The sequence below is a fragment of the Schistosoma haematobium genome, chromosome 3 (genome assembly GCF_000699445.3).
Source record: "Schistosoma haematobium chromosome 3, whole genome shotgun sequence".
Taxonomy (NCBI): Eukaryota; Metazoa; Platyhelminthes; class Trematoda; order Strigeidida; family Schistosomatidae; genus Schistosoma; species Schistosoma haematobium.
In genome coordinates, this window is record NC_067198.1 from 28,384,629 (window position 1) to 28,446,482 (window position 61,854).

The 61,854-nt window shown below is 40.2% G+C and overlaps 1 protein-coding gene across 2 annotated transcripts; it reads left to right on the forward strand.

The window, feature by feature from the left end:
* The first annotated feature begins 1,033 nt into the window (after nt 1-1,033).
* MEC-12_1 (Tubulin) lies at nt 1,034-53,507 on the forward strand. 2 transcript variants are annotated; one of them, XM_051213503.1, is made up of 3 exons: nt 1,034-1,133; nt 43,577-43,983; nt 49,892-53,507. In XM_051213503.1, exon 3 carries the CDS (start codon nt 49,934-49,936, stop codon nt 51,236-51,238), a length of 1,305 nt encoding a protein of 434 aa, XP_051069492.1. In that variant the 5' UTR covers nt 1,034-1,133; nt 43,577-43,983; nt 49,892-49,933; the 3' UTR covers nt 51,239-53,507. The 2 variants fall into 2 exon arrangements, with proteins under 2 accessions (XP_051069492.1, XP_051069493.1); XM_051213504.1 differs by lacking the exons at nt 1,034-1,133; nt 43,577-43,983 and adding an exon at nt 48,779-49,413.
* Nucleotides 53,508-61,854: the final 8,347 nt, after the last annotated feature.

The window sequence follows — 61,854 nt, forward strand, 5'->3', positions numbered from 1 at the left end:
GGCTACACCCAGGTACTACAATATATGCGGATGTTTGGCGAGCGTACAGACTCCTACATAGGCTTGGTTATGTGCATCGTGTCGTATCCAGAGGTAGCATTTTGTGCACTCAATAACCGGAGTGCACACAAACAATATTGAAGCTGTGTGGTCGAGGCTGGAAGAGTTTTTGAGACTTTATTATGGCTCCAGAGCCCGACTATTCTGTAGCTGTATGGACGCCCGAGCTTCCAATTTTGGGGAATTCTGGAGAACTCCCCAAAGTCAAATGACTTTGACCAAGGTTAAAGGGAAATTTTGAGGACTTCCCCAGGTCTGGGGGAATTTGGGGTTTGGGTCTCATTTCCCCAAAATTGGCAGCTTGGGCGATTTCCTCTACTGCATGCATTACGATTTTAGAACCTCTGAGCCTCATTCTAACCTTGACAAGTTTTTGAACCACGTATAAGAAGTGTATCCACTTTGTTTCCTTGGCTTTGTTTAATATATTTTACTCCATACTGACTTTGCTGAGTGACTAATATTTCTCAAGGTCACTTAAGATTCGTTCAAATGTCGTTCATGAATTAGAGTCTCGTCGAAACTTACAACCCCTGCCGTGAATCCTTCAGATGTATTTTTCATTCAGTTTCAGAATTTTCAGGGCATATAGTCTTCAGTATTAAGGATTGGATGTAAACAAACCTACGTTAATCACTAATCAATAGTACTGTAAAGCTCTAATTTCGCTTTGGATGTATTTTCAGAATGTACTGATATTACGTCTGGTGGATAATATTAGTACTCCACTACTCAGTTCCACACGCGGAACTTCATATGTCCTCTCTGGTAATCAATCGTAGATGGAAGGTAACGATAAGACGTACGGTTGAACTTAATCTAGCACATCACGCTAATACGTGAAAGAAAACTTCGCTGATTGAATATCATATTCCTAATGTGCTCTCAGGAAATTAGGGTATCATAACATAAAAAGTTCTTCATCAAAGAAACGAGACAGCGACTGTGCTGTACGTTTGGTGATCGAGAGACAGTGGATTGCATAGATGGGAGTATAGTTTTTGTGTGCGGAATAGAATGGATTGGTCGTGTGTGGGTGGCGTTGAGAAGAATGATTTGTTGATGAGTTTCAGGTGAGTTGACGGGTGTTTGTGTGATGTATGTTGATAGGCATCAACTAGGTGTGTTGTTGTGTGAATGTTGAATAGTTGATATTAGTTTCATGATGAATTGTCCATACATTCGCGGTTTCCACTGACTCGAGAATTGATGTTGTTCTCCGTCACTTGTATGTCTGACTTTAGTGTTTTTGTGTTGGTCGATGTGGATATTGTGATGAGCAATTGATGTGTTGTTTTTGTGTTTAATTTATTTATTATTATCAGCATCTGTACGCCTATAATCGAAAGTCTTTTGAAACATATTCGCTGACGCAAATACATCCATACCATATGAGGAATTAGACGTTGTAGTGAGAAAGTCCCAATAATGACTGATGCCTGTCAACGCGCTCAAGTATACCTACACCCAAAATTGGAATACAAAGGTGCATAGGTACAGAACAGAAAATTCGACGCCAGTTTTTCTGGTCTCACAATGATCTTGAGATAACAGTGAGCTGTCATCTTAATGCAATGGCTCACTACAGCACGGTCTTCGCCAAGAGTTTCAAAACCCTGTAAGCTTTGGGACGGACATTTGCCAAGTTGGATATTGATATGTTCACCCCAGTGTTCAAAACCTTACAATAAAAAGTGTCTTGAGAAGCAAGCCATCTTTACTCCCTCATACTGCGGATTAAAGGTTATCTGATTTTGGTGTATAGAAAAGTAAGAAATTATTTCGGGCCTGCTGCATCCTCTTTCTCTCTTTACCAGAATGGTACAATTCAAAGAACATAGTAGGCTGGTGCAAATGCCAATAGTGAAAAATATCCGTAACATACAGTTGTAGGTCACCAACATAGATGATGTATGTTGAATGATTGGAGGTGTACTTGAGTTAGACAGGAATGGTATGACGAACCAGCTAACTTCAAATTCACACCTCATGATCAGCATCCAACGTGGATTCCCGTTCGACGTCTCAAAGTACAATGACTGCTTTGAGGACCGTATAGCACAAAGGACGTTAGTGTGAAAATGTGTTAGTAAAAATGAGTACAGAGAAGACAGCGAGACCACCACCGCCAGTCCATGGCATACGATCAACTGATGCGCGTTGGTTGTCCTTGACCTTGACAGGAATCGAAGGACTGTTTTATATTCACTGATTCAACTGCCGGATGATTTGGCTAGGGCTCAGTGACATTTCACTTACCTTTTGTATCGAGAGATCAATTATTGGAACATGTTACCAGAAGAAATGGTGTCAGCCACTTCAGATGACTCATTAGAAAGAAGATTAAACACTCAGAAGCCCACTAGAAGCAACTAACATAGGCAGTGGGTCTTCTGTTCACAATTCTTAAATCTGAATAGGATCTGAACCTGTTTTGAGCACAATTGTCAATTCTAGAACTTCACACCCTACTTCTTACTGCTCTGGCTTAATATTGTTTAACCAAACTCTAAGTGGTTACGAGACATGTGAGAAAAACCTTGAAATACAGAAATAAAAATAGTTATTCAATTGTACACTGATAAAATAATCGTGTTCACGGGCGAAATATTTATCATTAAACGTTACTATTGCACTAAATGAGACAAAACAACAATTCTGAGTGACAGGACACAATATATGTGAATGGAATGTCTTGAAAAATACCAAATCCTCGGCAGAAAAACCTGCCAAAGAACACCGTTATTGAGATTGGGTCTCATCAGTACCGTAGTGCCTAATTATCCCAGTTATTTAAACCACCACTGTACATTTAAACACTATGTATGTCGGAAAGGTAGTATACAGAAAATCTTACTTAAAATTGTAGAGTGAAAAAAATTCAAGGGGAAGAAACAAGAAGGAATGATACAGTGGTGTTAATGAATTAAGATGGCCGTGAGACCGAGATATTTACTGGCTGTTTCTTCACGTGTATGCAAAAGCCCTTCTCGAACACAGGAAAGTCCCGACACATACTGGATATTTTTATTGCTTAAGACCTCGATATCCATGGTCTGGTGAACAAAATTAATTTAGGAAAGTCTATGGGAAAAGTAAATTCACTGTAGGCAACTGTTAAAACTTAGGCGAGACTGAAATTTATGGACGAGCCAATCGGAAGCGTCCTACGGATTTCAAGGGTACGGCGCCAGTTTCAGTGCATACTGCTAACGTACGATTGGTTCACATGGAATTTTGTACAAAACGTGATATTCGAGCGGCTATAACGAATAAAACGGTGAGACTATAATTTGATGACGAATCAATCAGGCATAAGATAATTGATCTCGGATTTTAACGCGAAAGCCCTTCATGCATTTGGCTAAATAAATTCCTGGCATTATAGCTGATGCCAGTTCGTGATCGAAACCCCATATATAATTCCTAACTAAGGCAAATTATGACAATTATCGCGGACTGATTAATAAAAGCACCAGTAACAATGGCTACACCCAGGTACTACAATATATGCGGATGTTTGGCGAGCGTACAGACTCCTACATAGGCTTGGTTATGTGCATCGTGTCGTATCCAGAGGTAGCATTTTGTGCACTCAATAACCGGAGTGCACACAAACAATATTGAAGCTGTGTGGTCGAGGCTGGAAGAGTTTTGAGACTTTATTATGGCTCCAGAGCCCGACTATTCTGTAGCTGTATGGACGCCCGAGCTTCCAATTTTGGGGAATTCTGGAGAACTCCCCAAAGTCAAATGACTTTGACCAAGGTTAAAGGGAAATTTTGAGGACTTCCCCAGGTCTGGGGGAATTTGGGGGTTTGGGTCTCATTTCCCCAAAATTGGCAGCTTGGGCGATTTCCTCTACTGCATGCATTACGATTTTAGAACCTCTGAGCCTCATTCTAACCTTGACAAGTTTTTGAACCACGTATAAGAAGTGTATCCACTTTGTTTCCTTGGCTTTGTTTAATATATTTTACTCCATACTGACTTTGCTGAGTGACTAATATTTCTCAAGGTCACTTAAGATTCGTTCAAATGTCGTTCATGAATTAGAGTCTCGTCGAAACTTACAACCCCTGCCGTGAATCCTTCAGATGTATTTTTTCATTCAGTTTCAGAATTTTCAGGGCATATAGTCTTCAGTATTAAGGATTGGATGTAAACAAACCTACGTTAATCACTAATCAATAGTACTGTAAAGCTCTAATTTCGCTTTGGATGTATTTTCAGAATGTACTGATATTACGTCTGGTGGATAATATTAGTACTCCACTACTCAGTTCCACACGCGGAACTTCATATGTCCTCTCTGGTAATCAATCGTAGATGGAAGGTAACGATAAGACGTACGGTTGAACTTAATCTAGCACATCACGCTAATACGTGAAAGAAAACTTCGCTGATTGAATATCATATTCCTAATGTGCTCTCAGGAAATTAGGGTATCATAACATAAAAAGTTCTTCATCAAAGAAACGAGACAGCGACTGTGCTGTACGTTTGGTGATCGAGAGACAGTGGATTGCATAGATGGGAGTATAGTTTTTGTGTGCGGAATAGAATGGATTGGTCGTGTGTGGGTGGCGTTGAGAAGAATGATTTGTTGATGAGTTTCAGGTGAGTTGACGGGTGTTTGTGTGATGTATGTTGATAGGCATCAACTAGGTGTGTTGTTGTGTGAATGTTGAATAGTTGATATTAGTTTCATGATGAATTGTCCATACATTCGCGGTTTCCACTGACTCGAGAATTGATGTTGTTCTCCGTCACTTGTATGTCTGACTTTAGTGTTTTTGTGTTGGTCGATGTGGATATTGTGATGAGCAATTGATGTGTTGTTTTTGTGTTTAATTTATTTATTATTATCAGCATCTGTACGCCTATAATCGAAAGTCTTTTGAAACATATTCGCTGACGCAAATACATCCATACCATATGAGGAATTAGACGTTGTAGTGAGAAAGTCCCAATAATGACTGATGCCTGTCAACGCGCTCAAGTATACCTACACCCAAAATTGGAATACAAAGGTGCATAGGTACAGAACAGAAAATTCGACGCCAGTTTTTCTGGTCTCACAATGATCTTGAGATAACAGTGAGCTGTCATCTTAATGCAATGGCTCACTACAGCACGGTCTTCGCCAAGAGTTTCAAAACCCTGTAAGCTTTGGGACGGACATTTGCCAAGTTGGATATTGATATGTTCACCCCAGTGTTCAAAACCTTACAATAAAAAGTGTCTTGAGAAGCAAGCCATCTTTACTCCCTCATACTGCGGATTAAAGGTTATCTGATTTTGGTGTATAGAAAAGTAAGAAATTATTTCGGGCCTGCTGCATCCTCTTTCTCTCTTTACCAGAATGGTACAATTCAAAGAACATAGTAGGCTGGTGCAAATGCCAATAGTGAAAAAATATCCGTAACATACAGTTGTAGGTCACCAACATAGATGATGTATGTTGAATGATTGGAGGTGTACTTGAGTTAGACAGGAATGGTATGACGAACCAGCTAACTTCAAATTCACACCTCATGATCAGCATCCAACGTGGATTCCCGTTCGACGTCTCAAAGTACAATGACTGCTTTGAGGACCGTATAGCACAAAGGACGTTAGTGTGAAAATGTGTTAGTAAAAATGAGTACAGAGAAGACAGCGAGACCACCACCGCCAGTCCATGGCATACGATCAACTGATGCGCGTTGGTTGTCCTTGACCTTGACAGGAATCGAAGGACTGTTTTATATTCACTGATTCAACTGCCGGATGATTTGGCTAGGGCTCAGTGACATTTCACTTACCTTTTGTATCGAGAGATCAATTATTGGAACATGTTACCAGAAGAAATGGTGTCAGCCACTTCAGATGACTCATTAGAAAGAAGATTAAACACTCAGAAGCCCACTAGAAGCAACTAACATAGGCAGTGGGTCTTCTGTTCACAATTCTTAAATCTGAATAGGATCTGAACCTGTTTTGAGCACAATTGTCAATTCTAGAATTTCACACCCTACTTCTTACTGCTCTGGCTTAATATTGTTTAACCAAACTCTAAGTGGTTACGAGACATGTGAGAAAAACCTTGAAATACAGAAATAAAAATAGTTATTCAATTGTACACTGATAAAATAATCGTGTTCACGGGCGAAATATTTATCATTAAACGTTACTATTGCACTAAATGAGACAAAACAACAATTCTGAGTGACAGGACACAATATATGTGAATGGAATGTCTTGAAAAATACCAAATCCTCGGCAGAAAAACCTGCCAAAGAACACCGTTATTGAGATTGGGTCTCATCAGTACCGTAGTGCCTAATTATCCCAGTTATTTAAACCACCACTGTACATTTAAACACTATGTATGTCGGAAAGGTAGTATACAGAAAATCTTACTTAAAATTGTAGAGTGAAAAAAATTCAAGGGGAAGAAACAAGAAGGAATGATACAGTGGTGTTAATGAATTAAGATGGCCGTGAGACCGAGATATTTACTGGCTGTTTCTTCACGTGTATGCAAAAGCCCTTCTCGAACACAGGAAAGTCCCGACACATACTGGATATTTTTATTGCTTAAGACCTCGATATCCATGGTCTGGTGAACAAAATTAATTTAGGAAAGTCTATGGGAAAAGTAAATTCACTGTAGGCAACTGTTAAAACTTAGGCGAGACTGAAATTTATGGACGAGCCAATCGGAAGCGTCCTACGGATTTCAAGGGTACGGCGCCAGTTTCAGTGCATACTGCTAACGTACGATTGGTTCACATGGAATTTTGTACAAAACGTGATATTCGAGCGGCTATAACGAATAAAACGGTGAGACTATAATTTGATGACGAATCAATCAGGCATAAGATAATTGATCTCGGATTTTAACGCGAAAGCCCTTCATGCATTTGGCTAAATAAATTCCTGGCATTATAGCTGATGCCAGTTCGTGATCGAAACCCCATATATAATTCCTAACTAAGGCAAATTATGACAATTATCGCGGACTGATTAATAAAAGCACCAGTAACAATGGCTACACCCAGGTACTACAATATATGCGGATGTTTGGCGAGCGTACAGACTCCTACATAGGCTTGGTTATGTGCATCGTGTCGTATCCAGAGGTAGCATTTTGTGCACTCAATAACCGGAGTGCACACAAACAATATTGAAGCTGTGTGGTCGAGGCTGGAAGAGTTTTTGAGACTTTATTATGGCTCCAGAGCCCGACTATTCTGTAGCTGTATGGACGCCCGAGCTTCCAATTTTGGGGAATTCTGGAGAACTCCCCAAAGTCAAATGACTTTGACCAAGGTTAAAGGGAAATTTTGAGGACTTCCCCAGGTCTGGGGGAATTTGGGGTTTGGGTCTCATTTCCCCAAAATTGGCAGCTTGGGCGATTTCCTCTACTGCATGCATTACGATTTTAGAACCTCTGAGCCTCATTCTAACCTTGACAAGTTTTTGAACCACGTATAAGAAGTGTATCCACTTTGTTTCCTTGGCTTTGTTTAATATATTTTACTCCATACTGACTTTGCTGAGTGACTAATATTTCTCAAGGTCACTTAAGATTCGTTCAAATGTCGTTCATGAATTAGAGTCTCGTCGAAACTTACAACCCCTGCCGTGAATCCTTCAGATGTATTTTTTCATTCAGTTTCAGAATTTTCAGGGCATATAGTCTTCAGTATTAAGGATTGGATGTAAACAAACCTACGTTAATCACTAATCAATAGTACTGTAAAGCTCTAATTTCGCTTTGGATGTATTTTCAGAATGTACTGATATTACGTCTGGTGGATAATATTAGTACTCCACTACTCAGTTCCACACGCGGAACTTCATATGTCCTCTCTGGTAATCAATCGTAGATGGAAGGTAACGATAAGACGTACGGTTGAACTTAATCTAGCACATCACGCTAATACGTGAAAGAAAACTTCGCTGATTGAATATCATATTCCTAATGTGCTCTCAGGAAATTAGGGTATCATAACATAAAAAGTTCTTCATCAAAGAAACGAGACAGCGACTGTGCTGTACGTTTGGTGATCGAGAGACAGTGGATTGCATAGATGGGAGTATAGTTTTTGTGTGCGGAATAGAATGGATTGGTCGTGTGTGGGTGGCGTTGAGAAGAATGATTTGTTGATGAGTTTCAGGTGAGTTGACGGGTGTTTGTGTGATGTATGTTGATAGGCATCAACTAGGTGTGTTGTTGTGTGAATGTTGAATAGTTGATATTAGTTTCATGATGAATTGTCCATACATTCGCGGTTTCCACTGACTCGAGAATTGATGTTGTTCTCCGTCACTTGTATGTCTGACTTTAGTGTTTTTGTGTTGGTCGATGTGGATATTGTGATGAGCAATTGATGTGTTGTTTTTGTGTTTAATTTATTTATTATTATCAGCATCTGTACGCCTATAATCGAAAGTCTTTTGAAACATATTCGCTGACGCAAATACATCCATACCATATGAGGAATTAGACGTTGTAGTGAGAAAGTCCCAATAATGACTGATGCCTGTCAACGCGCTCAAGTATACCTACACCCAAAATTGGAATACAAAGGTGCATAGGTACAGAACAGAAAATTCGACGCCAGTTTTTCTGGTCTCACAATGATCTTGAGATAACAGTGAGCTGTCATCTTAATGCAATGGCTCACTACAGCACGGTCTTCGCCAAGAGTTTCAAAACCCTGTAAGCTTTGGGACGGACATTTGCCAAGTTGGATATTGATATGTTCACCCCAGTGTTCAAAACCTTACAATAAAAAGTGTCTTGAGAAGCAAGCCATCTTTACTCCCTCATACTGCGGATTAAAGGTTATCTGATTTTGGTGTATAGAAAAGTAAGAAATTATTTCGGGCCTGCTGCATCCTCTTTCTCTCTTTACCAGAATGGTACAATTCAAAGAACATAGTAGGCTGGTGCAAATGCCAATAGTGAAAAAATATCCGTAACATACAGTTGTAGGTCACCAACATAGATGATGTATGTTGAATGATTGGAGGTGTACTTGAGTTAGACAGGAATGGTATGACGAACCAGCTAACTTCAAATTCACACCTCATGATCAGCATCCAACGTGGATTCCCGTTCGACGTCTCAAAGTACAATGACTGCTTTGAGGACCGTATAGCACAAAGGACGTTAGTGTGAAAATGTGTTAGTAAAAATGAGTACAGAGAAGACAGCGAGACCACCACCGCCAGTCCATGGCATACGATCAACTGATGCGCGTTGGTTGTCCTTGACCTTGACAGGAATCGAAGGACTGTTTTATATTCACTGATTCAACTGCCGGATGATTTGGCTAGGGCTCAGTGACATTTCACTTACCTTTTGTATCGAGAGATCAATTATTGGAACATGTTACCAGAAGAAATGGTGTCAGCCACTTCAGATGACTCATTAGAAAGAAGATTAAACACTCAGAAGCCCACTAGAAGCAACTAACATAGGCAGTGGGTCTTCTGTTCACAATTCTTAAATCTGAATAGGATCTGAACCTGTTTTGAGCACAATTGTCAATTCTAGAATTTCACACCCTACTTCTTACTGCTCTGGCTTAATATTGTTTAACCAAACTCTAAGTGGTTACGAGACATGTGAGAAAAACCTTGAAATACAGAAATAAAAATAGTTATTCAATTGTACACTGATAAAATAATCGTGTTCACGGGCGAAATATTTATCATTAAACGTTACTATTGCACTAAATGAGACAAAACAACAATTCTGAGTGACAGGACACAATATATGTGAATGGAATGTCTTGAAAAATACCAAATCCTCGGCAGAAAAACCTGCCAAAGAACACCGTTATTGAGATTGGGTCTCATCAGTACCGTAGTGCCTAATTATCCCAGTTATTTAAACCACCACTGTACATTTAAACACTATGTATGTCGGAAAGGTAGTATACAGAAAATCTTACTTAAAATTGTAGAGTGAAAAAAATTCAAGGGAAGAAACAAGAAGGAATGATACAGTGGTGTTAATGAATTAAGATGGCCGTGAGACCGAGATATTTACTGGCTGTTTCTTCACGTGTATGCAAAAGCCCTTCTCGAACACAGGAAAGTCCCGACACATACTGGATATTTTTATTGCTTAAGACCTCGATATCCATGGTCTGGTGAACAAAATTAATTTAGGAAAGTCTATGGGAAAAGTAAATTCACTGTAGGCAACTGTTAAAACTTAGGCGAGACTGAAATTTATGGACGAGCCAATCGGAAGCGTCCTACGGATTTCAAGGGTACGGCGCCAGTTTCAGTGCATACTGCTAACGTACGATTGGTTCACATGGAATTTTGTACAAAACGTGATATTCGAGCGGCTATAACGAATAAAACGGTGAGACTATAATTTGATGACGAATCAATCAGGCATAAGATAATTGATCTCGGATTTTAACGCGAAAGCCCTTCATGCATTTGGCTAAATAAATTCCTGGCATTATAGCTGATGCCAGTTCGTGATCGAAACCCCATATATAATTCCTAACTAAGGCAAATTATGACAATTATCGCGGACTGATTAATAAAAGCACCAGTAACAATGGCTACACCCAGGTACTACAATATATGCGGATGTTTGGCGAGCGTACAGACTCCTACATAGGCTTGGTTATGTGCATCGTGTCGTATCCAGAGGTAGCATTTTGTGCACTCAATAACCGGAGTGCACACAAACAATATTGAAGCTGTGTGGTCGAGGCTGGAAGAGTTTTTGAGACTTTATTATGGCTCCAGAGCCCGACTATTCTGTAGCTGTATGGACGCCCGAGCTTCCAATTTTGGGGAATTCTGGAGAACTCCCCAAAGTCAAATGACTTTGACCAAGGTTAAAGGGAAATTTTGAGGACTTCCCCAGGTCTGGGGAATTTGGGGGTTTGGGTCTCATTTCCCCAAAATTGGCAGCTTGGGCGATTTCCTCTACTGCATGCATTACGATTTTAGAACCTCTGAGCCTCATTCTAACCTTGACAAGTTTTTGAACCACGTATAAGAAGTGTATCCACTTTGTTTCCTTGGCTTTGTTTAATATATTTTACTCCATACTGACTTTGCTGAGTGACTAATATTTCTCAAGGTCACTTAAGATTCGTTCAAATGTCGTTCATGAATTAGAGTCTCGTCGAAACTTACAACCCCTGCCGTGAATCCTTCAGATGTATTTTTTCATTCAGTTTCAGAATTTTCAGGGCATATAGTCTTCAGTATTAAGGATTGGATGTAAACAAACCTACGTTAATCACTAATCAATAGTACTGTAAAGCTCTAATTTCGCTTTGGATGTATTTTCAGAATGTACTGATATTACGTCTGGTGGATAATATTAGTACTCCACTACTCAGTTCCACACGCGGAACTTCATATGTCCTCTCTGGTAATCAATCGTAGATGGAAGGTAACGATAAGACGTACGGTTGAACTTAATCTAGCACATCACGCTAATACGTGAAAGAAAACTTCGCTGATTGAATATCATATTCCTAATGTGCTCTCAGGAAATTAGGGTATCATAACATAAAAAGTTCTTCATCAAAGAAACGAGACAGCGACTGTGCTGTACGTTTGGTGATCGAGAGACAGTGGATTGCATAGATGGGAGTATAGTTTTTGTGTGCGGAATAGAATGGATTGGTCGTGTGTGGGTGGCGTTGAGAAGAATGATTTGTTGATGAGTTTCAGGTGAGTTGACGGGTGTTTGTGTGATGTATGTTGATAGGCATCAACTAGGTGTGTTGTTGTGTGAATGTTGAATAGTTGATATTAGTTTCATGATGAATTGTCCATACATTCGCGGTTTCCACTGACTCGAGAATTGATGTTGTTCTCCGTCACTTGTATGTCTGACTTTAGTGTTTTTGTGTTGGTCGATGTGGATATTGTGATGAGCAATTGATGTGTTGTTTTTGTGTTTAATTTATTTATTATTATCAGCATCTGTACGCCTATAATCGAAAGTCTTTTGAAACATATTCGCTGACGCAAATACATCCATACCATATGAGGAATTAGACGTTGTAGTGAGAAAGTCCCAATAATGACTGATGCCTGTCAACGCGCTCAAGTATACCTACACCCAAAATTGGAATACAAAGGTGCATAGGTACAGAACAGAAAATTCGACGCCAGTTTTTCTGGTCTCACAATGATCTTGAGATAACAGTGAGCTGTCATCTTAATGCAATGGCTCACTACAGCACGGTCTTCGCCAAGAGTTTCAAAACCCTGTAAGCTTTGGGACGGACATTTGCCAAGTTGGATATTGATATGTTCACCCCAGTGTTCAAAACCTTACAATAAAAAGTGTCTTGAGAAGCAAGCCATCTTTACTCCCTCATACTGCGGATTAAAGGTTATCTGATTTTGGTGTATAGAAAAGTAAGAAATTATTTCGGGCCTGCTGCATCCTCTTTCTCTCTTTACCAGAATGGTACAATTCAAAGAACATAGTAGGCTGGTGCAAATGCCAATAGTGAAAAAATATCCGTAACATACAGTTGTAGGTCACCAACATAGATGATGTATGTTGAATGATTGGAGGTGTACTTGAGTTAGACAGGAATGGTATGACGAACCAGCTAACTTCAAATTCACACCTCATGATCAGCATCCAACGTGGATTCCCGTTCGACGTCTCAAAGTACAATGACTGCTTTGAGGACCGTATAGCACAAAGGACGTTAGTGTGAAAATGTGTTAGTAAAAATGAGTACAGAGAAGACAGCGAGACCACCACCGCCAGTCCATGGCATACGATCAACTGATGCGCGTTGGTTGTCCTTGACCTTGACAGGAATCGAAGGACTGTTTTATATTCACTGATTCAACTGCCGGATGATTTGGCTAGGGCTCAGTGACATTTCACTTACCTTTTGTATCGAGAGATCAATTATTGGAACATGTTACCAGAAGAAATGGTGTCAGCCACTTCAGATGACTCATTAGAAAGAAGATTAAACACTCAGAAGCCCACTAGAAGCAACTAACATAGGCAGTGGGTCTTCTGTTCACAATTCTTAAATCTGAATAGGATCTGAACCTGTTTTGAGCACAATTGTCAATTCTAGAATTTCACACCCTACTTCTTACTGCTCTGGCTTAATATTGTTTAACCAAACTCTAAGTGGTTACGAGACATGTGAGAAAAACCTTGAAATACAGAAATAAAAATAGTTATTCAATTGTACACTGATAAAATAATCGTGTTCACGGGCGAAATATTTATCATTAAACGTTACTATTGCACTAAATGAGACAAAACAACAATTCTGAGTGACAGGACACAATATATGTGAATGGAATGTCTTGAAAAATACCAAATCCTCGGCAGAAAAACCTGCCAAAGAACACCGTTATTGAGATTGGGTCTCATCAGTACCGTAGTGCCTAATTATCCCAGTTATTTAAACCACCACTGTACATTTAAACACTATGTATGTCGGAAAGGTAGTATACAGAAAATCTTACTTAAAATTGTAGAGTGAAAAAAATTCAAGGGGAAGAAACAAGAAGGAATGATACAGTGGTGTTAATGAATTAAGATGGCCGTGAGACCGAGATATTTACTGGCTGTTTCTTCACGTGTATGCAAAAGCCCTTCTCGAACACAGGAAAGTCCCGACACATACTGGATATTTTTATTGCTTAAGACCTCGATATCCATGGTCTGGTGAACAAAATTAATTTAGGAAAGTCTATGGGAAAAGTAAATTCACTGTAGGCAACTGTTAAAACTTAGGCGAGACTGAAATTTATGGACGAGCCAATCGGAAGCGTCCTACGGATTTCAAGGGTACGGCGCCAGTTTCAGTGCATACTGCTAACGTACGATTGGTTCACATGGAATTTTGTACAAAACGTGATATTCGAGCGGCTATAACGAATAAAACGGTGAGACTATAATTTGATGACGAATCAATCAGGCATAAGATAATTGATCTCGGATTTTAACGCGAAAGCCCTTCATGCATTTGGCTAAATAAATTCCTGGCATTATAGCTGATGCCAGTTCGTGATCGAAACCCCATATATAATTCCTAACTAAGGCAAATTATGACAATTATCGCGGACTGATTAATAAAAGCACCAGTAACAATGGCTACACCCAGGTACTACAATATATGCGGATGTTTGGCGAGCGTACAGACTCCTACATAGGCTTGGTTATGTGCATCGTGTCGTATCCAGAGGTAGCATTTTGTGCACTCAATAACCGGAGTGCACACAAACAATATTGAAGCTGTGTGGTCGAGGCTGGAAGAGTTTTGAGACTTTATTATGGCTCCAGAGCCCGACTATTCTGTAGCTGTATGGACGCCCGAGCTTCCAATTTTGGGGAATTCTGGAGAACTCCCCAAAGTCAAATGACTTTGACCAAGGTTAAAGGGAAATTTTGAGGACTTCCCAGGTCTGGGGGAATTTGGGGGTTTGGGTCTCATTTCCCCAAAATTGGCAGCTTGGGCGATTTCCTCTACTGCATGCATTACGATTTTAGAACCTCTGAGCCTCATTCTAACCTTGACAAGTTTTTGAACCACGTATAAGAAGTGTATCCACTTTGTTTCCTTGGCTTTGTTTAATATATTTTACTCCATACTGACTTTGCTGAGTGACTAATATTTCTCAAGGTCACTTAAGATTCGTTCAAATGTCGTTCATGAATTAGAGTCTCGTCGAAACTTACAACCCCTGCCGTGAATCCTTCAGATGTATTTTTTCATTCAGTTTCAGAATTTTCAGGGCATATAGTCTTCAGTATTAAGGATTGGATGTAAACAAACCTACGTTAATCACTAATCAATAGTACTGTAAAGCTCTAATTTCGCTTTGGATGTATTTTCAGAATGTACTGATATTACGTCTGGTGGATAATATTAGTACTCCACTACTCAGTTCCACACGCGGAACTTCATATGTCCTCTCTGGTAATCAATCGTAGATGGAAGGTAACGATAAGACGTACGGTTGAACTTAATCTAGCACATCACGCTAATACGTGAAAGAAAACTTCGCTGATTGAATATCATATTCCTAATGTGCTCTCAGGAAATTAGGGTATCATAACATAAAAAGTTCTTCATCAAAGAAACGAGACAGCGACTGTGCTGTACGTTTGGTGATCGAGAGACAGTGGATTGCATAGATGGGAGTATAGTTTTTGTGTGCGGAATAGAATGGATTGGTCGTGTGTGGGTGGCGTTGAGAAGAATGATTTGTTGATGAGTTTCAGGTGAGTTGACGGGTGTTTGTGTGATGTATGTTGATAGGCATCAACTAGGTGTGTTGTTGTGTGAATGTTGAATAGTTGATATTAGTTTCATGATGAATTGTCCATACATTCGCGGTTTCCACTGACTCGAGAATTGATGTTGTTCTCCGTCACTTGTATGTCTGACTTTAGTGTTTTTGTGTTGGTCGATGTGGATATTGTGATGAGCAATTGATGTGTTGTTTTTGTGTTTTTTCGTTTATTTTGTAGGAGCGGCGACGGTGATGTTGCTTTGATGATGGCGCGCGCGAGAGCGAGATGGAGGGAGGGAGGGAGAGAGAGTGGATTGAATAGATGGGATTATAGTTTTTGTGTTCGGAATAGAATGGATTGGTCGTGTGTGGGTGGCGGTGAGAAGAATGATTTGTTGATGAGTTTCAGGTGAGTTGACGGGTGTTTGTGTGATGTATGTTGATAGGCATCAACTAGGTGTGTTGTTGTGTGAATGTTGAATAGTTGATATTAGTTTCATGATGAATTGTCCATACATTCGCGGTTTCCACTGACTCGAGAATTGATGTTGTTCTCCGTCACTTGTATGTCTGACTTTAGTGTTTTTGTGTTGGTCGATGTGGATATTGTGATGAGCAATTGATGTGTTGTTTTTGTGTTTTATTTGTTTATTTTGTAGGAGCGGCGACGGTGGTGTTGGTTTGATGATGGAGAGAGAGAGAGAGTGAGAGAGTGGATTGAACAGATAAGAGTATAGTTTTTGTGTGCGGAATAGAATGGATTGGTCGTGTGTGGGTGGCGTTGAGAAGAATGATTTGTTGATGAGTTTCAGGTGAGTTGACGGGTGTTTGTGTGATGTATGTTGATAGGCATCAACTAGGTGTGTTGTTGTGTGAATGTTGAATAGTTGATATTAGTTTCATGATGAATTGTCCATACATTCGCGGTTTCCACTGACTCGAGAATTGATGTTGTTCTCCGTCACTTGTATGTCTGACTTTAGTGTTTTTGTGTTGGTCGATGTGGATATTGTGATGAGCAATTGATGTGTTGTTTTTGTGTTTTTTTCGTTTATTTTGTAGGAGCGGCGACGGTGTTGTTGGTTTGATGATGGAGAGAGAGAGAGTGAGAGAGTGGATTGAACAGATAAGAGTATAGTTTTTGTGTGCGGAATAGAATGGATTGGTCGTGTGTGGGTGGCGTTGAGAAGAATGATTTGTTGATGAGTTTCAGGTGAGTTGACGGGTGTTTGTGTGATGTATGTTGATAGGCATCAACTAGGTGTGTTGTTGTGTGAATGTTGAATAGTTGATATTAGTTTCATGATGAATTGTCCATACATTCGCGGTTTCCACTGACTCGAGAATTGATGTTGTTCTCCGTCACTTGTATGTCTGACTTTAGTGTTTTTGTGTTGGTCGATGTGGATATTGTGATGAGCAATTGATGTGTTGTTTTTGTGTTTTTTCGTTTATTTTGTAGGAGCGGCGACGGTGATGTTGCTTTGATGATGGCGCGCGCGAGAGCGAGATGGAGGGATGGAGAGAGATAGTGGATTGAATAGATGGGATTATAGTTTTGTGTTCGGAATAGAATGGATTGGTCGTGTGTGGGTGGCGGTGAGAAGAATGATTTGTTGATGAGTTTCAGGTGAGTTGACGGGTGTTTGTGTGATGTATGTTGATAGGCATCAACTAGGTGTGTTGTTGTGTGAATGTTGAATAGTTGATATTAGTTTCATGATGAATTGTCCATACATTCGCGGTTTCCACTGACTCGAGAATTGATGTTGTTCTCCGTCACTTGTATGTCTGACTTTAGTGTTTTTGTGTTGGTCGATGTGGATATTGTGATGAGCAATTGATGTGTTGTTTTTGTGTTTTTTCGTTTATTTTGTAGGAGCGGCGACGGTGATGTTGCTTTGATGATGGCGCGCGCGAGAGCGAGATGGAGGAGGGAGGGAGAGAGAGAGTGGATTGAATAGATGGGATTATAGTTTTTGTGTGCGGAATAGAATGGATTGGTCGTGTGTGGGTGGCGTTGAGAAGAATGATTTGTTGATGAGTTTCAGGTGAGTTGACGGGTGTTTGTGTGATGTATGTTGATAGGCATCAACTAGGTGTGTTGTTGTGTGAATGTTGAATAGTTGATATTAGTTTCATGATGAATTGTCCATACATTCGCGGTTTCCACTGACTCGAGAATTGATGTTGTTCTCCGTCACTTGTATGTCTGACTTTAGTGTTTTTGTGTTGGTCGATGTGGATATTGTGATGAGCAATTGATGTGTTGTTTTTGTGTTTTTTCGTTTATTTTGTAGGAGCGGCGACGGTGATGTTGCTTTGATGATGGCGAGAGAGAGAGAGAGTGAGAGAGTGGATTGAACAGATAAGAGTATAGTTTTTGTGTGCGGAATAGAATGGATTGGTCGTGTGTGGGTGGCGTTGAGAAGAATGATTTGTTGATGAGTTTCAGGTGAGTTGACGGGTGTTTGTGTGATGTATGTTGATAGGCATCAACTAGGTGTGTTGTTGTGTGAATGTTGAATAGTTGATATTAGTTTCATGATGAATTGTCCATACATTCGCGGTTTCCACTGACTCGAGAATTGATGTTGTTCTCCGTCACTTGTATGTCTGACTTTAGTGTTTTTGTGTTGGTCGATGTGGATATTGTGATGAGCAATTGATGTGTTGTTTTTGTGTTTTTTTCGTTTATTTTGTAGGAGCGGCGACGGTGATGTTGCTTTGATGATGGCGCGCGCGAGAGCGAGATGGAGGGATGGAGAGAGATAGTGGATTGAATAGATGGGATTATAGTTTTTGTGTGCGGAATAGAATGGATTGGTCGTGTGTGGGTGGCGGTGAGAAGAATGATTTGTTGATGAGTTTCAGGTGAGTTGACGGGTGTTTGTGTGATGTATGTTGATAGGCATCAACTAGGTGTGTTGTTGTGTGAATGTTGAATAGTTGATATTAGTTTCATGATGAATTGTCCATACATTCGCGGTTTCCACTGACTCGAGAATTGATGTTGTTCTCCGTCACTTGTATGTCTGACTTTAGTGTTTTTGTGTTGGTCGATGTGGATATTGTGATGAGCAATTGATGTGTTGTTTTTGTGTTTTTTCGTTTATTTTGTAGGAGCGGCGACGGTGATGTTGTTTGATGATGGCGCGCGCGAGAGCGAGATGGAGGGATGAGAGAGATAGTGGATTGAATAGATGGGATTATAGTTTTTGTGTGCGGAATAGAATGGATTGGTCGTGTGTGGGTGGCGTTGAGAAGAATGATTTGTTGATGAGTTTCAGGTGAGTTGACGGGTGTTTGTGTGATGTATGTTGATAGGCATCAACTAGGTGTGTTGTTGTGTGAATGTTGAATAGTTGATATTAGTTTCATGATGAATTGTCCATACATTCGCGGTTTCCACTGACTCGAGAATTGATGTTGTTCTCCGTCACTTGTATGTCTGACTTTAGTGTTTTTGTGTTGGTCGATGTGGATATTGTGATGAGCAATTGATGTGTTGTTTTTGTGTTTTTTCGTTTATTTTGTAGGAGCGGCGACGGTGATGTTGGTTTGATGATGCGCGCGCGAGAGAGATGGAGGGAGGGAGGGAGAGAGAGTGGATTGAATAGATGGGATTATAGTTTTTGTGTGCGGAATAGAATGGATTGGTCGTGTGTGGGTGGCGTTGAGAAGAATGATTTGTTGATGAGTTTCAGGTGAGTTGACGGGTGTTTGTGTGATGTATGTTGATAGGCATCAACTAGGTGTGTTGTTGTGTGAATGTTGAATAGTTGATATTAGTTTCATGATGAATTGTCCATACATTCGCGGTTTCCACTGACTCGAGAATTGATGTTGTTCTCCGTCACTTGTATGTCTGACTTTAGTGTTTTTGTGTTGGTCGATGTGGATATTGTGATGAGCAATTGATGTGTTGTTTTTGTGTTTTTTTCGTTTATTTTGTAGGAGCGGCGACGGTGTTGTTGGTTTGATGATGGCGAGAGAGAGAGAGAGAGGAGAGAGTGGATTGAACAGATAAGAGTATAGTTTTTGTGTGCGGAATAGAATGGATTGGTCGTGTGTGGGTGGCGTTGAGAAGAATGATTTGTTGATGAGTTTCAGGTGAGTTGACGGGTGTTTGTGTGATGTATGTTGATAGGCATCAACTAGGTGTGTTGTTGTGTGAATGTTGAATAGTTGATATTAGTTTCATGATGAATTGTCCATACATTCGCGGTTTCCACTGACTCGAGAATTGATGTTGTTCTCCGTCACTTGTATGTCTGACTTTAGTGTTTTTGTGTTGGTCGATGTGGATATTGTGATGAGCAATTGATGTGTTGTTTTTGTGTTTTTTTCGTTTATTTTGTAGGAGCGGCGACGGTGATGTTGGTTTGATGATGGCGCGCGAGAGAGAGATGGAGGGATGGAGAGAGATAGTGGATTGAATAGATGGGATTATAGTTTTTGTGTGCGGAATAGAATGGATTGGTCGTGTGTGGGTGGCGGTGAGAAGAATGATTTGTTGATGAGTTTCAGGTGAGTTGACGGGTGTTTGTGTGATGTATGTTGATAGGCATCAACTAGGTGTGTTGTTGTGTGAATGTTGAATAGTTGATATTAGTTTCATGATGAATTGTCCATACATTCGCGGTTTCCACTGACTCGAGAATTGATGTTGTTCTCCGTCACTTGTATGTCTGACTTTAGTGTTTTTGTGTTGGTCGATGTGGATATTGTGATGAGCAATTGATGTGTTGTTTTTGTGTTTTTTTCGTTTATTTTGTAGGAGCGGCGACGGTGATGTTGGTTTGATGATGGCGCGCGCGAGAGCGAGATGGAGGAGGGAGGGAGAGAGAGAGTGGATTGAATAGATGGGATTATAGTTTTTGTGTGCGGAATAGAATGGATTGGTCGTGTGTGGGTGGCGTTGAGAAGAATGATTTGTTGATGAGTTTCAGGTGAGTTGACGGGTGTTTGTGTGATGTATGTTGATAGGCATCAACTAGGTGTGTTGTTGTGTGAATGTTGAATAGTTGATATTAGTTTCATGATGAATTGTCCATACATTCGCGGTTTCCACTGACTCGAGAATTGATGTTGTTCTCCGTCACTTGTATGTCTGACTTTAGTGTTTTTGTGTTGGTCGATGTGGATATTGTGATGAGCAATTGATGTGTTGTTTTTGTGTTTTTTCGTTTATTTTGTAGGAGCGGCGACGGTGTTGTTGGTTTGATGATGGCGAGAGAGAGAGAGTGAGAGAGTGGATTGAACAGATAAGAGTATAGTTTTTGTGTGCGGAATAGAATGGATTGGTCGTGTGTGGGTGGCGTTGAGAAGAATGATTTGTTGATGAGTTTCAGGTGAGTTGACGGGTGTTTGTGTGATGTATGTTGATAGGCATCAACTAGGTGTGTTGTTGTGTGAATGTTGAATAGTTGATATTAGTTTCATGATGAATTGTCCATACATTCGCGGTTTCCACTGACTCGAGAATTGATGTTGTTCTCCGTCACTTGTATGTCTGACTTTAGTGTTTTTGTGTTGGTCGATGTGGATATTGTGATGAGCAATTGATGTGTTGTTTTGTGTTTTTTCGTTTATTTTGTAGGAGCGGCGACGGTGATGTTGGTTTGATGATGGCGCGCGCGAGAGAGAGATGGAGGGATGGAGAGAGATAGTGGATTGAATAGATGGGATTATAGTTTTTGTGTGCGGAATAGAATGGATTGGTCGTGTGTGGGTGGCGGTGAGAAGAATGATTTGTTGATGAGTTTCAGGTGAGTTGACGGGTGTTTGTGTGATGTATGTTGATAGGCATCAACTAGGTGTGTTGTTGTGTGAATGTTGAATAGTTGATATTAGTTTCATGATGAATTGTCCATACATTCGCGGTTTCCACTGACTCGAGAATTGATGTTGTTCTCCGTCACTTGTATGTCTGACTTTAGTGTTTTTGTGTTGGTCGATGTGGATATTGTGATGAGCAATTGATGTGTTGTTTTTGTGTTTTATTTGTTTATTTTGTAGGAGCGGCGACGGTGGTGTTGGTTTGATGATGGCGAGAGAGAGAGAGAGAGTGAGAAGTGGATTGAACAGATAAGAGTATAGTTTTTGTGTGCGGAATAGAATGGATTGGTCGTGTGTGGGTGGCGTTGAGAAGAATGATTTGTTGATGAGTTTCAGGTGAGTTGACGGGTGTTTGTGTGATGTATGTTGATAGGCATCAACTAGGTGTGTTGTTGTGTGAATGTTGAATAGTTGATATTAGTTTCATGATGAATTGTCCATACATTCGCGGTTTCCACTGACTCGAGAATTGATGTTGTTCTCCGTCACTTGTATGTCTGACTTTAGTGTTTTTGTGTTGGTCGATGTGGATATTGTGATGAGCAATTGATGTGTTGTTTTTGTGTTTTATTTGTTTATTTTGTAGGAGCGGCGACGGTGGTGTTGGTTTGATGATGGCGAGAGAGAGAGAGAGAGAGTGAGAGAGTGGATTGAACAGATGGGGTATAGTTTTTGTGTGCGGAATAGAATGGATTGGTCGTGTGTGGGTGGCGTTGAGAAGAATGATTTGTTGATGAGTTTCAGGTGAGTTGACGGGTGTTTGTGTGATGTATGTTGATAGGCATCAACTAGGTGTGTTGTTGTGTGAATGTTGAATAGTTGATATTAGTTTCATGATGAATTGTCCATACATTCGCGGTTTCCACTGACTCGAGAATTGATGTTGTTCTCCGTCACTTGTATGTCTGACTTTAGTGTTTTTGTGTTGGTCGATGTGGATATTGTGATGAGCAATTGATGTGTTGTTTTTGTGTTTTTTCGTTTATTTTGTAGGAGCGGCGACGGTGATGTTGGTTTGATGATGGCGCGCGAGAGAGAGATGGAGGGATGAGAGAGATAGTGGATTGAATAGATGGGATTATAGTTTTTGTGTGCGGAATAGAATGGATTGGTCGTGTGTGGGTGGCGTTGAGAAGAATGATTTGTTGATGAGTTTCAGGTGAGTTGACGGGTGTTTGTGTGATGTATGTTGATAGGCATCAACTAGGTGTGTTGTTGTGTGAATGTTGAATAGTTGATATTAGTTTCATGATGAATTGTCCATACATTCGCGGTTTCCACTGACTCGAGAATTGATGTTGTTCTCCGTCACTTGTATGTCTGACTTTAGTGTTTTTGTGTTGGTCGATGTGGATATTGTGATGAGCAATTGATGTGTTGTTTTTGTGTTTTTTCGTTTATTTTGTAGGAGCGGCGACGGTGGTGTTGGTTTGATGATGGCGGAGAGAGAGAGAGAGAGAGGAGAGAGTGGATTGAACAGATGGGGTATAGTTTTTGTGTGCGGAATAGAATGGATTGGTCGTGTGTGGGTGGCGTTGAGAAGAATGATTTGTTGATGAGTTTCAGGTGAGTTGACGGGTGTTTGTGTGATGTATGTTGATAGGCATCAACTAGGTGTGTTGTTGTGTGAATGTTGAATAGTTGATATTAGTTTCATGATGAATTGTCCATACATTCGCGGTTTCCACTGACTCGAGAATTGATGTTGTTCTCCGTCACTTGTATGTCTGACTTTAGTGTTTTTGTGTTGGTCGATGTGGATATTGTGATGAGCAATTGATGTGTTGTTTTTGTGTTTTATTTGTTTATTTTGTAGGAGCGGCGACGGTGGTGTTGGTTTGATGATGGCGAGAGAGAGAGAGAGAGAGTGAGAGAGTGGATTGAACAGATGGGGTATAGTTTTGTGTGCGGAATAGAATGGATTGGTCGTGTGTGGGTGGCGTTGAGAAGAATGATTTGTTGATGAGTTTCAGGTGAGTTGACGGGTGTTTGTGTGATGTATGTTGATAGGCATCAACTAGGTGTGTTGTTGTGTGAATGTTGAATAGTTGATATTAGTTTCATGATGAATTGTCCATACATTCGCGGTTTCCACTGACTCGAGAATTGATGTTGTTCTCCGTCACTTGTATGTCTGACTTTAGTGTTTTTGTGTTGGTCGATGTGGATATTGTGATGAGCAATTGATGTGTTGTTTTTGTGTTTTTTCGTTTATTTTGTAGGAGCGGCGACGGTGGTGTTGGTTTGATGATGGCGCGCGCGAGAGAGAGATGGAGGGATGGAGAGAGATAGTGGATTGAATAGATGGGATTATAGTTTTTGTGTGCGGAATAGAATGGATTGGTCGTGTGTGGGTGGCGTTGAGAAGAATGATTTGTTGATGAGTTTCAGGTGAGTTGACGGGTGTTTGTGTGATGTATGTTGATAGGCATCAACTAGGTGTGTTGTTGTGTGAATGTTGAATAGTTGATATTAGTTTCATGATGAATTGTCCATACATTCGCGGTTTCCACTGACTCGAGAATTGATGTTGTTCTCCGTCACTTGTATGTCTGACTTTAGTGTTTTTGTGTTGGTCGATGTGGATATTGTGATGAGCAATTGATGTGTTGTTTTTGTGTTTTATTTGTTTATTTTGTAGGAGCGGCGACGGTGGTGTTGGTTTGATGATGGCGAGAGAGAGAGAGAGAGAGAGAGAGTGGATTGAACAGATGGGAGTATAGTTTTTGTGTGCGGAATAGAATGGATTGGTCGTGTGTGGGTGGCGTTGAGAAGAATGATTTGTTGATGAGTTTCAGGTGAGTTGACGGGTGTTTGTGTGATGTATGTTGATAGGCATCAACTAGGTGTGTTGTTGTGTGAATGTTGAATAGTTGATATTAGTTTCATGATGAATTGTCCATACATTCGCGGTTTCCACTGACTCGAGAATTGATGTTGTTCTCCGTCACTTGTATGTCTGACTTTAGTGTTTTTGTGTTGGTCGATGTGGATATTGTGATGAGCAATTGATGTGTTGTTTTTGTGTTTTATTTGTTTATTTTGTAGGAGCGGCGACGGTGGTGTTGGTTTGATGATGGCGAGAGAGAGAGAGAGTGAGAGAGTGGATTGAACAGATGGGAGTATAGTTTTGTGTGCGGAATAGAATGGATTGGTCGTGTGTGGGTGGCGTTGAGAAGAATGATTTGTTGATGAGTTTCAGGTGAGTTGACGGGTGTTTGTGTGATGTATGTTGATAGGCATCAACTAGGTGTGTTGTTGTGTGAATGTTGAATAGTTGATATTAGTTTCATGATGAATTGTCCATACATTCGCGGTTTCCACTGACTCGAGAATTGATGTTGTTCTCCGTCACTTGTATGTCTGACTTTAGTGTTTTTGTGTTGGTCGATGTGGATATTGTGATGAGCAATTGATGTGTTGTTTTTGTGTTTTTTTGTTTATTTTGTAGGAGCGGCGACGGTGGTGTTGGTTTGATGATGGCGAGAGAGAGAGAGAGAGGAGAGAGTGGATTGAACAGATGGGAGTATAGTTTTTGTGTGCGGAATAGAATGGATTGGTCGTGTGTGGGTGGCGTTGAGAAGAATGATTTGTTGATGAGTTTCAGGTGAGTTGACGGGTGTTTGTGTGATGTATGTTGATAGGCATCAACTAGGTGTGTTGTTGTGTGAATGTTGAATAGTTGATATTAGTTTCATGATGAATTGTCCATACATTCGCGGTTTCCACTGACTCGAGAATTGATGTTGTTCTCCGTCACTTGATGTCTGACTTTAGTGTTTTTGTGTTGGTCGATGTGGATATTGTGATGAGCAATTGATGTGTTGTTTTTGTGTTTTTTTCGTTTATTTTGTAGGAGCGGCGACGGTGGTGTTGGTTTGATGATGGCGAGAGAGAGAGAGAGAGAGTGAGAGAGTGGATTGAACAGATGGGGTATAGTTTTTGTGTGCGGAATAGAATGGATTGGTCGTGTGTGGGTGGCGTTGAGAAGAATGATTTGTTGATGAGTTTCAGGTGAGTTGACGGGTGTTTGTGTGATGTATGTTGATAGGCATCAACTAGGTGTGTTGTTGTGTGAATGTTGAATAGTTGATATTAGTTTCATGATGAATTGTCCATACATTCGCGGTTTCCACTGACTCGAGAATTGATGTTGTTCTCCGTCACTTGTATGTCTGACTTTAGTGTTTTTGTGTTGGTCGATGTGGATATTGTGATGAGCAATTGATGTGTTGTTTTTGTGTTTTTTCGTTTATTTTGTAGGAGCGGCGACGGTGGTGTTGGTTTGATGATGGCGAGCGAGAGAGAGATGGAGGGAGGAGAGAGATAGTGGATTGAATAGATGGGATTATAGTTTTTGTGTGCGGAATAGAATGGATTGGTCGTGTGTGGGTGGCGGTGAGAAGAATGATTTGTTGATGAGTTTCAGGTGAGTTGACGGGTGTTTGTGTGATGTATGTTGATAGGCATCAACTAGGTGTGTTGTTGTGTGAATGTTGAATAGTTGATATTAGTTTCATGATGAATTGTCCATACATTCGCGGTTTCCACTGACTCGAGAATTGATGTTGTTCTCCGTCACTTGTATGTCTGACTTTAGTGTTTTTGTGTTGGTCGATGTGGATATTGTGATGAGCAATTGATGTGTTGTTTTTGTGTTTTATTTGTTTATTTTGTAGGAGCGGCGACGGTGGTGTTGGTTTGATGATGCGCGCGCGAGAGAGATGGAGGGATGAGAGAGATAGTGGATTGAATAGATGGGAGTATAGTTTTTGTGTGCGGAATAGAATGGATTGGTCGTGTGTGGGTGGCGTTGAGAAGAATGATTTGTTGATGAGTTTCAGGTGAGTTGACGGGTGTTTGTGTGATGTATGTTGATAGGCATCAACTAGGTGTGTTGTTGTGTGAATGTTGAATAGTTGATATTAGTTTCATGATGAATTGTCCATACATTCGCGGTTTCCACTGACTCGAGAATTGATGTTGTTCTCCGTCACTTGTATGTCTGACTTTAGTGTTTTTGTGTTGGTCGATGTGGATATTGTGATGAGCAATTGATGTGTTGTTTTTGTGTTTTATTTGTTTATTTTGTAGGAGCGGCGACGGTGGTGTTGGTTTGATGATGGCGAGAGAGAGAGAGAGAGAGTGAGAGAGTGGATTGAACAGATGGGAGTATAGTTTTTGTGTGCGGAATAGAATGGATTGGTCGTGTGTGGGTGGCGTTGAGAAGAATGATTTGTTGATGAGTTTCAGGTGAGTTGACGGGTGTTTGTGTGATGTATGTTGATAGGCATCAACTAGGTGTGTTGTTGTGTGAATGTTGAATAGTTGATATTAGTTTCATGATGAATTGTCCATACATTCGCGGTTTCCACTGACTCGAGAATTGATGTTGTTCTCCGTCACTTGTATGTCTGACTTTAGTGTTTTTGTGTTGGTCGATGTGGATATTGTGATGAGCAATTGATGTGTTGTTTTTGTGTTTTATTTGTTTATTTTGTAGGAGCGGCGACGGTGGTGTTGGTTTGATGATGGCGAGAGAGAGAGAGTGAGAGAGTGGATTGAACAGATGGGAGTATAGTTTTTGTGTGCGGAATAGAATGGATTGGTCGTGTGTGGGTGGCGTTGAGAAGAATGATTTGTTGATGAGTTTCAGGTGAGTTGACGGGTGTTTGTGTGATGTATGTTGATAGGCATCAACTAGGTGTGTTGTTGTGTGAATGTTGAATAGTTGATATTAGTTTCATGATGAATTGTCCATACATTCGCGGTTTCCACTGACTCGAGAATTGATGTTGTTCTCCGTCACTTGTATGTCTGACTTTAGTGTTTTTGTGTTGGTCGATGTGGATATTGTGATGAGCAATTGATGTGTTGTTTTTGTGTTTTATTTGTTTATTTTGTAGGAGCGGCGACGGTGGTGTTGGTTTGATGATGGCGAGAGAGAGAGAGAGAGAGAGAGTGGATTGAACAGATGGGAGTATAGTTTTTGTGTGCGGAATAGAATGGATTGGTCGTGTGTGGGTGGCGTTGAGAAGAATGATTTGTTGATGAGTTTCAGGTGAGTTGACGGGTGTTTGTGTGATGTATGTTGATAGGCATCAACTAGGTGTGTTGTTGTGTGAATGTTGAATAGTTGATATTAGTTTCATGATGAATTGTCCATACATTCGCGGTTTCCACTGACTCGAGAATTGATGTTGTTCTCCGTCACTTGTATGTCTGACTTTAGTGTTTTTGTGTTGGTCGATGTGGATATTGTGATGAGCAATTGATGTGTTGTTTTTGTGTTTTTTTGTTTATTTTGTAGGAGCGGCGACGGTGGTGTTGGTTTGATGATGGCGAGAGAGAGAGAGAGAGAGAGTGAGAGAGTGGATTGAACAGATGGGAGTATAGTTTTTGTGTGCGGAATAGAATGGATTGGTCGTGTGTGGGTGGCGTTGAGAAGAATGATTTGTTGATGAGTTTCAGGTGAGTTGACGGGTGTTTGTGTGATGTATGTTGATAGGCATCAACTAGGTGTGTTGTTGTGTGAATGTTGAATAGTTGATATTAGTTTCATGATGAATTGTCCATACATTCGCGGTTTCCACTGACTCGAGAATTGATGTTGTTCTCCGTCACTTGTATGTCTGACTTTAGTGTTTTTGTGTTGGTCGATGTGGATATTGTGATGAGCAATTGATGTGTTGTTTTTGTGTTTTTTTGTTTATTTTGTAGGAGCGGCGACGGTGGTGTTGGTTTGATGATGGCGGCGAGAGAGAGAGGAGGGAGGAGAGAGAGAGTGGATTGAACAGATGGGAGTATAGTTTTTGTGTGCGGAATAGAATGGATTGGTCGTGTGTGGGTGGCGGTGAGAAGAATGATTTGTTGATGAGTTTCAGGTGAGTTGACGGGTGTTTGTGTGATGTATGTTGATAGGCATCAACTAGGTGTGTTGTTGTGTGAATGTTGAATAGTTGATATTAGTTTCATGATGAATTGTCCATACATTCGCGGTTTCCACTGACTCGAGAATTGATGTTGTTCTCCGTCACTTGTATGTCTGACTTTAGTGTTTTTGTGTTGGTCGATGTGGATATTGTGATGAGCAATTGATGTGTTGTTTTTGTGTTTTTTTGTTTATTTTGTAGGAGCGGCGACGGTGGTGTTGGTTTGATGATGGCGAGAGAGAGAGAGAGAGAGAGTGAGAGAGTGGATTGAACAGATGGGAGTATAGTTTTTGTGTGCGGAATAGAATGGATTGGTCGTGTGTGGGTGGCGTTGAGAAGAATGATTTGTTGATGAGTTTCAGGTGAGTTGACGGGTGTTTGTGTGATGTATGTTGATAGGCATCAACTAGGTGTGTTGTTGTGTGAATGTTGAATAGTTGATATTAGTTTCATGATGAATTGTCCATACATTCGCGGTTTCCACTGACTCGAGAATTGATGTTGTTCTCCGTCACTTGTATGTCTGACTTTAGTGTTTTTGTGTTGGTCGATGTGGATATTGTGATGAGCAATTGATGTGTTGTTTTTGTGTTTTTTTGTTTATTTTGTAGGAGCGGCGACGGTGGTGTTGGTTTGATGATGGCGAGGGAGAGAGAGATGGAGGGATGGAGAGAGATAGTGGATTGAACAGATGGGAGTATAGTTTTTGTGTGCGGAATAGAATGGATTGGTCGTGTGTGGGTGGCGTTGAGAAGAATGATTTGTTGATGAGTTTCAGGTGAGTTGACGGGTGTTTGTGTGATGTATGTTGATAGGCATCAACTAGGTGTGTTGTTGTGTGAATGTTGAATAGTTGATATTAGTTTCATGATGAATTGTCCATACATTCGCGGTTTCCACTGACTCGAGAATTGATGTTGTTCTCCGTCACTTGTATGTCTGACTTTAGTGTTTTTGTGTTGGTCGATGTGGATATTGTGATGAGCAATTGATGTGTTGTTTTTGTGTTTTATTTGTTTATTTTGTAGGAGCGGCGACGGTGGTGTTGGTTTGATGATGGCGAGAGAGAGAGAGAGTGAGAGAGTGGATTGAACAGATGGGAGTATAGTTTTTGTGTGCGGAATAGAATGGATTGGTCGTGTGTGGGTGGCGTTGAGAAGAATGATTTGTTGATGAGTTTCAGGTGAGTTGACGGGTGTTTGTGTGATGTATGTTGATAGGCATCAACTAGGTGTGTTGTTGTGTGAATGTTGAATAGTTGATATTAGTTTCATGATGAATTGTCCATACATTCGCGGTTTCCACTGACTCGAGAATTGATGTTGTTCTCCGTCACTTGTATGTCTGACTTTAGTGTTTTTGTGTTGGTCGATGTGGATATTGTGATGAGCAATTGATGTGTTGTTTTTGTGTTTTTTTGTTTATTTTGTAGGAGCGGCGACGGTGGTGTTGGTTTGATGATGGCGAGAGAGAGAGAGAGAGAGAGAGTGGATTGAACAGATGGGAGTATAGTTTTTGTGTGCGGAATAGAATGGATTGGTCGTGTGTGGGTGGCGTTGAGAAGAATGATTTGTTGATGAGTTTCAGGTGAGTTGACGGGTGTTTGTGTGATGTATGTTGATAGGCATCAACTAGGTGTGTTGTTGTGTGAATGTTGAATAGTTGATATTAGTTTCATGATGAATTGTCCATACATTCGCGGTTTCCACTGACTCGAGAATTGATGTTGTTCTCCGTCACTTGTATGTCTGACTTTAGTGTTTTTGTGTTGGTCGATGTGGATATTGTGATGAGCAATTGATGTGTTGTTTTTGTGTTTTTTTGTTTATTTTGTAGGAGCGGCGACGGTGGTGTTGGTTTGATGATGGCGAGAGAGAGAGAGAGTGAGAGAGAGTGGATTGAACAGATGGGAGTATAGTTTTTGTGTGCGGAATAGAATGGATTGGTCGTGTGTGGGTGGCGTTGAGAAGAATGATTTGTTGATGAGTTTCAGGTGAGTTGACGGGTGTTTGTGTGATGTATGTTGATAGGCATCAACTAGGTGTTGTTGTGTGAATGTTGAATAGTTGATATTAGTTTCATGATGAATTGTCCATACATTCGCGGTTTCCACTGACTCGAGAATTGATGTTGTTCTCCGTCACTTGTATGTCTGACTTTAGTGTTTTTGTGTTGGTCGATGTGGATATTGTGATGAGCAATTGATGTGTTGTTTTTGTGTTTTATTTGTTTATTTTGTAGGAGCGGCGACGGTGGTGTTGGTTTGATGATGGCGAGAGAGAGAGAGATGGAGGGATGGAGAGAGAGAGTGGATTGAACAGATGGGAGTATAGTTTTTGTGTGCGGAATAGAATGGATTGGTCGTGTGTGGGTGGCGTTGAGAAGAATGATTTGTTGATGAGTTTCAGGTGAGTTGACGGGTGTTTGTGTGATGTATGTTGATAGGCATCAACTAGGTGTGTTGTGTGAATGTTGAATAGTTGATATTAGTTTCATGATGAATTGTCCATACATTCGCGGTTTCCACTGACTGAATTGATGTTGTTCTCCGTCACTTGTATGTCTGACTTTAGTGTTTTTGTGTTGGTCGATGTGGATATTGTGATGAGCAATTGATGTGTTGTTTTTGTGTTTTATTTGTTTATTTTGTAGGAGCGGCGACGGTGGTGTTGGTTTGATGATGGCGAGAGAGAGAGAGAGAGAGGAGAGAGTGGATTGAACAGATGGGAGTATAGTTTTTGTGTGCGGAATAGAATGGATTGGTCGTGTGTGGGTGGCGTTGAGAAGAATGATTTGTTGATGAGTTTCAGGTGAGTTGACGGGTGTTTGTGTGATGTATGTTGATAGGCATCAACTAGGTGTGTTGTTGTGTGAATGTTGAATAGTTGATATTAGTTTCATGATGAATTGTCCATACATTCGCGGTTTCCACTGACTCGAGAATTGATGTTGTTCTCCGTCACTTGTATGTCTGACTTTAGTGTTTTTGTGTTGGTCGATGTGGATATTGTGATGAGCAATTGATGTGTTGTTTTTGTGTTTTTTTGTTTATTTTGTAGGAGCGGCGACGGTGGTGTTGGTTTGATGATGGCGAGAGAGAGAGAGAGAGAGAGAGTGGATTGAACAGATGGGAGTATAGTTTTTGTGTGCGGAATAGAATGGATTGGTCGTGTGTGGGTGGCGTTGAGAAGAATGATTTGTTGATGAGTTTCAGGTGAGTTGACGGGTGTTTGTGTGATGTATGTTGATAGGCATCAACTAGGTGTGTTGTTGTGTGAATGTTGAATAGTTGATATTAGTTTCATGATGAATTGTCCATACATTCGCGGTTTCCACTGACTCGAGAATTGATGTTGTTCTCCGTCACTTGTATGTCTGACTTTAGTGTTTTTGTGTTGGTCGATGTGGATATTGTGATGAGCAATTGATGTGTTGTTTTTGTGTTTTTTTGTTTATTTTGTAGGAGCGGCGACGGTGGTGTTGGTTTGATGATGGCGAGAGAGAGAGAGGAGAGAAGTGGATTGAACAGATGGGAGTATAGTTTTTGTGTGCGGAATAGAATGGATTGGTCGTGTGTGGGTGGCGTTGAGAAGAATGATTTGTTGATGAGTTTCAGGTGAGTTGACGGGTGTTTGTGTGATGTATGTTGATAGGCATCAACTAGGTGTGTTGTTGTGTGAATGTTGAATAGTTGATATTAGTTTCATGATGAATTGTCCATACATTCGCGGTTTCCACTGACTCGAGAATTGATGTTGTTCTCCGTCACTTGTATGTCTGACTTTAGTGTTTTTGTGTTGGTCGATGTGGATATTGTGATGAGCAATTGATGTGTTGTTTTTGTGTTTTATTTGTTTATTTTGTAGGAGCGGCGACGGTGGTGTTGGTTTGATGATGGCGAGAGAGAGAGAGAGAGAGATGAGAGAGTGGATTGAACAGATGGGAGTATAGTTTTTGTGTGCGGAATAGAATGGATTGGTCGTGTGTGGGTGGCGTTGAGAAGAATGATTTGTTGATGAGTTTCAGGTGAGTTGACGGGTGTTTGTGTGATGTATGTTGATAGGCATCAACTAGGTGTGTTGTTGTGTGAATGTTGAATAGTTGATATTAGTTTCATGATGAATTGTCCATACATTCGCGGTTTCCACTGACTGTTGATGTTGTTCTCCGTCACTTGTATGTCTGACTTTAGTGTTTTTGTGTTGGTCGATGTGGATATTGTGATGAGCAATTGATGTGTTGTTTTTGTGTTTTATTTGTTTATTTTGTAGGAGCGGCGACGGTGGTGTTGGTTTGATGATGGCGAGCGAGAGAGAGAGGAGGGAGGAGAGAGAGAGAGTGGATTGAACAGATGGGAGTATAGTTTTTGTGTGCGGAATAGAATGGATTGGTCGTGTGTGGGTGGCGTTGAGAAGAATGATTTGTTGATGAGTTTCAGGTGAGTTGACGGGTGTTTGTGTGATGTATGTTGATAGGCATCAACTAGGTGTGTTGTTGTGTGAATGTTGAATAGTTGATATTAGTTTCATGATGAATTGTCCATACATTCGCGGTTTCCACTGACTCGAGAATTGATGTTGTTCTCCGTCACTTGTATGTCTGACTTTAGTGTTTTTGTGTTGGTCGATGTGGATATTGTGATGAGCAATTGATGTGTTGTTTTTGTGTTTTATTTGTTTATTTTGTAGGAGCGGCGACGGTGGTGTTGGTTTGATGATGGCGAGAGAGAGAGAGAGAGAGAGGAGAGAGAGTGGATTGAACAGATGGGAGTATAGTTTTTGTGTGCGGAATAGAATGGATTGGTCGTGTGTGGGTGGCGTTGAGAAGAATGATTTGTTGATGAGTTTCAGGTGAGTTGACGGGTGTTTGTGTGATGTATGTTGATAGGCATCAACTAGGTGTGTTGTTGTGTGAATGTTGAATAGTTGATATTAGTTTCATGATGAATTGTCCATACTTTAGTGTTTTTGTGTTGGTCGATGTGGATATTGTGATGAGCAATTGATGTGTTGTTTTTGTGTTTTTTTGTTTATTTTGTAGGAGCGGCGACGGTGGTGTTGGTTTGATGATGGGAGAGAGAGAGAGAGAGAGAGAGTGGATTGAACAGATGGGAGTATAGTTTTTGTGTGCGGAATAGAATGGATTGGTCGTGTGTGGGTGGCGGCGAGAAGAATGATTTGTTGATGAGTTTCAGGTGAGTTGACGGGTGTTTGTGTGATGTATGTTGATAGGCATCAACTAGGTGTGTTGTTGTGTGAATGTTGAATAGTTGATATTAGTTTCATGATGAATTGTCCATACTTTAGTGTTTTTGTGTTGGTCGATGTGGATATTGTGATGAGCAATTGATGTGTTGTTTTTGTGTTTTATTTGTTTATTTTGTAGGAGCGGCGACGGTGGTGTTGGTTTGATGATGGCGAGAGAGAGAGAGAGGAGGAGAGAGAGTGGATTGAACAGATGGGAGTATAGTTTTTGTGTGCGGAATAGAATGGATTGGTCGTGTGTGGGTGGCGGTTGAGAAGAATGATTTGTTGATGAGTTTCAGGTGAGTTGACGGGTGTTTGTGTGATGTATGTTGATAGGCATCAACTAGGTGTGTTGTTGTGTGAATGTTGAATAGTTGATATTAGTTTCATGATGAATTGTCCATACATTCGCGGTTTCCAATGATGTTGTTCTCCGTCACTTATGTCTGACTTTAGTGTTTTTGTGTTGGTCGATGTGGATATTGTGATGAGCAATTGATGTGTTGTTTTTGTGTTTTATTTGTTTATTTTGTAGGAGCGGCGACGGTGGTGTTGGTTTGATGATGGAGAGAGAGAGAGAGAGATGGAGGAGAGAGAGAGTGGATTGAACAGATGGGAGTATAGTTTTTGTGTGCGGAATAGAATGGATTGGTCGTGTGTGGGTGGCGGCGAGAAGAATGATTTGTTGATGAGTTTCAGGTGAGTTGACGGGTGTTTGTGTGATGTATGTTGATAGGCATCAACTAGGTGTGTTGTTGTGTGAATGTTGAATAGTTGATATTAGTTTCATGATGAATTGTCCATACTTTAGTGTTTTTGTGTTGGTCGATGTGGATATTGTGATGAGCAATTGATGTGTTGTTTTTGTGTTTTTTTGTTTATTTTGTAGGAGCGGCGACGGTGGTGTTGGTTTGATGATGGCGAGAGAGAGAGAGATGGAGAGGAGGGAGAGAGAGTGGATTGAACAGATGGGAGTATAGTTTTGTGTGCGGAATAGAATGGATTGGTCGTGTGTGGGTGGCGGCGAGAAGAATGATTTGTTGATGAGTTTCAGGTGAGTTGACGGGTGTTTGTGTGATGTATGTTGATAGGCATCAACTAGGTGTGTTGTTGTGTGAATGTTGAATAGTTGATATCCATAGTTTCATGATGAATTGTCCATACTTTAGTGTTTTTGTGTTGGTCGATGTGGATATTGTGATGAGCAATTGATGTGTTGTTTTTGTGTTTTATTTGTTTATTTTGTAGGAGCGGCGACGGTGGTGTTGGTTTGATGATGGCGAGAGAGAGATAGTGAGAAAGTGGATTGAACAGATGGGAGTATAGTTTTTGTGTGCGGAATAGAATGGATTGGTCGTGTGTGGGTGGCGGCGAGAAGAATGATTTGTTGATGAGTTTCAGGTGAGTTGACGGGTGTTTGTGTGATGTATGTTGATAGGCATCAACTAGGTGTGTTGTTGTGTGAATGTTGAATAGTTGATATTAGTTTCATGATGAATTGTCCATACATTCGCGGTTTCCACTGACTCGAGAATTGATGTTGTTCTCCGTCACTTGATGTCTGACTTTAGTGTTTTTGTGTTGGTCGATGTGGATATTGTGATGAGCAATTGATGTGTTGTTTTTGTGTTTTTTTGTTTATTTTGTAGGAGCGGCGACGGTGGTGTTGGTTTGATGATGGCGAGAGAGAGAGAGAGAGAGAGAGAGAGTGGATTGAACAGATGGGAGTATAGTTTTTGTGTGCGGAATAGAATGGATTGGTCGTGTGTGGGTGGCGGCGAGAAGAATGATTTGTTGATGAGTTTCAGGTGAGTTGACGGGTGTTTGTGTGATGTATGTTGATAGGCATCAACTAGGTGTGTTGTTGTGTGAATGTTGAATAGTTGATATTAGTTTCATGATGAATTGTCCATACTTTAGTGTTTTTGTGTTGGTCGATGTGGATATTGTGATGAGCAATTGATGTGTTGTTTTTGTGTTTTTTTGTTTATTTTGTAGGAGCGGCGACGGTGGTGTTGGTTTGATGATGGCGAGAGAGAGATAGTGAGAAAGTGGATTGAACAGATGGGAGTATAGTTTTTGTGTGCGGAATAGAATGGATTGGTCGTGTGTGGGTGGCGGCGAGAAGAATGATTTGTTGATGAGTTTCAGGTGAGTTGACGGGTGTTTGTGTGATGTATGTTGATAGGCATCAACTAGGTGTGTTGTTGTGTGAATGTTGAATAGTTGATATTAGTTTCATGATGAATTGTCCATACTTTAGTGTTTTTGTGTTGGTCGATGTGGATATTGTGATGAGCAATTGATGTGTTGTTTTTGTGTTTTATTTGTTTATTTTGTAGGAGCGGCGACGGTGGTGTTGGTTTGATGATGGCGAGCGAGAGAGAGAGGAGAAGGAGAGAGAGAGTGTGGATTGAACAGATGGGAGTATAGTTTTTGTGTGCGGAATAGAATGGATTGGTCGTGTGTGGGTGGCGTTGAGAAGAATGATTTGTTGATGAGTTTCAGGTGAGTTGACGGGTGTTTGTGTGATGTATGTTGATAGGCATCAACTAGGTGTGTTGTTGTGTGAATGTTGAATAGTTGATATTAGTTTCATGATGAATTGTCCATACTTTAGTGTTTTTGTGTTGGTCGATGTGGATATTGTGATGAGCAATTGATGTGTTGTTTTTGTGTTTTATTTGTTTATTTTGTAGGAGCGGCGACGGTGGTGTTGGTTTGATGATGGCGAGAGAGAGAGAGAGAGAGAGAGAGATGGATGGAGGGAGAGAGAGAGTGGATTGAACAGATGGGAGTATAGTTTTTGTGTGCGGAATAGAATGGATTGGTCGTGTGTGGGTGGCGGCGAGAAGAATGATTTGTTGATGAGTTTCAGGTGAGTTGACGGGTGTTTGTGTGATGTATGTTGATAGGCATCAACTAGGTGTGTTGTTGTGTGAATGTTGAATAGTTGATATTAGTTTCATGATGAATTGTCCATACTTTAGTGTTTTTGTGTTGGTCGATGTGGATATTGTGATGAGCAATTGATGTGTTGTTTTTGTGTTTTATTTGTTTATTTTGTAGGAGCGGCGACGGTGGTGTTGGTTTGATGATGGCGAGAGAGAGAGTGGGAGAGAGAGAGAGAGTGGATTGAACAGATGGGAGTATAGTTTTTGTGTGCGGAATAGAATGGATTGGTCGTGTGTGGGTGGCGTTGAGAAGAATGATTTGTTGATGAGTTTCAGGTGAGTTGACGGGTGTTTGTGTGATGTATGTTGATAGGCATCAACTAGGTGTGTTGTTGTGTGAATGTTGAATAGTTGATATTAGTTTCATGATGAATTGTCCATACTTTAGTGTTTTTGTGTTGGTCGATGTGGATATTGTGATGAGCAATTGATGTGTTGTTTTTGTGTTTTATTTGTTTATTTTGTAGGAGCGGCGACGGTGGTGTTGGTTTGATGATGGCGAGAGAGAGATAGTGAGAAAGTGGATTGAACAGATGGGAGTATAGTTTTTGTGTGCGGAATAGAATGGATTGGTCGTGTGTGGGTGGCGTTGAGAAGAATGATTTGTTGATGAGTTTCAGGTGAGTTGACGGGTGTTTGTGTGATGTATGTTGATAGGCATCAACTAGGTGTGTTGTTGTGTGAATGTTGAATAGTTGATATTAGTTTCATGATGAATTGTCCATACATTCGCGGTTTCCACTGACTCGAGAATTGATGTTGTTCTCCGTCACTTGGATGTCTGACTTTAGTGTTTTTGTGTTGGTCGATGTGGATATTGTGATGAGCAATTGATGTGTTGTTTTTGTGTTTTTTTCGTTTATTTTGTAGGAGCGGCGACGGTGGTGTTGGTTTGATGATGGCGAGAGAGAGATAGTGAGAAAGTGGATTGAACAGATGGGAGTATAGTTTTGTGTGCGGAATAGAATGGATTGGTCGTGTGTGGGTGGCGGCGAGAAGAATGATTTGTTGATGAGTTTCAGGTGAGTTGACGGGTGTTTGTGTGATGTATGTTGATAGGCATCAACTAGGTGTGTTGTTGTGTGAATGTTGAATAGTTGATATTAGTTTCATGATGAATTGTCCATACTTTAGTGTTTTTGTGTTGGTCGATGTGGATATTGTGATGAGCAATTGATGTGTTGTTTTTGTGTTTTATTTGTTTATTTTGTAGGAGCGGCGACGGTGGTGTTGGTTTGATGATGGCGAGAGAGAGAGAGAGAGAGAGATGGATGGAGGAGAGAGAGTGGATTGAACAGATGGGAGTATAGTTTTTGTGTGCGGAATAGAATGGATTGGTCGTGTGTGGGTGGCGGCGAGAAGAATGATTTGTTGATGAGTTTCAGGTGAGTTGACGGGTGTTTGTGTGATGTATGTTGATAGGCATCAACTAGGTGTGTTGTTGTGTGAATGTTGAATAGTTGATATTAGTTTCATGATGAATTGTCCATACTTTAGTGTTTTTGTGTTGGTCGATGTGGATATTGTGATGAGCAATTGATGTGTTGTTTTTGTGTTTTATTTGTTTATTTTGTAGGAGCGGCGACGGTGGTGTTGGTTTGATGATGGCGAGCGAGAGAGTGAGGGAGAAGGAGAGAGAGAGTGTGGATCGAACAGATGGGAGTATAGTTTTTGTGTGCGGAATAGAATGGATTGTTGGTGTGTGGGTGGCGTTGAGAAGAATGATTTGTTGATGAGTTTCAGGTGAGTTGACGGGTGTTTGTGTGATGTATGTTGATAGGCATCAACTAGGTGTGTTGTTGTGTGAATGTTGAATAGTTGATATTAGTTTCATGATGAATTGTCCATACTTTAGTGTTTTTGTGTTGGTCGATGTGGATATTGTGATGAGCAATTGATGTGTTGTTTTTGTGTTTTATTTGTTTATTTTGTAGGAGCGGCGACGGTGGTGTTGGTTTGATGATGGCGAGAGAGAGAGATGAGAGAGAGATGGATGGAGGAGAGAGAGAGTGGATTGAACAGATGGGAGTATAGTTTTTGTGTGCGGAATAGAATGGATTGGTGGTGTGTGGGTGGCGGCGAGAAGAATGATTTGTTGATGAGTTTCAGGTGAGTTGACGGGTGTTTGTGTGATGTATGTTGATAGGCATCAACTAGGTGTGTTGTTGTGTGAATGTTGAATAGTTGATATTAGTTTCATGATGAATTGTCCATACTTTAGTGTTTTTGTGTTGGTCGATGTGGATATTGTGATGAGCAATTGATGTGTTGTTTTTGTGTTTTTTTCGTTTATTTTGAAGAAGCGGCGACGGTGGTGTTGGTTTGATGATGGCGAGCGAGAGAGTGAGGGAGAAGGACAGAGAGAGTGTGGATCGAACAGATGGGAGTATAGTTTTTGTGTGCGGAATAGAATGGATTGGTCGTGTGTGGGTGGCGGCGCGAAGAATGATTTGTTGATGAGTTTCAGGTGAGTTGACGGGTGTTTGTGTGATGTATGTTGATAGGCATCAACTAGGTGTGTTGTTGTGTGAATGTTGAATAGTTGATATTAGTTTCATGATGAATTGTCCATACTTTAGTGTTTTTGTGTTGGTCGATGTGGATATTGTGATGAGCAATTGATGTGTTGTTTTTGTGTTTTATTTGTTTATTTTGTAGGAGCGGCGACGGTGGTGTTGGTTTGATGATGGCGAGAGAGAGATAGTGAGAAAGTGGATTGAACAGATGGGAGTATAGTTTTTGTGTGCGGAATAGAATGGATTGGTGGTGTGTGGGTGGCGGCGAGAAGAATGATTTGTTGATGAGTTTCAGGTGAGTTGACGGGTGCTTGTGTGATGTATGTTGATAGGCATCAACTAGGTGTGTTGTTGTGTGAATGTTGAATAGTTGATATTAGTTTCATGATGAATTGTCCATACTTTAGTGTTTTTGTGTTGGTCGATGTGGATATTGTGATGAGCAATTGATGTGTTGTTTTTGTGTTTTATTTGTTTATTTTGTAGGAGCGGCGACGGTGGTGTTGGTTTGATGATGGCGAGAGAGAGAGAGAGAGAGAGAGAGGATGGATGGAGGGAGAGAGAGAGTGGATTGAACAGATGGGAGTATAGTTTTTGTGTGCGGAATAGAATGGATTGGTGGTGTGTGGGTGGCGGCGAGAAGAATGATTTGTTGATGAGTTTCAGGTGAGTTGACTGGTGTTTGTGTGATGTATGTTGATAGGCATCAACTAGGTGTGTTGTTGTGTGAATGTTGAATAGTTGATATTAGTTTCATGATGAATTGTCCATACTTTAGTGTTTTTGTGTTGGTCGATGTGGATATTGTGATGAGCAATTGATGTGTTGTTTTTGTGTTTTTTCGTTTATTTTGAAGAAGCGGCGACGGTGGTGTTGGTTTGATGATGGCGAGAGAGAGAGAGAGAGAGAGAGAGACATGGATGGATGGAGGGAGAGAGAGTGGATTGAACAGATGGGAGTATAGTTTTTGTGTGCGGAATAGAATGGATTGGTCGTGTGTGGGTGGCGGCGAGAAGAATGATTTGTTGATGAGTTTCAGGTGAGTTGACGGGTGTTTGTGTGATGTATGTTGATAGGCATCAACTAGGTGTGTTGTTGTGTGAATGTTGAATAGTTGATATTAGTTTCATGATGAATTGTCCATACTTTAGTGTTTTTGTGTTGGTCGATGTGGATATTGTGATGAGCAATTGATGTGTTGTTTTTGTGTTTTTTCGTTTATTTTGTAGGAGCGGCGACGGTGGTGTTGGTTTGATGTTGGCGAGAGAGAGATAGTGAGAAAGTGGATTGAACAGATGGGAGTATAGTTTTTGTGTGCGGAATAGAATGGATTGGTCGTGTGTGGGTGGCGGCGAGAAGAATGATTTGTTGATGAGTTTCAGGTGAGTTGACGGGTGTTTGTGTGATGTATGTTGATAGGCATCAACTAGGTGTGTTGTTGTGTGAATGTTGAATAGTTGATATTAGTTTCATGATGAATTGTCCATACATTCGCGGTTTCCACTGACTCGAGAATTGATGTTGTTCTCCGTCACTTGGATGTCTGACTTTAGTGTTTTTGTGTTGGTCGATGTGGATATTGTGATGAGCAATTGATGTGTTGTTTTTGTGTTTTATTTGTTTATTTTGTAGGAGCGGCGACGGTGGTGTTGGTTTGATGATGGCGAGCGACAGAGAGAGTTGGATGGAGGGAGAGAGAGTGGATTGAACAGATGGGATTATAGTTTTTGTGTGCGGAATAGAATGGATTGGTCGTGTGTGGGTGGCGGCGAGAAGAATGATTTGTTGATGAGTTTCAGGTGAGTTGACGGGTGTTTGTGTGATGTATGTTGATAGGCATTAACTAGGTGTGTTTTTGTGTTAATTTTGAATTATGCTTTTTTAAAATAATATAATGAATGTTGATTGTCCTTTTTGATTTCACATGGTGTTTATGTTTTTAACAGTTTATTGTATTTTATTGCCTGACGAATAATTTTTGTCATGGTTGTAGTATCATGTTTGTATGGTGTGTATGGTAGCATGCTTGTTGCTTAATGTGTTCTTCTTCATGTTTGTTACAGAAGCGTTCAGTCGTTTGTTTATTCCCTGGTATGGTCTAGATCGTGGTGGGTTCGCCCTCCCTTTAAAAGTACTCTCACACGGCGACGCCTATTCAGCCTCTGCCAGGGAATTCCTACTCACTGCCTTCTCGTGGCGGGGTGTTGTATACGAAATAGAAAGGACGAAAACCGGATCCCAAATCAATGGTGCACATGGGCTGCAGTATCCTGGGGAACAAATGGCGTATGAACCAATTTATGGTCACCGGCTACCATTGGAATGCATCTCTTCGCGATGCCCTACTGCCTTGTGGGTTAGACCTTTAGGTCAAAGGCTCGGGGTGTGGCCCCCTAAGATAACCACCTGCTTTGGTTTGGGCACCCGGGCAGTATCACAGCCCACACACAATTAATGAACTGAACTGTCTGTGATCATGGAAACTAATTCTCTTTCTTCGACGAACATTCAAATGAGTCAATTATTATTATTATTGCTCTTTTATTATTATTATTATTATTATTATTATTATTATTATTATTATCGTTATTATTATTATTTACTACGTCATTATTCACCCTCCTCTATTCCCACTCTGTTTATACTTATTTTCCGACTTATACAGCAGCTCGTCTATGGTGGAAATTCGGTTCTATCTAAACGTTCTCGAGTCACTGTCCGGTTGAAAATCGTATGTTACCACCGAATACGAATACTAAAGCAGTTTTTCTGAAACCACGTGCACCATTCAAACTGGTTGCCTTCAACGTTCGCACATTTATGCAGGTCGGACAACAGATAGGGCTGGCTATGTCTTTGGAAAGTCTTAATATTGATGTTTGCTGTCTATCCGAGACCCGTATTCGAGACTCTGGTGAAGTACTACAAATTCGCTCTCCATCTGTCGCTTCGAAAGCTTCTTTCACGTGCGCTTATCCGGGGACCCTGTAGAATCTTCGTCTGGTCTTGCTGGCGTTGGTGTCGCACTAAGCGCTAGAGCTGAGGCAGCACTAATCGATTGGATCCCCATTAACAGTCGGTTATGTGCTGTTAGATCAGAAAGTTCCATCAAAGTGAGAAGAAATCGGCGTGAGAAACGATGTCTTTTCGTCATCTCCGCCTATGCCCCGACAGATTGCAGCCCGGATGCAATCAAGGATGAGTTTTATCACTAGTAATGGTGGATCTGTTGCCTGGAGAAAGACTTCTCGACCTTGAGTATGCGGATGATATTGTCTTACTGTGCGATAATGCCCAAGGCATGCAATCCGCATTTAATCAATTGGCAATCAATGTCCGTAGGTATGGTATGTGCTTTGCACCTTCGAAGTGCGAAGTACTTCTACAAGACTGGCAGGATCCTAATCCTGTACTCACTCTGGATGGTGAGCAGATAGAAGTAGTCGAGAAGTTCGTGTATCTGGGTAGCTGCATAAGTGCTGATGGTGGCGTGAGTGATGAGATCAATGCACGTACAGTGAAAGCCAGAGCGACTTATGCCAATCTGGGCCATCTTTGGCGCCTTCGTGATGTTAGTCTGGCTGTAAAAGTTCGGATCTACAACGCGTCGGTGAGAGCAGTTTTGCTCTATGCTTGTGAAACCTGGCCTCTCCGAGTTGAGGATGTTAGACGACTCTCTGTGTTCGATCATCACTGTCTCTGAAGGATTGCTGACATCCAGTGGCAACACCATGTTAGTAATGCAGAGGTTCGGCATCGTGTGTTAGGGCACAGAGACGATAATGCACTTGGTGTCACCATCTTGAAACACCGACTTCGGTGGCTTGGACATGTTCTACGAATGTCGTCCCAGAGAATTCCACGTCGTGCATTATTTGCCGACGGTGGGACTGGTTGGAAGAAGCGGTGAGGTGATCAGTGTATGACATGGTGTCGTGATATGAAAGAAAGCTTCAAAGGACTGGCTTGTGTCGGTCCTTCACGACTCCTGGTTGGGGTCTGAGAGATGGTGCAACACAGTGGCTAGAGACGTTATCAGATATGGTTCAGAATAGAAGCCAGTGGCGATCCTGCTGTAACCTTTTACTTTCTTCATAAAAAGTGGTTGTATCTTCCTTAACTGAAAGATTTCTTCTGATTGTACCCTTCTTTTCCCCTACTATTGCTATTATTATTATTACACTACCTTACACCAACCTCTTCGTTATTGTTTTTATTATTATTATCATATTTTTACGTTCCTCACTTTTTTTCTTAGTTTCTCATTGTTTTGTGTGGCGCATATATATTCGGCGCACTCCTGTACCAATATATATGTGTTCAAATAAATAAACTATATGTGTATATGTTTATTGCTTTTACGCTCATTCACGAGATTACTAATTCGTTTTCTGTATATTACTTTTCCTACATCCGCTAGCCAGCTTAGATTAGTCATTTCTCGTTATGTCGATAGGCTGTCTAATATATCATTCAAACTCTTCTCTTCTATCTTTTGATTTCATTTTGTTGGTACGTTTTGATTACAGTAGGTGTTACTGGTTCAGGTATTGTCAACCACCATATACTTGTAGCATCTTTATGTCCATTTGTTTCTTTCAGTCTCATAAGCTCTTCAATAATTTTCAAAGAAGAATTCTTGAGCATATATTAGATTCACATTTTCATTTTTATGATTTACCAAGCATTTAGCTTTCGAATCCCGACAGATTTCTTATTCTCATAGTGATTTCATTTTTCCCTCAATCTTTTAGGTTGTTGTTGGCGGGAACGGAGTAAGCAGTTCGATTCAACTTCGTAATAGTTGTTTCACTAGCGACAACAAGCATCAAAACTGACTTTACAGTAACAAATAATCATAACCACTGTATCCAAATTAACTATTTGTGATTGAAAATGAATTACTGGTAATAGTGGAAGCAAATCCATTCAACTCAGCGAATAAAAATAGTGAATGCAAAGTGCATTTCACGGTCACTTTGAGACTTGGTACCTCATTTTAAATTAATTCTGATTTCATTCATTTATGATATGACGGGATGTTTTGATTATTATATTTTATAATAATCAGCTGTATGTGTTTGTGATGATTAGAAGTATTCAGATTATTGTATTAACTTGGAATCCCCGAAATAACGCAATTTAAGTCGGATAAAACTAGGTAAGCACAAACAAGCGTATTGTATTTAAAATTCAAAATCAGGCAATACAAACACAACAGTTTAGATTGGAATCTAGGTTTCTGTAATCAATTGAACATCTTAGGTTCATTGTATGTCTGTCAGACTATGTATTGGATACAAACTCGGCCTGATTTAGAATATGTTCATTAGTATTAGAATTAACAAATGAAGTTGGAACGGATTCACCTGGGTCCTGGAATTGTATATGATCAATATGTCGGTTGTGTACTGATACCCGACCGTCGTTGCTACCTTGACGCGGTGGTCGGGCTTGCCTATCGTGATGACCCAACCGAGCTATATTGGCTGGAACATATGTTCCTGTAGGTTCTACCATGCCAGGCAGGTCGATTGGAGAACGGTAAGACTAAAAGCAGCAACTCAAGGTCTGAGGGCGAAGTCGTACTGCTGATTGTAGAGGGCTGTGACAGCAGTAAGGTGTTTCCCTCGGACAACCAGCATCTGCAGCGATGCTGCCTTCCCACAAGGAGGGGTGGGGTTAGAAAAGGTCAACCCTAAAAATGTCACACCTCACCTTACCTCACGGATTTCCGTCTCCGGCGGTAAGGCCCTTTGAAGAACGGAGCTAACACGTCAAAAACCTTCCACGAAAAGGCCGTGCGCGACCGGCTTCAAGCAGTTGTCCCTTTGGCACTGCGGTCACGCTCTCAGGTCACTGAGACCGCCTCTAATCCAATTTCTTTTCAGGCACCTCCAGAAGAACCCTTCCTCGGTGTGGGCAACCGGGAAGTGATAACCGCCCTCATACCTCTAACAGCACCCAAGACCACTGTATTCATAATCAACCTCCCTCTTCAATTCCTATTATTCCTCCCACATCGAATTTCAACTCTAAACTTCCTCTTTCGGCTTCCTCCTCAAGTGTCACCATAGCCAACGATTCTAGTGCTCAAAACTCTGTCCCAGGTCTACTAAAACCTCGCTCCACACTACACATTGGAGCCTTCAACGTACGCACCCTATGTCAAATCGGCCAGCAGGCTTCCTTGGCTAAAACCCTAGAGTCTCTTTCCATTGATGTATGCTGTGTCTCCGAAACACGCATACAGGATTCCAGTGTGGTCATTCACTTGACCTCACCTCGGCAAAACGGAGAGCCAACGAGATACACCCTCCATATATCTCGTGACCCGATGGCCAGTTCTCGTGGACTGGGAGGTGTAGGCATAGCACTAAGCATGAGGGCGGAACAAGCACTGCTAGAGTGGATCCCCGTCAACAGTCGTCTATGTGCTGTTCGGCTAAACGGCTCCGTAAGAACTCGGAAGGATAGGGACGCACGTCGTTGCATTTTTGTCGTTTCTGCCTACGCTCCCACTGACTGCAGCTCAGATGAAACGAAAGATGAATTTTACAGAAAGCTATTTGAACTTCTTCAGAAAGCTAAACGTTTAGACATAGTACTCGTAGCAGGTGACTTTAATGCCCAGATAGGTAGTTTAAACCAAACAGAAAGGCATTTAGGTGGGTATTTCAGCATTCCGGCACAGCGAACAGATAATGGTGATCGTCTGCTGCAACTATGCTCAGACAATCGTTTATTTTTAGCAAACACAAATTTTAAGCATAAGGAAAGACATCGTCTAACATGGCGACCCCTACACCAAACCAACGATGGACTCAAATAGACCATATTGCCATCAATCATCGTTGGAGAGGGTCGGTAGAAGATTGTCGCTCATTCTGGAGTACCTGCTTGGACTCCGACCATGCCCTAATACAGGCACGCATCTGCTTGCGCCTCACTGGACGCAAAAAGCCACATTAAAAGACCCATTAGAACTGAGTTGAGTAACGAGAAAACCAAAAGTAGGTTCCAGGAACAACTGAGGTCACACTTAGGTAGTTCTGAAAACGAGGCTGACCCAGATGTTGCTTGGAAAGATATACAAACAGTTGTGGAAACAGCAATGAAATCTATTAGTGACTTAAACCACAGAGTTACAAAGAACCAGTGGATTTCTTCAAAGTCTATCACACTGATGGATTCTCGCAAACTCGTCCCATCAGGTTCCGAACATGATGAAGAGCGACAACAAATCAGATCTAGGTTAAGAAAAAGTCTAAGAAACGACCGTGAGCAGTGGTGGGCAACGAAAGCAAAAGAGATGGAAAAGGCGGCGACTATAGGGAACACAAAACAGCTTTACAGACTGATAAAAGAAACTGGAACTAATAAATCAAGTGTAAGTGAGATTATTTCGGAAAAAGACGATACTCTCATCTGCTCCCAGTCCAGACGTTTAGAACGATGGGCGGAACATTTTAGGGAACAGTTCAGCCGGCCTTCAGCGACTCTACAACTACCCTCCATTCCCAGACAGTGTGAATGGAACATTGAAGTAGGTCCCCCAACTCTTGCTGAAGTTCAAAAGGCTATAGTTAGTCTCAAACGACGAAGGGCAGCTGGTCCAGATGGACTGGCTCCGGAGGTCTTTAAGGATGGTGGTCCAATTTTAGCGATTAGGTTGACTAATATTTTAGCTAAGATCTGGGAGTTAGACGTTATCCCATCTAACTGGTCACAATCACTTATCGTCCCAATATATAAGAAAAGGTCAAAATCATCCTGTGACAACCACAGAGGCATTAGTTTAACTAATATAATATCTAAAATACTAGCCTCGATAATTATCAGACGCCTAACTAAGACTCGTGAACTGCAAACACGAGAGAACCAAGCTGGCTTCAGATCTGGTCGTGGCTGCATCGACCACATATTCACCATTCGTCAGATTCTAGAACACAGGCATACTTATCGGCGTCCGACAATGATGGTCTTTCTCGACTTAAAAACAGCATTTGACTCTGTAGTCCGCGAGATGCTGTGGCAGTGTCTGTCATTGAAAGGCGTACCCCAGAAGTACATAAACCTTGTAAAGGCTCTTTACTCGAACACTACTAGTCGAGTCAGAGCTTATGGCGAACTGTCATCTACTTTTGCAACCTCAAGTGGTGTCCGTCAAGGCTGTCCACTTTCCCCATTTTTGTTTAACTTCATCATAGACCTACTGATGGAAATAACTTTCTCGTCGACTGAATTCTCGGGTATTGATCTCCATCCAGGAAGTCCACTTATCGACTTAGAATACGCAGATGACATAGTCCTGTTTGGTGAAGACGCTGACAAAGTGCAGTCTGCTGGTAGCACTGAGCAACAATGCCAGAATGTTTGGAATGCGCTTCTCTCCCTCTAAATGCAAGTTGTTGCTTCAGGACTGGTCTGCGTTATCACATGAACTAAGGATAGGGAGTGAAGTAGTCGAACGCGTTGACAACTTCACTTATCTCGGAAGTCTGGTCAGCCCTAATGGGTTGGTGTCTGACGAAATCTCAGCACGGATTCGAAAACCTCGTTTGGCTTTTGCCAACTTGCGTCACCTATGGCGAAGGAGAGATATCCGTCTATCAATAAAAGGACGAGTACACTGCTCGGCAGTCCGTTCTGTTTTAATTTACGGCAGCGAAACATGGCCATTAAGAGTAGAAGACACTCGTAAGTTACTAGTATTTGACCACAGATGCCTTAGAAATATTGCTGGTGTCTGCTGGGATCACCGGGTAATTAATAGTGAGGTTAGACGCAGGGTATTAGGAAATGATGGCAAATCAGTTGATGAGGTTATGAATCTTCATCGACTGAGATGGTTGGGCCACATGTTACGTATGCCTGAATACCGATTACCACGACGTGCAATGCTATCCGGTATTGGAGATGGTTGGAAGAAAGTTAGGGGCGGTCAAACCAAAACGTGGCATCAGTGCTTGAAGTCACTAACTTGTAGTCTGAGCCATGTTGGTAGATGCAGACTACTTGGTTGGGGTACGCGTAACTATCGTAACCAATGGTTGGAGACTCTTGGTGACATGGCTCAGAATCGATCACAATGGCGTCGGTGTATACACTCTCTGTCTTCCCTTAAACTAAGAGATTAAAATCGCTTCATATCTTTCTTTCTACGAACCAATTCTTTCTTCTTGTACTATATCTCTATATGCAATCTTTCTCCTACATATTACTACCTTTGACCTAACCACTGCTATGAATCCGGTGTTCATCTTGTTGTGCTGATGCGGTATGGCAACCTGGACCGATGCACATATGTGCCTGGTCCTACGTTGTAGCTGACTGACTGTGTACTGATATCTAGAATTTGAACCATAGGTTTTCCAACACTATCCTCTCTTACGAAAGCAGTGAAGTAGGATTTCCCTGTCAGTGGTTGTATATGTGTGGCCATGTGGGAGCATTTTGAGAGAGCTGACTCTCCCCACCCTCGACCGTACCAGAGCATTTATGGGTATTTATAACATGTTTCACACATTGACTAGAGGATCTGTTAGGAATGACTTCATGATAAGGATAAACAACCGTTGAAATGAAATCATCCGAATTGTAATCAAGTTCGATCTCATTTAGGACTCGTACTTCACATCGAACAAGTTCTCCACAGGAAACAAATGCATCATGAAGACAAATAACATTTGGTATGGCACATAGATATTGGTTCAAGGGAGCACCAGACACATATGCGCCACACAAATCTCATTTGATTTGTGTGAGGGCTGTAATATTGCCCGGGTGCCCAAACCGAAGCAGGTGGTTATCTTAGGGGCCACACCCGGAGCCTTCGACCTAATGGTCTGATCCACAAGACGGTGGAGCATCGTAAGGAGATGAAGTCCCATGGTAGCCGGTGTCCAACGATTGGTTCATACGCCATTTGTTCCCTCAGGATACTGGGTTCGAGCCCCAGAGAACCCCAACTCTGAGACGCAGGTACATCTAGCTGATGAGTCCCAAATGGGACGAAACGCTCGTCCTGGATTCCACTGCTGGCCACTATCCATCTTTGCTTTTAATCAGAATATTTTTTAGATATAACTAGACTTTAAATTTTCCATAGAAGTGGTCTTTCTATTTAATCATTAGACTAAAATACTTAGATTCTGTGCTCTGAGAAACTAATCACTTTGTAAAAAAAACGATCATTAAATTGTTACAAAAGACTGCTTGTGTGATTTGGCTTCACATTGAAAAAATTTATTCCTCTGCAAGGTCAACGTTATTAAATTTTTTGTGTGCTAACCACAATGAAATCTCATCATACATGTTGTTTTGTAAACATTTTCAAGAGGTCAAGTTATAGATCAGACCATGAACTGTTTTGCTTTGTGATGCTTACCAATCGAAATTAAGACTAGGTAGGGGTGTTGAATTTTGTATGTTAATCGATCGGGTCTGTCTGCCCTTAAAACTTGAGTGATTGTCAATGATGACCAATCGGGGAGCTTTGTTTTTCCATATTATTCAGTTAAATACATGAACTAAGGCCTACATTACAGTTGAACGAGAGAAACTTTTGGTTCGATTGCTTTCAGTCATGGTGAGTCATTTAGTAGTATCATGTAGGAATTGAGTGGATATATTACATAAAACGTTTTTGTGTTCAATTTAATTATGGTAAGCAGCGTGGTGATCTCCATAACTAAATTAGATTTTATTTTACCACATCAGTATACACGAGACCCAGTTTAGTTGTCTCACTTGAAATTCCGTGACATATTTAAGCTACATTACGGTTGTTGGAGCATGGAGTTTGGTTTCTTGACATCGAATATAAAATTGAGTCATGCAACTAACGTTTTATCCGAATCTTAGTAACTAGGGTAAGCGAATGGGATTAGTGCTTTTTACGTTGTTTCACATTAATATTGTATCAGCCTTCATTACTGACTACATAGACCACGTCACAAAAGATCAATTACTTACAGTTTACAATGTTTTATATCAAGATAAATAGTTTCTTGCATACGTTTATTTTATAAGGTGTTCATCTCTATACTTATATATTCCTCTCTTAGCGCGAATGTATCAGTCTACATGTTGGTCAAGCTGGAACTCAGATGGGCGATTCCTGTTGGGAGCTCTATTGTCTCGAACATGGAATACAACCTGATGGCAAGGTCCCTAGTGACTCAACTATTAAAAACGATAACGATTCTTTCAGTACGTTCTTCAGCGAGACTAGCTACGGTCGTTACGTCCCACGTGCTGTTTTCGTAGACTTGGAACCTTCAGTTATTGACAGACTGCGGACTGGCTCTTATAAGCAGTTGTTCCATCCAGAACAAATGATAAGCGGGAAGGAAGATGCTGCTAATAATTATGCCCGTGGTCACTACACAGTTGGTAAAGAGTTGGTTGATGAGGTTCTAGATCGTATTCGGAAATTATCTGAAAGGTGCACAGGACTCCAAGGTTTCTTAGTGTTCCATTCATTTGGTGGAGGGACGGGATCTGGTTTTACATCTTTATTAATGGAGCGTCTTTCCGTCGATTTCGGTAAAAAAGCTAAGTTGGAGTTTGCTGTATATCCAGCCCCTCATATCTCAACAGCTGTTGTTGAACCCTACAACTCTATTCTTACTACACATACAACGTTAGAACACTCAGATTGTGCCTTTATGGTTGATAATGAAGCTATTTATGAGATATGTCGACGAAATTTAACCATTGATCGACCAACATACAGCAATCTTAACCGATTAATTGGACAAATTGTTAGCTCCATTACTGCTTCTCTTCGATTTAGTGGTGCTTTGAACGTGGATTTAAACGAGTTTCAAACCAATTTGGTTCCTTATCCCCGTATCCATTTCCCATTAACAACATATGCACCCATTATATCAGCAGAAAAGGCATTCCATGAACAACTGAGTGTTTCCGAAATTACCAATTCATGTTTTGAACCTGCTAATCAAATGGTCAAGTGTGACCCAAGAAATGGAAAATACATGGCTTGTTGCTTGTTATACCGAGGCGACGTTGTTCCGAAAGACGTAAACGCAGCAATCGCAAATATCAAAACTAGAAGATCAATTCAGTTTGTTGATTGGTGTCCCACCGGTTTTAAAGTTGGAATTAACTATCAACCACCCACTGTTGTTCCTGGAGGAGATTTGGCCAAGGTACAGCGCGCAGTGTGCATGCTTAGCAATACTACTGCGATTTCAGAGGCATGGGCTCGTTTAAACCGCAAGTTTGATCTCATGTACGCGAAACGCGCATTTGTTCATTGGTATGTTGGTGAAGGTATGGAGGAAGGAGAGTTTTCAGAAGCTCGCGAAGACCTGGCTGCTCTAGAAAGAGATTACGAAGAAGTTGCTGCAGATACTGTAGATGCGCACTCTGATGATGGCGGATTTTAATGTTACTTGACTACTACTTGAAATATAATTTTTTACATCCCAGTAAATTGCATATTTTTTCTTCCTAGACCTAGTGTTGGGAGCTGCAATAGTAGTGACAGTGAACGAGTATTTTTCATCTGAGTATCCGACGTTAGAGTTGCGGTTTTCATTTATTCCGTCGTTTGGAGGGTTAAATGTTTTGTATGGTTGATTGGTGGTATAGGTCGGAACGTAGTAGTGTTTCGGATGTAGCAATCTAACGTGGCGTTGGGTTGATTATCCAAGGCACTTCATGATAATGAGGGTGGTATATTTTGCGTGAGTTAAGGGTTATTATAAGATGTTGCTACTTAACATTTTGTGATTTAGTATTTATTTCCATCTTTGACGTTCCATGTGTCCGAAACCTCGTCCTACGAGCTCTCTTTATTGTGTCTCTAACATACATTGGATTGTGGAGACCTTAGTCAAGGGCGTTACTCAAAACTTAGTTCCATTGGTGTCCAATGCAGACTCGTGTCGTGTTCACTTTGAAACCAGTGCACTCTAAAAATTGTGACAGGATGACATATGTGTCTAGCACTTTTTGGTTTCCAATGGTCGTTCGGCTCTCGTAACCTCAACGAAAAAAGCTAAATTGATTTCACAGAATCTGTATGACTTTTGAGGTTAATTGGGTCAATGACTAAACATTTTAAAGCACACATCTCGTACCCGAGTATTTTATACGATTTGAACAACTAATTCGCAATCAGTATTCGCTCTCCAGATTACTACTCGTGATCTTTCATTCCTATCAAATTTATCCAGTATGACAACGATTAATTTGAGTTTCGACTGTTAATATTATGCTTGGAAAGTATTTAGACTAGACAAGTGGGTGTCAGATATTACACATGCAGTAGTTCAGTTACAATCTTCGTTAAATCCTCTTATTTGTCCCTTCTCATGAACTTCCTCGTTAACATTAGTATTGTAAATAAGTATGAAAATGATCATTATTTGTGATCCAACTTATTTACTGGTAATCAGTTGCTTATGACATCTAACGGGAATGTGCAAAACCTAATCAAATCCTACTGTTGTTACTCGATCTACATAAAATTTGCTAAATCCAGTTTCACTGAATTTAAACAACTTACTATTTTCGGTTGATTTACTGACTGGATTTAAGTTAGTTACATAACGACCTGCTATTCAGCAAGATACATAAATTTTGTCTTCCGGAAAGAATTAACAAAGTACTAGCACAGTCCTTACTTCCTAAAAATATATTGATGATTGTGATTTTAAGTTGTGTGCATTAATAGGTCGAGATCTATTGATATTATCATGTTCCTCTCAAAAGTTGAAGGCTCTATTTGTGTGATGATGAACACTAGTTCAACGGGGAAGAGTTATCGAGTGTTCTCTCCAGCTCATTTCATTTCGGGACGAAAACTATCTGCTCTCTTCATTAATCCCTATTTACGAAAATGTCTAGTGAAGTCGATATATAAATGTAGAAATTGTTTTTGAATAATCTCTGATTGAAATTTAAATACTTCCAACATTTTGTCTGGGAAACTAGTCCGAACTTCTGAGGAATATGATAAAGACTTTTATATTCAATGTCTTCCATATACTCTGTGCTGTTTCCATCATGCTGTTCAAATTTGGGCGGATGCTCATCTAAATCCGTATTTAACGAAAGTAACCCATTTTTTTTATTGACTTCATTAGGAAGTTACACTAATATTTTTTATTTATTGATTTATTCATATATCGTAATGAGAGAATCTTTTACCTAGATATTCTGTACTTGGAAGAATCTGACATGTATCATTCTATCAGATCATCCGAATCATCGTTTGTTACTGGTTCATAAACGTAGCAAAAAAAATCATCAAGCACTTTAATTGTCAAGTTTTGCATCTATTTTGAAACCCAAAAATATACGCAAACTTAAACACTAGTGTCAATCCCATCTTCAAATGAGTCATTTCTCAAAACACTTATTACTTAAAGGTCTGTTCCATCCTTTAGATAGACTTGTTTTTTTTTAAAAAAATACAAATCCTATTTTAGCTTGTTTTTATCAGACCAATTTTAGCATATGTTTATGCGTATTGATCTGACTACTGACAGAATTGGTCTCCTCTATGTGATATCAGACAAAAATGTATGACCTATTTATCTCACCCGTTTAAAAAGAAAAACAGATTCTATGTTATTGATAATCAGCCTTTGTTGTCTATACTAATCGTATTGGTTAGTAAATATGTTTATTTACGTCCACAGAATTGCTATTATTTTAATGTTTATTATTACTCTTGTCATAATAAAAACAGATTATAACTCATTGTGATTTTATTTGTCATGTTAGAATCTTAACCTTAATAATTTGATAGCGGTTTTCTTAAAAGTGTATTGTTAATTCATTTTCGTATTGGTTGTTCAAGTCTTCTCATTGACACTTAGGACTGCAATTGATCGGTCTCTTATTCGCATTTGTGCATTCTGTGCTGATCGCCTCTATATATTACCTTAAGTCACAAGCATTGGGAGCAAAGATAGATTGCAGTCCTAAGCATCAACTGAAAGATTCAAACAACCAATGCAAAGCCAAATTAAACTTCATCTCATTGTGCAAGCAAATGGTTATTTGGACTCTAGTTAAGTAGATAACACGTTGGTATTTGAAGTGAACGGTACCGGGTTCGAGTCCCGAAGTGAACATCAACTGGGATGCAGGCGTATCCATCTGAAAAGCCCTGAATAGGACGAAACGCGCGTCCTGGATCCCATCTCTGCTTACCGTGCATTGTTAATGTTAATACTTTTTCACTCAAAATAACCAAAAAACTATGTAACCACTAATAGTTTAACATGAATACGAAGAAGATAAAGCTATATATTATAGTGCACAACACGAGGTTGAACATCTTAAAGAGTGACATGAAAAAACCTCTGAAAATAATTATAGGTAGATAAACCTATCGATAATACATGTAATAAATCTACAGGATCGGATTTCAATAATTTAAAGATTATTATTATTATTATTATCACAACCAATATACAACATTATTAAGATAAGAAATTGTTGAATTCAAGAGTTGATCTAAGCTAGACCACCACTCATGAAATCAACTATTAAAATTACTACAATCTCCACAAATCCCCATTCTGACAAGAAGAAATTGTATTGGGACAATTGAAATGGTTATCTATAATGAGTCAAGTAAATTGACTAAGAATAGTATAAAGAATCTAAATTATGCATACAATTAATTTTAACTCCCCACTGCGTGGCAGTTCGTTCTATTCTACTTTACGGCTGCGAAACGTGGCTATTAGGAGTAGGGGATACTCGTAAGTTGCCAGTATTTGATCACATATGTCTTAGAAATATTGCTCGCATCTGCTGGGATCACCGGGTAAGTAACAGTGAGGTTGGACGCAGGGTATTAGGGAATGACGGTAAGTCAGTTGATGAGGTTGTAAGTTTCCATTGACAGATATGGTTGGGAGAAAGTTAGGGGCGGTCAAACCAAAACGTGGCATCAGTGCTTGAAGTCACTAACTTGTAGTCTGAGCCATGTTGGTAGATGCAGACTACTTGGTTGGGGTCCGCGTAACTATCGTAACCAATGGTTGGAGACTCTTGGTGACATGGCTCAAAATCGATCACAATGGCGTAGGTGTATACACTCTTTGTCTTCCCTTAAACCGTGAGATTAAAATTACTTTATATCTTTCTTTCTACGAATTAATTCTTTCCTCCTGTAATATATTCTTATGCACAATCTTTCTTTTTTATATTACTACCATTGAAGTAACTACTTCCATAAATTTGGTGTTCATCTTGTTGTGCTAATGATATATGGCAACTTGGACCAATGCATATATGTGCCTGGTCGTACTTTGTGGCTGGCTGACTGACTAATAATAACAAAGTCAGTGTTGTTTGACTTTCACAGAGATACAGCAGTTCATTCTCTTCGGCATGTTAGGGTATATACTGGTACGTTAAAGTCTTAGTGAAATTATAACTAAAGTACATACCGATGCTATAAAACATTGTAACTGGTTAGCTATGTTTCCTTTAGTCATGGTTAGAATCAAGTAGAAAACATAATTCAATACCATGACTCCCTCTACAGATTTAAATGTTACAAGAATGATAATGTTTACAAAATACTATGAATTCATTGTGGTACATTACTTTCTCCTCAGTGAAATACATCTCAGAAAGCTGTCCTTGACGGAACTCGAAGAGGAGTATACAGCAACAAAAATATATATCTGAGAACATAGGTACCCTAGAGCCGTTATAAAGAAATTTAGTAATAACCATAACACAAAGGTAGGATTTAATCAATCTGAAATGAAACATGGTTTCATCTTATCAATGATCGAAATTCGTCAGATCGGAGATGAAATTAGTCGGAAATTGAAGATAGTTCTAAGCAAAGCATTTCATGAAGTAAAAACTGTTCCAGCAAATGTAGCATGATGCTAAAAACGCGAAGCAAGGATAGGAAACCACCTTCATATATTTACTCCAACTGCCTATACCAATTTAAATGATACAAAAAACAGGTACCTTGGAAAAATAGAAAGTCAGGCATTCACACGCTTCAAGAGTATATATCTCAGAGGATGAAATAGTCCTTGTAGTTCAACAATTTGTAACCCGCTAGGCAGTAACAATAAATATAATACATAATCTCAGTATGACCGGTAAGCAATTTAGTTCTAACTTATTTAGATTCTCATAGATAATCTCAATTAAGAATTTTGAACCTAATTTTTCTGTTCAGAAAGAGTCAGAGGTTAACTCTTAACTGCTTCGATAACCAATGTAAATAATCTATCTGTTCTAATGTTATCTTTTATAACTTATTTTTCAAATAAAGTTCAAGGGTTTATGAAAATTAGTTCAATCTCAAGATAATTTTCGTCATATAAGGACACCAGTTGCAGAATCATTGGGAACTAAGCATCATAAAACAGGTGTACCATTTAACTTTGAGAATTCAAAGTGACCTATACTTGAGATCGCACTTTGAATTTAACCTATTCATTGTTTCACCGCCAGGGTATTGTCCATTTATTTTGTTGTTTTTTCATCTAATTTGATATGAGATTCATTGATAATCGATGGATCGTTTCGTCTGAATATTTTCTATCTGGATTCATCAGTCGATTTAAGCTAGACCATCGAAAAGCTGGAAGCACTGGATGGCCGTTTCGTCCTAGTATGGGACTCCTCAGCAGTACGCATCCATGATTCTACTCGCGGGATCCGAACCCAGGACCTTCGGTTGTCTAGTGCTTCCAGGCTTTCCATGGTGGTTTAGCCTTAATCGACTCAACTATTGAATTACTAAAATCTCCACAAAAACCCCAATCTGAATATTCTCTGTTGTTTACCCTTACTATTTTTTAAAATTCAGTCCTGCCGTAAACAGACAATTCACTTTTCTCAAGGATCAACTTAAACTCTAAATTGTTGTGAATGATTAGCAAGGCTAAAAAGTCTAAACCGTTCACTTGTTTCTGAAAAAGCCAAACAAATCACATTCTCTTTTAAGATCAAGTGAGGAATACCTGTATAGGAATAAAATTATAAGTAAGCAAATTATCTACTTATCTTTGTCTAGATGATTGTCAATAATTTTTTGCATTAGAGATGATGTAAAATATTACAGATTACTCTTTGACAATATCACAATTTTAATAACGATGAACATAATTTAAGTTAAATAGGTGAGAGATGATTATTCTAGTTTCTTTGCAAATTACATAAGTTCGTATAAATGAATATTTTTACATTACTAATCCACGTTGATTGTCTTATTTAGCAAATTGAAATATATAAGATGAGCTGAAATGACATCACTGTATCATTTTAATAATTAGTACCCAAGTTACTTGATAAACCAGGATTCGCTCTCAATATAATTTCTTTAAACCAGATAACTAAACAGGACGATTAAAGTGTGTAATACAATAATTACTGTCTATACATGCCAGTATTTTAACAATACGTAGACTTCATATTTTGATTATGGATAAAATCCTCTATAAATCCCATATTCCTTAATATTATTTAATCTACTTTGAAGCGTTTTTGTTTATGATAATTTTATTCACTGACCTTAACTACGAAACGTTCCAAATTTTTGACAATTTGATGTAACTAGGATTAAATTAATTTATACTTTTCATATATTAAACTTCCAACATTTACCACAAGTAAGAACACTTTCACTAAATTAATACTCTGTATTCCATATATGAATGTTAATATTCCTTATGTTTCACTGTTCACATTAGTATGAATAATTTACGAAGTGAATAAATTATTTTGATATTTTTTCCTTTTTTAGAAAATAAATATCATAGTGATCAAATTGGAAATCGACAGTAGATGATTATTTAACTGGGAAAATCTTGACCTCAATTACTAAAATGTCTTTGCTACGTATAATTCTTAATCATTTTCGTTCAATATGCACACTTACATGTAAACAAGAAAGTTGTGCAATCACTTTAGATGTATACCATAGTAATCCCTCACCTGATTTATTCAGTTGTCACCACTACTAACGAGGTAAGATAAAGCGAGATACAGATAAATTAATAGAAAGAATGTATCATAAAAGTCTCCCTGGATCTCACCTGTTAATCATTATGGTAATTAGGTTGGGATTTATTCATAAGAGTCTAACATTTCAAAGATCTCCATTTCTGCAGAGTCTACTGATTTGACTAAAACTAACTAAATAATTTTATTCTGCTTAGCGTATTTTTAGCAAGGTTGTTTTCTATGGAATGAGGTTGCTGGCCCAATGCCAAACTCAAGTTGGCAGGCGCCAACTTGAAAATCCTGAAGGCAAAAAGGGGTAACAGGAAGACCAAGGAAATCATTGCGTCGAGAATCGAAAACAGACGTCAGAAGAATGAATAACAACTGGAAAAGATTGCCCAGGAAAAAGTTCAATGGAGAATGCTGGTGTGTGGTCTATGCTCCTCCACGAGGGGTAACAGGAGTAACTAAGTAAGTAAGTAAGCAAGTAAATAATTATTATCAGAAGGGGGTTTTGTGGGGATTTTAGTAATTTCAATTGTTGAGATCATGAGTCAATTGAAGCTAGACCACCATGGAAAACCTGGAAGCACTGAACGGCCGTTTCGTCCTATTGTGGGACTCCTCAGCAGTGCGCATCCACGATCCCGAGCGCGAGACCAGTAGGTCCTGGGTTCGAATCCCGTTTCACGTCAGCTTCCAGAAGTTTATTCAGAATTAACCTTATGGATTTCCGTACTTCAAATCTCGGTTGGAAAACAGATGTCAATCCTAAATCAAAATTTTTAAAGACTTTCTGAATCTGGTTGTATGTTTGAATGACAGTCAGGGTTGGAAATTACTTCTCTGTCAATAATTAGGAAGAAAACGAAATACGAAAACTACTCATGCTATTAGATTATTTTTTCTTTAAAAAATGTATGAAAATGAATAAAACACTTTAAGAGAGTCGTCAAACAGAAGTCCATCCAATGATAGAAAATAGCTGTTAGTATAAATAGAGCAAACTGATTATTTACTTACATTGTTCTGAGTTCTGAATGTAAAACTGTTGCACTTGAGACTCTACTTGAAAGGTTGATAAATGAAAACCATTTATTTATTTATTTATTTGAACACATAAATATTGGTACAAGGGGACACCAAATATATATGCGCCACACAAAACAATGAGAATGGGAAGAGAAAAATAGGAAGGTAAGGAGCGTAAAAGAAAAAAAGAACAATGACGACCAAATTAGTGTAATGTAGTGTAGTAATAATAATAATAATAATGATAATAATAATAATAATGGGGGAAACCAAAAGGTACAACCAGAAGAATTCCTTCAGCTAAGGAAGATACAACCACTTTTTTATGAAGAAAGTAAAAGGTTACAGCAGGATCGCCACTGGCTTCTATTCTGAACCATATCTGATAACGTCTCTAGCCACTGTGTAGTACCATCTCTCAGACCCCAACCAGAGAGTCGTGAAGGACCGACACAAGCCAGTCCTTTGAAGCTTTCTTTCATATCACGACACCATGTCATACACTGACTACCTCTTCGCCTTTTCCAACCAGTCCCACCGTCGGCAAATAATGCACGACGTGGAATTCTCTGGGACGACATTCGTAGAACATGTCCAAGCCACCGAAGTCGGTGTTTCAAGATGGTGACACCAAGTGCATTATCGTCTCTGTGCCCTAACACACGATGCCGAACCTCTGCATTACTAACATGGTGTTGCCACTGGATGTCAGCAATCCTTCAGAGACAGTGATGATCGAACACAGAGAGTCGTCTAACATCCTCAACTCGGAGAGGCCAGGTTTCACAAGCATAGAGCAAAACTGCTCTCACCGACGCGTTGTAGATCCGACCTTTTACAGCCAGACTAACATCACGAAGGCGCCAAAGATGGCCCAGATTGGCATAAGTCGCTCTGGCTTTCACTGTACGTGCATTGATCTCATCACTCACGCCACCATCAGCACTTATGCAGCTACCCAGATACACGAACTTCTCGACTACTTCTATCTGCTCACCATCCAGAGTGAGTACAGGATTAGGATCCTGCCAGTCTTGTAGAAGTACTTCGCACTTCGAAGGTGCAAAGCACATACCATACCTACGGACATTGATTGCCAACTGATTAAATGCGGATTGCATGCCTTGAGCATTATCGCACAGTAAGACAATACCATCCGCATACTCAAGGTCGAGAAGTCCTTCTCCAGGCAACAGATCCACACCGCCATTACTTACATCCATCAGAGCTGTTTCCAGAATGTCGTCGATGGCAAAGTTGAAGAGGAATGGTGAGATTGGGCAACCCTGCCTAACCCCACTGCTCGAATGGAACAATGGAGAAAGGTGGTTGTATGCCCTCACTCTGCCTGAGGTGTTTTTATATAGGGCCTTTAAGATGTTAATAAACTTCTCAGGTACACACTTCTTCAATAGACAATCTCAGAGAACAGTCCTGTCCAACGAATCGAAGGTAGCCCTAATGTCAAGAAACATTACGATTGTTGGTGTTTCATAGGTATGACGGTGTTCTAACATTTGGAGGACGGTGAAGACATGATCAAAACATCCTCAACCGGAACGAAAATCAGCCTGCTACTCGCGAGTCAATCTTTCTCGGGTTTTGAACAACCTACGAAGTATGACGGAAGCCAATAGCTTGAACGCAATCGGAAGTAAACTTATCCTGCGATAGTTGTTACAAGAACGACGTGAACCCTTTTTAAAGATAGGGACAACTATCGACTCATTCCATGACGTTGGTACACTCTCTAGTTCCCAAACCTTTGTAAACAACACAGTCAGTTCCTTAGCCAGAAAGTCACCACCATCTTTAAAAAGAGCCGGAGGTAAGTCATCTGGGCTCGGTGATTTGTAGCGCTTCAAGAGATGGAGTTCCTTGCGAACTTCCGCCTCATTTGGTGGATCAGTCGTCACCGGCCATGGAGTGCAGGACAGTCCGACCGATGTTGCCGGAGCAGCAGACCAGTTGAACTGCCCTTCGAAGAATTCTGCCCATCGCCAAGACGTCGATGGATGTTAGTGATTGGCATTCCGTCATCCTCACAGATTGTTTCGCTCACACCAGACTTCTCGCTGCCAGTGGCTTGGATGAGTTGGAAGAGCTTCCGAGAGTTAACAGATGCAGCTGCTGCTTCCAGCTCATAAGCACGCTCCGACCACCAGGTTTCTCTGTCCTTACGCAAGCTTTGCCCGATTTCATTACGTAACATCCTTGGTTTGTGGTCAAACTCACGGTCACCCGGAGTAGACCGACGGGCTTCAATGAGTTGTATGAAGCTTGAAGAAACTCAGTGCTCATAAGTGGGACGTTTCGCGAAGCCGTAAGGAAATTCAGATTGTATAATGAAAGAGTCGTCTTAAGAAGAATCGTTCTGAAAAAATAAAATATTACAGTTTACAGTATGCTCTAACGTGACCGATGGTGTGGGTGTCAAGTCGTTTTACTAACTTTCGGGTTTATTGAGTTAGAAGGTTTAGTTATTGAGCTGTCACTGTCATTCTGGAAACTACCATCGGTGCTTACGTCATGTAGAGATGTTTTTAATTTACTTCATAGGCCCTATATGAATTCGTTTTGATGGTCTGGTTTATGAATGGTTGTCTTCGTAAACTTTTTGACTTCATTATGTAACAGAATAAAGACCGAAGAAATCGTAATAATACAAACTGTGTTATACATAATTATTATTGACATTCTTTATTATATAACTGCTAAATAACTGGACTATTACTTCTCTATATTTTGTTTATTGTAAACGTCCGTTCGACCCAATAACTTTTACCATAAGTTTTGTTATTCATGAATTATTACTAATCAATTATTAACTACTAGCCTGGCTTACCGCCGCATTTTGCCTGTCTATGTACAACATAAGACCTTATTTTATGATTTGATACAGTCTGGTATATCAGTATATAAACCTATGTTTGCATGTAATACTAATGCCTACTACTACTACTGCTACTACTACTACTACTACTACTGCTCTGCTCTGCTGCTGCTGCTGCTGCTGCTGCTGCTG